This window comes from Lemur catta, chromosome 11, assembly GCF_020740605.2.
Source record: "Lemur catta isolate mLemCat1 chromosome 11, mLemCat1.pri, whole genome shotgun sequence".
NCBI lineage: Eukaryota > Metazoa > Chordata > Mammalia > Primates > Lemuridae > Lemur > Lemur catta.
This window is the reverse complement of record NC_059138.1, coordinates 90,160,125-90,232,213: the sequence shown is the minus strand read 5'-3', so window position 1 is coordinate 90,232,213 and position 72,089 is coordinate 90,160,125.

The following is a 72,089-nucleotide window of genomic DNA, read 5'->3' as shown; positions in this document are numbered from 1 at the left end:
GAGCCAAAGTTAAAGATACCGTGGTGGTCACTGACCTACGGTTGGGCAGAAAGTCAAATGCAGAGACCACACTGGGGAGAGAGGCCAGAGTCCGTCCTTGGAATTTGTAAGGCAAGAGCCTTGAACCTTTACTAGTTGACACTGGGAAACAGTCTCTTAGTTTTGCCAAATCTCCATTTACTCGTTTGTAGCATGGGTTTTGTCTCTTTCTAGGGATGCTGTAGGAGTCAAAGATAGAATGCATGTTAAGGGAACTTGCCAATAGCAAAGTGCTCACAGAGAGAGAGGAGGGAGGAATCTCAAGTAGGAATTATTATTCAAGAGCAAATCTCAACACCTGTCATTAAAAACGTGCAGTCTTTCACCATTCAATTTATAGTTAATATTCATTGTCAAATATTTGTAGTTCTAAAAATTGTTAAATAAGACAAATTATCAATACTCTTCTAAGTGATGCCTTAAGCGTTCTCCCCTAAAGCTTAGAATACCCCAGAATTCCTCATGAGTGTCTACTCACATTTTTGACCTACTGTCCTTGCTTGACTATTTCCTTCCACACCAGCCCTAAGAATTGATGAGACATTGATGAAAAATGTTCTTTCCAGGGGACCCGCTCTCAACTTTTGGCTGACGGAAGACCAGTGGACTGCACTCCTCAGTAGGTGAAGCGAGGACACGTTTCTATCTAGCTAGCAAGAACATGCTGTTTGAATAACACAGTGCTCAGAAAGAGCGCAGTGTCCAGGAAGCGTCGCCACCACCAAGAAGTGAGTCATGAGCCCAGCAGGCAGCCCTGCTCATCCTGGCAGGCTGATGGTGGGAACCAGCTCCTGGCAGGCAGTCCCAGGAGCCCCTTACCCAGCTCTGTGAGCTCAGTGCACGAACCTGCAGAGAATGCTCCTGTCCATCATCTCCACGGGCCTTTCTGGCGGCCTTAGGAATGACTCCCACAGCCAGGCTGTGAGGCAGGGGAGGCTGCAACTGGCCTCTTTTCACAGGTGAGCAGATAATGACCTGAGGTTTGGGAGTGTGTGTGTGTGGGGGGGGGAGGTATGGTCATTGCCAACCCTGCCTGTGGTCACAGAGCCACTGAGCAGGGCAGCTGGCCAGCACCCTGAGGTACTGAGGACTCTGCCCTCTGGGTTTGCAGACAGACTCATTCATGGAGCCCTGGAGGAAGTTCACCAGTGTGTGTTCCTGGCCGAATGCAGACGTCTAGGGGGTCAGCAAATCGGTCACTTCAAGCAGGCGGCTCACAGCGTTCACACCTTGGCTGCCTCTCAGAGCAACAGGTGCATCAGTAGCTCTGGCCAACTCCCCCCACCCAACAATGCAGAATGGGGGAGGCAGCAGGGCCCAGGGGGTTCTAAGTGCCATACTGAGAAGGCTGGGCCGCAGCCCTGAATTGCAGCTCTAGGATCAAAATGGGACCGAGGAGCCTGTGTGAACCCCTGTGTGCCTGTAGACCTTAGCAGCAAGCCCTAGAAGTGATAAAAGGCTGGTGTCTCCTCTTGGGGGCAGCAAGGGAGCAGAGTAGAGTGAGGCTGCCTTTCAGCCAGGAGATGGAGGAGACCCCCAGAGAAGTGTTGGCAATGCCTTTGCCAATGCCCGACCCCTCCTGTTGCTGGCCCTGTGCAGAAGTCACTGTCCACAGTGCCCAGTGCCCCAGCACTGAGCCCTGCAGACAGAGGGCAGGCAAAGCATGAACACTTGTTGAGTGAATAAATGGGTGTTGAAACGCTTGCTGTGTGGAGAGACAAACCAGGGAGGGAAGGAGAGCTTAAAGTATGGCAGATCTTGGATGCTGGGGTGAGGAGTTCAGATATGAAAATAATTGGGAATGATAACAAGAATGAACATGTTCTGGGAGGTTTATCCCAGGCACAATTCATAGGCTTTTACATGTAGGGTTAGGTTTAATCCCCACCTACCACCCCCATGAAGGCAGGTGCTGGTGTGCCCACTTCTCAGATGAGAAAACAGGCCGGAAGGTTTAAGCCCTTGTTCCGAATGACACGGATAATCACGGATAATCAGGCCTGAGTCCCAGGAGGTCTTTCGCCCATTCTCTCTCTGACGTCAGGCATGGCGTCTTTCATCTGAGCCATTGCTCGGTGCAGTTGTCTCTGCTCAGTGGGTGAGAAATAAGTTCAGAGAAGCGTTGGGTCAGAGCTGGGATCCAGGCCCTGCTCCTGTGAACTTCCTGCCATGTTCTCCAAGGAAGATGAGGCTGGTGGCCTGTGTCAGCCCAGGAGAGGCCGGAGCAGTGAGGGCAGCAAGGGGTATGGAGGAAGGCGAGCTCCGGGGCCATTTCCAAGGAGAGAAGCTCCTGGATTGCGACGTTGCCGAAGAAGAATAATGGGGCTGCCTGAGCCATGAGGGCCACAGTCACAGAGAACTTGGGGACAGTGCTGACTACAAGTGAGTCAGCCACCAAGGAAGTTCAGCCAATGGCAGTTGGTTTGGTTGGTGGGCACTGGAGAGAAGGGATGGAGAGAAAGTGGAAAGGGAAGATGATAGACCCTGGGAGACTGTCATGGTTTGGGGTAGGAGGAGGAAAAAACAGGTAAAGGGAAGTGGGCAGTTTGGGGCCGGAGGTGCAGAGGATGCCCAGGGCCATTGCATGTCAGTGGAGCCAAGAGAGGGCCCTTGTAGGAACAGGCATGGGAGCCGGTGGGCTGAGGCAGGGAGGGGGCTGGGAGATGCTGTGGGGTGCTGCAGGCCTGCTGAGGGAGTCCCCACTCTGCCTCTCTCTGGGGACCCCACCCATCACCTGCACTGTCCTGTGGGATGTGCTTCCTGGAGGTCCGTCCACCCCATGTGTGCCTGTGAGTGAGGCCCAGCCACACTCTCTGTCCCCCCACCTGATGCACACATCTTTCAGGAGATGGCAATGAGGAAGGAGAGACTTTTGTTACTGATTCATTTAGGCAGAACTGGGCCCAGAAGGGCCAGCGCTCTCACTGAACTGGCTGCTTTAGTGAAGGACAAAAGGATGTTTGTACATGGTGGAAACTGGGAAAGAGAAGCCAAAAATTAGGAGCAGGACATAAGTCTACCTGCAAAATCCTGAGGGATTCCAGGTGAGCTGGCCATCCACTGGGAAGAGATGGGTTCCAGAAACAAAGACTTATCCCGCGGGAAGGTACCTGGGCGACTCAGGAGAAAAGTACCCTGGATCTGAACCAATCAGCACTTTGAAATCACACAACTCAGAAGGACCAGGACTTAGAACTGCACTCCAGTCCCTGGAGCTCATGGAAAACGACAGAGTATTTTTATGGCAAATACTCCGTTTTTGACATTTGTTAAGTGTTCGAAGTATCTTAGACACTGCACAGAACATGAACTGAACAGCAAGTGTGTGCTTAGGTCAAGAAAGTGAATGCAGACCCCATTCAGGAGAGGAAGCCATTATTGTGTCATCAAATGGGCTGCCCTGAAGATGTGTTCTGAGTATTTGTGACACACCGGAGGCCTCTTTGCAAGTCACTCTATCCTATGAACAGGTGATGTAACCAAGAGGGAATTGAAGTGCTGAAATGATCACTTTTCAGTTTCGTTGTTCCAACTAGCAAAAATCTAGTGGTACGCGCTTAATTAGAGCAACAGACTTGAGAGTTTCTCCCTGAGAAAGATGATGATCTCAAGAAAGGCACCAGGGGACTCCTTGACTTCTGGCTGGTTAAATCCTGGATGTGATATTTCCCTTATTATTTGTATGTATTTAGGAGGCTAAAGAGGTCATAAACAAAGTGCAATCTTTACTATGTCTTGTTTAAAAGGGAAAAAGTTTTCTTCAATTTCATTAATTAGAAAAATATTTCTTTTAAAAATTTTCATCCTTTGTGCATTAGGGAAGGGGTGAGATTTGCCCCTCGTCGCCACTAGATGGCAGCGTCTGCGCGCGGAGTCCCGGCGGGCGCGGTGGCGCCGCGTTCCCCGCCTGGGCTGGCGCCCGCAGTCGGCCCACCGGCCGGCACGTGTTCCCTGATCCGAAAACACAACAAGGAGGATCAAAAGTCCTAGCTCATTTTATACACCTCCGAAGCCCAGCTCTACTCACCTTCTCCCCTGCTTGAAGGACTAGCATTGGTTCCCTTTTGCCAAAAGGTTAATGCCACCTACGCCCCACATACGGATTAGATCCTTATTTCTTGACTTTCTGTGAGCCCAGTATCTGGGAGTCGGTGTGCAGGCTCAGCAGAGCAGACCAGCCGGCCTGGCAGTGGGGTGTGGGCGCACCAGGCTTGGGGGACCCAGGCCTTCCCGGCCACGATGAGCCCTGGCTCCCCTCTCCCCACCCCAGTTTCTTCCTTGCTTGGGCTCCTCCACGTTTCCACCTTGCCTGCCCACCCCAGACACGGCTAACCTTCTCCCCCTGTCATCCGTCCCTCCCAGTCTGGCGGAGCGTTGGCTCCCTGGACTGTCTGCTCTGGGGAGTCCTCTCTGAGCTGTGGGGCTGAATGCGTGGGGCCCTGGACTCTGCAGTTGGGGTCTCTGGGTGGCATTCAGGACATGTGCCTGGTGGCACTGAGGTCAGCAGAGGTCATGTGGTATTGGTCAATCCATTCATCCTTCTAATACCCACTTACTCAGCAGCTCGCTGTTCCAGATACTGCATCACATCCTGGTGATGCAATGTGATGTCTGATTCATGCCTTCCGGAAGCAAACGACCCAGTCAGGGGGAGAGCGGGTGGTTCCCACATGAGTGTGAGTGTGGGAGTACATGCACCTGCCACATGAGCTGAGGAGGCAGGGGGAGGGAAGAGCACCCCGTCTGGGGCCCTTGGGGAAGGGACAACCGCTTCCTCTACAGTGGCTGAGCTGATGAGGATGAGGCTGTGCTCCCCTTGAGTGAGGAGATCCGGAAACCTCCTTCTTTGACTAATGTCTAGGTCTTCCTTCCTTTATGTAGGGTCTGTGTTGCTCTCCTTGGGAGGAAGTATGGCATTGGTTTCCCTCTCTTTGGCCTGGGACAGGTCGTCTCACCTGGCTGTTCCCTAGGAATCCGGCACATTCACTTTTCACAGTGCCCTTCCCAGACTGGCCTTGGTCCCCATATGGATAATCCAGGATCTAGCTATGGTTTGGAAGGGGTTGGGCTATGTAGCCATTGGCTGCTTTGGTTCTAAGCTTTAGGTCTTTAAGCTACATGAAAGTTCTATCCATGGGCTGGTGAGTTCACTAGGTTCCAACTACAGCTGAGAAGACAAGGTCTAATAACAAAGTGTATCCTTTTGCTTGGATTTTCTCTATGAACACCTTTATCTTAATGAGTCTTATAGCCTACTCAGCAAATTATCCTTTCTTCTTTTATACAGTGTGCCATTTGAAAGAAAATTTGTATTTTTTTCACTCTTGAATTCAATTTTTCAAATTGTTAGATGGCCAGAATATTAACTAGACAGGCATTAATTTGAGGGCTTTGTTGGATGGCTGACAGTTGTGAGGCTGTTATAGGTCTTCACGTGACTGCATATTCTGGTCTGGTAAGATATCAATTCTTTTGAATAGCTATAAGCTGGCAATTGAAGAACCCAGATAGGGAGATATCTCTCAAGTATTTGGTCTTATCTTGCTTTGTTTTTGTTTTCCCTGCCCCGCATCCCTCCTGTCTTGGTCTGTTCAGGCTGCTACAAAATACCACAGACTAGGTGGTTTATAAACAATGGAAATTTAATGTTTTACAGATCTAGAGGCTTTAAAGTGCAAGATCAAGGCCCTGGCATAACTGGTGTCTGGTGAGGGCCCACTTCCCAGCTCATACGTGACCCCGTCTTGTTGAGTCCTTGCATGGTGGAAGCTGTAAGGGAGCTCTCTGGCGCCTCCTCTATAGGGCGCTAATCCCACCCTGAGGGCTCCACCCTCATGACCTAATCTCCTTCCCTACCCCTCCTCCTAATACCATCGCCATGGGGACTAGAATCTCAAGGGATGAATTTTGGGGAGACAAATGTTCAAACCGCAGCACCTACCATATGCACCATGAGGCAGCACCCAGGTATTACGCTTGTCACTACAAGCTGTCCACGCAAAAGTGGGACTCTCCCAATTATCAGAAGAGATTGGACCCCCCCTAGAATGGGAATTGCTTTCTGCATGGGTGGAAGGACACAGAGGGTCTTGCCCACAGCTGATGGATGAGCTCGCTGAGGACTCCCAGTGGACTGTTCCAACACAGTGTTTTCATTCCTTTCTCAAGAGCAGGAATTGTGGGACCCTGGGGAAATGTCATGACACATTTCTTTTGCCTTATTTGAAATACGAAGAGATTAATTTTTCCCTAATTGTTCTATGGAGGCACCTATAATATATGTAAAAGGGCAAACAAGCAAGGCTTCTAAATAAAGAAAGTTTAAGCAGCAGGTTTCCGTTGTTACTCCATGTGTTCAATTAAAACACGCAGCCGGTCTTGCAGGAACCGGTGCTAGAATCTCTACGGTCTTGTTAATACCTAATCTCTTCATTCCGCCCTCTCCCCTGAGGTGGAAAAATCCTTATGTGGTCATGCCCAGGGTTTCAGGTTCCACTTTACATACTCTTTATTTTAATAGGCCTAGTAAAAATAACTGTAACCTGTGCTGTGTATAAACACAATTTGTGTAAATGAGTCGAAGAATCATTGTGCAAAACCCGAGCAGTGTCTCAGCAGGTGGACAGAATTCACAGGGGGTGTGGCAATCAGGAAGGCCTGAGGAGGCTCTTCAGGGGGTAGTGGGATTTGAGATCAAGGTTTTGAAGTCCAGTTCCACCCCACCCTTACTGTGTCAGCAATCTTGGAAAACTTACTGAACTCCAGTTTGTTATCTACACAAAGCAGGCAAGTATAGCAAACATATCAATTACAACAAGCTTTTGTGCACTTACTACTCTCCAAGGACTGTGCTAAGTACTTTCTATTCATTCACTTACTTATTGCAAACTTAATAGGTATATGAGTCACTGGGGGTGTGGGGTGTAATGAAGTTTGAAAGCAGGATATGTTTATCTCATAGGGTAATTTGAATATTTTTCATGTTCATGAAGTGGCTATAGAGTTGTGTGAAAAGCTACCTGTGAAGGTACAAACACTCCCCGAGGAGAATGGGGTCCACGTAAGAGTAAGAGACTCATGGTGTTCATAAAACTGAGGGAAGACCGTGCTATGTACAACAAGACTAGATTGTAAGTCAAATGACCAATAAATCTCCTGTGAAGAAACACATTGAAAAGTGAAATCATGTTGCATGATGAGCAGCAAACTGTCAGTCATACTAAACACCCGTGTTCAGGACATGGGGAAATTTCAGGAGGTTGGAAAAGTAAAAACCATATTGGTTAAAGGGAGCTCTAGGCCAAAGGAAATCGGAAGACCATATGAAAATGAGTTCAGAAAACCAACTTGAATAAGAGCCCACAAGAAACTGAAATCTCCCTGTAGGTATGCCTGAGGGATGGAATGACATTTGTAGCCCAAATCTACGAACTTTTTTAATCTTTTGTAAATTTTGTAATTTTGCCTAGCTCACCATCTTCCCAGAAGACTCCAATATAGAAGATAGCAATTGGTTATTTTTTTTTTAGCTTCTGAATTTTACCTGTAAAATGTGTAATATAGTCTTAACTTGGAGTGTTTTTCTTAATAGGGCATATAAATCTTCTAGTTCCTTTTACAGAAAGTATGTGTGGACATACCTTCCCTACTGATGTATGTTTAGATTTCTTATAATTTGATGTCCACGATGTAACAACGAAGATTCTTGTACATATCTCTGTAAGAAATATGTGTTTGTGTTAGACAAATTCCTAGAAGCTAAATTATTGAGTTAAGGGTAATGTGTATTTTGATGGGTTTTTGCCAATTTTCTCTCCTGAAAGTCTTTTATATTATAATTTTTACTTTAACCAGCATGTGTAAGTGTCCAAGCAATTGTACCATGCATGAATATTATCAATCACTTAAAGTTTTGCATATCTGAGGGAGGAAAAAATATCTCATTTTCATTATGATCTGAATATTCCTAATTACAAACAAGACGGAGCCTATGTTTTAGGCTTATTTACCACTTACATTTCTTCTTTTATAAATTGTTTATATCCTTTGCCCATTATTCTATATACTGTGTATATTTTTTCTCAGTGATTCATAGATTATCTTTACTCTGCATATCTAGGATGAATTTAGGTTTTGGGTTTTCTGAAGCTTATACAATTCAGGGGGGTCATCTGTAGGAAAAACAATGGAAAACTGAGTGAGAATGTGGAGAATGTGACTGTTTGGTGCTAGGCCCCCACCACAGTCTTGTAATGAACCTGGGCAAGTAGGTGGGCCTGAGCTTAGGCTTCATCAGCTTCACGATGAATCAGATTCTTCTAGAACTTATCCCTTTCATGCTTGCAGCAAATGTTTTGCTTTGTGTTTGCAGATATCTCAATAATTTCCATTATGACTTGTCTTCTGGGAAAAGGGATTGCGGCTCCTGTCCCTTTTGGGCTTTGCAGGTTATCTGGGCATGGCTGTGCCTAGCAGGCTACTGTGAGCACCCCGCTAGGTTAGCACGGGAATCAATGGGGGTGGGTTTCAGTGGTCAAAGGGATGAAATGACAACATATCTGTCCTAAATACTTGTTCCCAGTCTCCAACCATTAAAACTGCTCCCCACCCCTCCCACTCCCAGTGTCTGCTGAGTCTGAATTTTGAGCGTAGAATACCCAACATCGTGCCTCAGCCCGACTGTTTGCCTGTGATTGCCCCGGACTTGTTTCTCTGTAGATCTGTTGGTTGACTTCCAGCAGTGTTGCAAATGTTCTGCTTGGCTAAGGACTTTAGTTTTTATTTCCCAATACTACTATAGAGTTTTAAAAATATTTTTCTGTCATAATGAGATTTTAGGTGGAGAGAAAGGTGGCTGTCTTAATCTGTTTTGTGTTATTATTGTAAAGAATAGAAATTAATATGTCAAAGTTCTGGAGGCTGGGAAATGCAGCACTGGTAGGTTTGGTGTCTGGTGAGGTCTTCTCTCTGCTTCCAAGACGGCGCCATGAACACTGCAGCCCCTGGAGGGGAGGAACACCTTTCCTCACAGGGCAGAAGTGAGAAGAAAGCAAACCCACTCCTGAAGCGCTCTTTGTAATGGCATTCATTCATCTATGACAGTGCAGCCCCCATAACCCAAATACTTCCCAGTGGGCACACATTCCAACACTATTGCATTGGGAGTAAGTTTCAACATGAGTTTGGAGGGGACAAAAACTTTCAAGCCATAGTTAGTGGCTGCACATTTTCAGACTTTCATTAGATCAATCTTCTCTGGATCTGAAATCCTAAGAGAAAGGTGGAGCATCCTGCATTTCCTAAGAGAGTATTCAAATTAGCCAGGCACCTCACTTCTGTAGTCCCAGCTACTTGGGAGGCTAAGGCGGGAGGATTAGCCCAGGAGTTTGAGGTTGCTGTGAGCTGTGATTGAGCCACTGCACTCCAGCCAGGGTGACAGAGTGAGTCCTTGTCTCAGAAGAAAGGAAGAAAGGAAGAAAGAAAAGAAAGAAAGGAAGAAAGAAAAAGAGTATTCAGCTGGCAACATGTGTGTGCTAAACCAGTGACTTTAAAACTTCCTTTTACAATAAAACACAGTGTATATTTTTCAAAGAGTTATATTTTATACCACACCCAGTAGTCCTGTTGTCACACAGACAGCTGAAATAAACTCGTCCTGGAAGAGGACTTTCCCTCGCCACGTGCAATTCGCTCTGTTGTTTTCCCTTCACTTCCATCCACATCCTGCCCCTCCTTGTTCTCTTCTCTTCTGTCTTCTCATCACTTCTCTTCTGTTTATTTTACTTCACTTCAAACTGTTGGTTACAACACCTTGTATTGCATTTACAACTCACTGAGGGGTCAGGTTCTGCAGTGTGGAAAACCGTAGCTCTGTGCGAATAGGGGCAACTGCTGAAGAAGAGAAGTTGCCTGTCGTGGGCAAGTGCCAACACTTGGTGACCCCACGAGGCCCTCATGTCCCCCCTTCTTCTCTGCTTTCTGTCCCTGCACCCTGGTGCTCCCTGATTCCTCACTGCCCAGCCCCACAGTCTCAGCTCTGTGTGTGGAATGGGAGCTTCTTTCAGTTTTTGTGGGTCAACAGGAAGTTTACAAAAGAGCCTGGATTCTTTTCTCTTTAATGTAGATTTTTTAAAAATGAGGAGGTAGAATTTCCTTTATGGGCTGCATGACCAGGAGAAATAGCAGTTGATATTAAATTAGTTAATAATGTAGAAAACGATGCTCGTGAGGGTGGCAAGAAACAGTGACTTAGGTTGAAGGCTCACGATGTGTCCTGTGGGGTCCCAGGTGCTTCACTTATGTCACAATCTTCACGACAGTTATTTAAGTGCTGAACCCGCTTAGAGCAGAGGGCCTGGGATGCGGAGGACCCATGGAGGTTGGGAACTGCAAGATCCGTGTAAGGTCCTTAAGGCCAAATGCGGTAAACTCAAGCTCAACTTCATTTTTCAAAGCTTAAGACGTCAACATAAAGCATTTTTATGTTTTATTCTTTCTGCCTTCTTCAAAAGAAAGTGCAGAAATGGTAACTGAGGGCCGTTCACAGTTTGCAAAGTGCTTCTGCTGTTTCCTGGCTTTACTCACTGCCTGGCCAGCCTCACCCTTGACCTCTGGCCCCTGAGCCCTTCCAGCCAGGTTGTGGACTCCCCTTCCCAGTCTGGCCATTCCCTCCAGCCTCGGCCTGGGGTGTGTGAGAGTGTGTATGGAGAAGGGTTAGGGCGAGGAGTACGTACATACATTTTTCTGAAAGTCCAAGCTGGAATTCCAGTGCTTGTAAATCCAGGGCCGACTTTGTTCGTAGGATTAGGTGGAGCAATGGCGGAGTGGAAATGCCACACTGCCATTTTGAGCGAGTCACTCCCACATCCTAAGCTCTCCATGGTTTCTTCCTCTATCAAATACGGGTCATAATCAGGGGTCTCCGATGAATTAGGTAGGTAAGAGCACCTAGCTCAGGGTCTGCTGTACAATAGACACGAAATTTAAAGCATTGTCCCACTTGTTCTGCAGCCTGCAGGCTTCAGAGACGCTTAGCCACCCAGACGGTGTGGGACTCTGTTGTTGCTCTATCGGGCCACCTTCCGAGTTGCTGTCCCCTGACTGAGTGGGCTCACTCCTCCTCTGGGGAAGGCTCAAGTCAGAGACTTGCCCCAGCAGTGTAATATACCAGCCCATTAGTACAGAAGTTTGCATATGAACACTCTTGTTTTCAGGCACTATACCACTGAGTACTTGGAGTTTTTGGTGTGCAAAGTCAGGTAGGAAACCTATGCTTCATGGACCTGCAACCAAGACAGCCAGGATGCTGCCAGGGAGCATGGCGCCGGGCCAGCCACACGAGAGCATCGTGTCCACCCTGGAAGAGCCCAGCTCACATGTCATCACAATCCTCTGGAGTCAGGAGCCATCCAGCTCTAGCTCCAGACCAAACAGATTAGGATGGATGTAAGCAAGACTGCAGGGCATGCCACTGAAGTTCAGGAAAGGCCAAACCTCAGTAGACAAATGTCCGACTCCTCCAGTGTTTATTTAGTTTTACAACATTGGCGGCGCTCAGTGAGGGGCCCAGAGAGGCAGCAGCTGGATGGGATTTTCCTGCCTCTTCCTCTGCCCTCACCAGGACACTCCACTCTCTTTGCAGCTCAGTATAAGGGGAAGGACATTTTTCTGGACCTTTGGTGCCAGAATAAAATGGAATCATATCCTTAAGGAATAATTATGTTGTAACTAAGATTAAATACATTCTTAAGATTTCTTATGTAGATCAACAACATAAACTCATGATAATGTCATTTCCTCATACATGCAAGATTTAGATCTTAAAAGGCCCTTTCACATGAGTGATTGGTCCACTCATTTATCACACTTGTCCCGTGTATCCACCACGTGCTGGGCCCCAGGCTACACGCCTGGGATTCAGTGCCTGTCTCCTCACGTAGCTCTGATTGCGGAGTGCCAGGCAGACTCTGCGAACAGGGCTATGTTTCAGAGAAATGAACGTGTTTAGAACACAGAAAAGGAAACTACCAACTGTCCAAGGTTTAGGGAGGCTCCCAAATCAGGCTGCTGGACTGAGTTTTGAAGAACAGTAGGCATTAGATAGGTGAGAAAAGAGGAGGCAGTGAGGGTGGTAGAGCAGAGGCCAGGCACAAAGGCACAGGGGTCTGAGGCAAAGGAGCAAGCAACGTTCAGGGAAGGTCTGGCACCTGGTATTCATGGAGCACAGGGTGCATTTGGAAATGATTTCAATGCTGCAAAGCATCATCAAATATTGGATATCATGACAAAGAACTTTAAGTTTACCCTGAGGGTGATGGAAGATCTAGCTATAGAAATTGTAAAATTTCAAATAGGCCAAAGGGGTTTAGGATATGTGTTTTATGAAGGAGGATCATTCTGATTATAGTACAGATCAAGAAATGAGGCATGCTTGAGCTGGGCGGGGGTGATAGAAAGAAAGTAAGGAGAGGGCAAATCTGAGAGACCTTAAAGGTGCCATGTTGACACAGTTCGGTGGGTGGATGATTGGGGAAGGCAGGGGCCCGTCTGGGTCTCTGGATCATGGTCCATCGTGCAGTGAAGCACTTGGAGAACAAGGACAGTTTTGTCTCCTCTTAAGATTCTTATCCCATTGTAATGCTTAGCTCACAGTTGGAGCTCAGGATTTGTTGCAAAGATCGTGGATATCTCAGCGCAGGGAATATAGAAAGATCAAGTATGTTAGGACCTAAAAGAGCGTGAGAAGACATGTGAGAGTTGACGGTGCATCTGGCATAGGGCGTGTTGATCTCTGCTTTGGAGATCTGGAATCGGGGACCTTAAACATGAAGTGGTATTTATTTTTAGACTAACCTGGAGTGGAAGACAGGGAAGAAGAGAGCTCAGACCAACAAGGGGACAGGAGGTTTCAGACTTAGCAGCAAGCAGGAAAATTGGAGCATCCCTAAAAATCTGTCCAGGAAGAGAAACCTGGGAAACAAGATAAAATGAGGGGAGGCCTCTTTCAAAGACCAAGGCAGTAATGGGTCAGTTTGGTTTTCTTGATTCCAAATAAAACAAAAAGCCCCCAAGTCACAAGCATAAATAGCATTGGATGCAACGATCTTGGGTAGCTCAAAAGTGGAAGGAACATCTGGGAAAGCAGACACAGAAAAGGCAGAAGTCATGTTTAACCCAGTAAGGACCATCTCATCAGTGAAGTGGAGAAAAAGACAGATTGCAGCTCGGGCGCTGTGGCTCACACCTGTAATCCTAGCACTCTGGGAGGCCGAGGCGGGTGGATTGCTCAAGGTCAGGAGTTCAAGACCAGCCTAAGCAAGAGCAAGACCCCCCGTCTCTACTAAAACATAGAAAGAAATTATCTGGCCAACTAAAAATATATATAGAAAAAATTAGCTGGGCATAGTGGTGCGTGCCTGTAGTCCCAGCTACTCGGGAGGCTGAGGCAGGAGGATCACTTAAGCCCAGGAGTTTGAGGTTGCTGTGAGCTAGGCTGATACCATGGCACTCACTCTAGCCTGGGCAACAAAGCGAGACTCTGTCTCAAAAAAAAAAATAAATAAAAAAAAAGACAGATTGCAGTAGGAGTTGGGTGAGAAGGGAGGTCCTGAGAGTTAATGTATAGGTTTTCTGTGAAGGAAAAGAAGTCGAATTACTAGACAGTGACTAAGGTTAATAGAGGTTTTTAAATTTGTAATTAATAAAAATTATTTTCTAAGGTGGTTATTTGAATATGTTCACATTTTGAGAAATAGCACATGATGCAGGGAAGTGACCAGTGACAAAGTGGCAGAGAGTAAGTGGTTGGGACATCAAGGTCCCAGGGACACAGACCCTGGGTGAGGAGCCAGCCTGGGGTGGAGGCAGGACATGCCAGGGCAAAAACACACATGGAGGGGACCTGTGTGGAAGAGGGACGTTTATACTTCATAGCTTCTATTTTTTATATGATATTCTCTTCACAAATCCATAACTCTTATCCTCATTTTACAGTAAGATTAAAGAATATCCCCAAGATCATGCAGCTGGTAATGACAGAAGTAAGAGAGTCAATTATATGTCCTTTGGATTCAAATCCAGTGACGTTTCAGACACTAAAGAGAATGTGAGGGTAATAATTATACGTGTGTGTGTTTGTATGCATATTAGGTGCATTGTCAATAATTCATGAAAAATCATTTTCTCAGGGCTTATATTTTTAAATTTCTCTTTGAATCCTTCCTTCATGTTTATGCTCAAATTAGCTTTTTAAAGCTGCGCTCTGACATGGCCCCTAGATTCTCTCCCATTGCCTCAAGAACTAAGCCCCAAAGGCCTGGCGTGGCCACAGGGCCCCGTGATCTGGCTCCCAACCGACACTTTCAGCCTCACGCTCTGCTGACTCATCCAGCCCTTCTGGGGATTAGAAAAGGCCCCCCCTCCTCAAGATAGCTTACTATGCCTTTTGGCAGAAAACTGTAATAATACGCTGACTTAAAAAATAGCTTTATCAAGACATAATTTACAAGGCAAAGAATTTACCCATTTTAAGTGCACAATAGTGATGATTTTAGTGAATTTATAGAGTTGTGCAACCATCAGCATAATTTAAACACAAGCATTTTAGAATACTTCTGATACCTGAAAAATATCCCTTGTGCGTGTTTGCAGTAAATCCCTATTTGCATTTTCTTGTCATTTCCATTTTCCAAAAGGAATCATGCGATGTGCAGTCTTGTGTCTGGAATCTAGTAAAATGTTCTGAGGTTTACCCATGTTGTAACATGCATCAGTAGCTCATTCCTATTTTATTGCTAAATACTATTCCATTATATTTTATTGTATGAATATAGCATACTTTGTTTATCCATTTACCGGATAATAGACATTTGGATTATTTTCACTTTTTAGCTATTATGACTAATGCTACTCTGATCATTTGCATACACGTTTTGTGCCTACATATGTTCATTTTTCTTGGGTGTAAAGTACAATTGCTAGGTCATATGGTAAATTTATGTTTAACATTTTAAGAAATTTCCAAAATGCTTTTCAAAGCAGCTGCACAATTTGGACTTCCACCAGCAATATTTGAGAGCTTCAGTTTCTCCACATCCTCACCATTACTTGCTATAATCTTTCTTTTTTACTGCAGCCATCCTAATGGGTATGTAGTGTTATTTCATTGTGATTTTCACTTTCATTTTAATAGAAATTACATTAAATCTGTAGATCAGTTTGGGGAGAACTGTCATCTTTACTATGTTGAATCTTCCAATCCATAAACATGGTATATGTCTTCATTCATTTAGATTTTCTTTGATTTATTTCATCATCATTTTGTAGTTTGCAGCATATAAGCCCTGTACATGTTAGTTAGATCTACATCCAAATGTTTTCTTTTTGTTAGTGATTGTAATTGCATTTTGATTTCAGCTTCCACGTGTTTAGTGGATTCGCACTAGTGTTCATTCTGTTCATGGCACACTCCAGCCTGGGCATCCAAGCTGGGAGGAGGACCTGTAAGTTCTGGGATGCGAGTGAGGAGACGTGGGCTGATACAGTTTGGATACTTGTCCCCTCCAAATCTCATGTTGAGATTCCATCCCCAGCGTTGGAGGTGGGACCGAGTGGTAGGTGTCTGAGTCATGGGATCACATCCTCTCATGAATGGCCTGGCGCCATCCTGAGATCATGAGTGAGTTCTTGTTTTATTAGTTCCCGTGAGAGCTGGTTGTGTAAGGGAACCTGGCACCTCCCCCTCTCTTGATCCTTCTTTTGCCATGTGACACACCTGCCCCCCTGTGCCTTGTGCCTCGATTGGAAGCTCCCTGAAGCCCTCACCACAAGCAGATGCTTCTTGTATAGCCTGCAGAACCTTGAGCCAAATAAACCTCTTTCGTTTATGAATTACCCAGCCTCAGGTATTCCTTTATAGACGGACTAACACATGAATTCAGGTCCTGTCTTTGCCTCTTCCTGGCTCTGGATTCTGGGCAAGGCACTGAGCCACAGGTGGTGATTAATACTTACCTCACTGGAGTCAGAACAACTCAGATTCTATTTGACATGTAACTAATTATTGGTGCCTCTGTCTTTAGCCTATTTCCGCTTTGAGATATATATCCGTGTGTTCATCAGAATGCTTTGATAAGTCATTTTGTAAGTGAAGGGCAACATGCATGGGGCCTGGTTTAAAAGGAGCTTTCTATTTCCAAATGTATATTTCTTATGCAAATCAGGATATAGATGGTTTTGTTTTGCTTTCTCTCTCTTTCTCTCTCTCTCTTTTTTTTTTTTTTTTGGCTGTTTAGTGCTTTGTTGTCATTGCCACCATCACTGAAAACTTTCGTTAAATTCTGGACATATGAATGCTCTATGTAGATGGACGACAGAACCTGGGTGACTGGGAGGTATTCATGGATGGGATCAGGAACGTGGGACCAGATTCCATATCTGGCTGTGCAAGAGAGGAGAAGAGCTGCTTCTTGTGAGATGAAAATAAGATAAAACTCCAGTTAAAAAAATCAGAACTAGATAATGTAAACAACAGGGAAGTGACAGCAATCCTAGGGGATGCAGGGGATCTATATCAACCTGAAGCCACTCCTTGGGGACAGACAACGTGATGTTAATTGGCATCTGTGTTTTCTAGGAAATGTACGAGAAGCGTGGATGGCCGTGTTCGCTGCATACTTCCTGTCGTGTTGTTGACAGTCATGGCAGCCTGAAAACATATTGCAGCCCTGAGCTGGGTGATGGTGGCCAGGAGACAAACATCTGTGACTCAGTTTCCTCATCCATAATATGGGACAATATATATACTAACTTTACAAGAGTGTGTTGAGAAATAAACCAGTACAGTGCCTCATGCATAATACGTGCTTAAAAACCCTTGAATATGGCTCATATTAAAGTTCGATTTAAGTCCCAGGACATAGGTTACCCTGTTGGGTATCTTCCAGCTCACAGAGGCATGCACGGCACATGGCAGGCAGTAGGAAGTGGGTAGGGAATTGACTGAATGAATTAATGTGGATAATTCCTGCTACACATTAATCCTCAATACCTTTGTTGAATGACTAAATTTTATCATTCTAAGTAGGCAATTAAGCTGAATGCTGTAAACACCCCTTTAAAATTCCAAAATCTGTCCAAATAAACCAGTCAAAACCCCCGGAAGACACATATCTGAATGATAGAGAAGGATACTCAGGTTTATCTCAAATTACCTGCAGAATACTGTCCTTAAAATGGGCTCCTCCTGCCCAAAATTGCCCCATCCTTTACACAACCTACTCTGCATGCAGGTTCCAATAAAACACTCATTTAAAATGTTGCAATTAATTTTAAGCCAGAAATCAATTCCACTTAAGGGGAACTTTTTTATGCATCTTATCATTGCCCTCTTTGCTGACCATACACTCATATTCCAAGATTCCTATGCTACCGTCACTGGTAATGGAGCTGGAGAAGTAAAGCAAAGTAGCCTGTGAGCCCTGGGATAACTGAAGTTGCCTGACACCAACCAAGACTTTGACATTGGTCATTTAGAGGTTCTTTTGATGCTCAAAATATTTCCTTTTCCTTCAAACGCCTTCCAAGAGAGTTTATCCTAAACACACTGAGGCTAGCTGGGATCTTTAGGTTGAACGATTGGAGTCACACGAAGTTGCCTCTGCCTTTCCTCAAACAACTTTTTTTTTTTCTGATTTAGCAGCTGTAACGCTCTTGCCTAACCATAGAGACTTGAAAAGAAAGTGTGGGCTTCAGGAGGCTGTTAGCAAGCCCCTCACACTGCTGGGCCTCGGGGACCCCCTGGGAGGACCAGGGAGCCTCTGATTTCTGTGTCTGTGAGTGTCAGAGTGGTGGAGGAGAGAGAGCAAGGACTGTGATTTGGTGACTGCCTATGGCGTGCAGGCTCTCAGCATACATACATCACACAGTTCTCTAACTTAATTCTTAGAATGCCCTTGGGAAGTAGGTCCTGGTAGCATACTCCTTTTACAGATGAGGGGAGAGGTCATGGGTACCTTGGTGGTCAGTGGGCCCAGAATCAGCCATGTTAACCCAGAGCCAGGGATTTGGAAGCCAACACCAGATAGAAAAAATATCAGAGAGAAATCATTCAATCCTCTTGTCAGCAACCCCCAAAAGGGGTCCAGCGTAGGTCTCATCGCTTGCCACACGGAGAGCCGATTATTGAGACAACAAGGATTGTCAAGGCAGAAAGGAATTTTAATGTGAAAAATGTCTGTCTAGAGAAAAGGAGAAACAGTCTGAAATCTGTCTCCTTGACCAAGGACAAGCTTGTTTATAGTGGGCTGTGGAAGGCAGGTCAGGTTGCCTGGGGGTTGAAGTCATGGAGTCTTCAGGTGGTTGGATTCAAGCCAGTTTGGTTGTTAGGCTTGACTGGTAAAGTCTCAGGGAACAAAAGGTAACTTAGGAAGGGGCCATTTTGCAAGGCCAATTACACTCTCAGTTTTTTTTTCCCTGTGTGTGTGTGTGTACACATGATTTTGAAGGTTCTAATCCAATATGTGCACATATTGATATATATACCTATTTGCTGCTTAAGATACACAAATGATATAGTACTGTTTTGCAATTTGCTTTTTAATGTAAAATATGGTAGATATATTTCCTTGATGATATGTATACACATGTCATTTAAAAAAATGATTGTGTAATAATCCATTCATTATATGACTGACTCTACCTTAATTTATTTATGCCTATATTGAGAGACATTTAAATTGTTTCTATTTTTGCTTATTTCAAGTAATGATGCCAGAATGCCGTCTTTTGCCCATTTTTCTTCTTGCATTGTTCCCTTTTCTCACATTAGCTTGTAAGAAGACTAGTACTACCAAGTAGAACTTTGTGTAATGATGGAAATGTTACTACCTGTGGCTACTGAGCACTTGAAATGTGTCTAATATTACTGTGTGATGAAATTTTATTGTTATTTAATTTCATTTAATTTGAATTTTAATTTAAATAGTCACATGTGGCTGATAGCTATCAATTTGGACAAGTATAGCTTTATTTTTTTTTATTTCTAAGAAGTCTTTTATTAAATGGAAGTACAATGGCCATAAAATGCGTGAGCTCCAATCTGCATCTCCTTCTAAGTGGCTAAAGGTTATGCTGTTGACAGTTGAACTGGATTTTTCATGTTTGAAAATGAACTTAAATGGTATCATCTTACTTTCCTATAATATGATGTAAATTATTACTCTGCCCAGATATTTTTCTTTTTTGAGACAGTCTCACTCCGTTGCCCTGAGTAGAGTGCCTCAAACTCCTGGGCTCAAGCGATCCTCCTGCCTCAGCATCCTGAGTAGCTGGGACTACAGGTGCACACTACAATGCCTGGCTCTTTCTTTTTATATTTTTAGTAGAGACTGGGTCTTGCTCTTGCTCAGGCTGGTCTCAAACTCCTGAAATCAAGTGATCCTCCTGCCTCAACCTCCCAGGGTGCTAGGATTACAGGTGTGAGCCACCACGCCCTGCCCCATCTGACAATATTCTCAAGCAGAAGAAAGCACATCCCATCCTTACCTTGTTCTTCAGAGCCTGGAATCCTCCATTAATTTCCCAAAGCTATCCAGGTGGGTGTCCCAGACCACTGAGCAGAGGGTCAGGAAGTTAGGGGTGTGGCAGAGCACAGCGTCAAGGCCTTGAGGTCCCACCCCTGCTCCAACCCCACCATCAGGCATATCCAACATTTGCATCTAGCGGGGCAGCACTTGGCTTGGGGAGGGGGTAGGTTAAAGACAACGTCTCACCTGCTGCAAGCCCACCGCAGTGGTTCCCCAGTCAGCAAGACGAGTTAACTCTTTCAGGACACGAGGGCACCTTTGGCCCTTGGCAGCCATAGAACTGAAAAGAAAATCTAAAGTTTCAGTTTGCCAATTAAAGGGTAGAAAAAATATTCATGAGTCTTTGCCTATATCTTCAGCTAAGTTTTTAAAGCTTGCAGCGTCTCCAATCAAATGCTTAGTTTAAATATGAGAGGGAGGGCAAGTGCTTGGCCAAGAGTAGAAACCATGTGGCTCTGACACCTGCCTTATGATTCACGTGTGCCGTGGCTCATGGCAGCCCTCCTCCGAGCCAGGAATGCTGCCGGGCCGGGCCATGAAATACGCTTCCCATGAGGCTAAAGTAAAAACACTTGTGTGAGCATAAAATTATCAAACTAGAATTTGAGTCTCATTTTTTATTGGATTTTAAGTGAAACAGAACCAAAAGAACAAAACCAAAAATTACTGAATTTTTATGTCTTTCAATGAAGACACATGCACATTTTATGTACTTCATGATGTCTGGTGTCATAAGGAAACTAAAACTATATTCCAAAAAATGTCTTGCTTATAAGAAACAGTTAAATCTATTTTACTATTTGAGAAAACCTGGAATAGTATATCATTTTAGACAATTAAACTATGCAGACGAGTACCTACCTGGCATAGGTAACAAGGCCGGTGCTTGTCGGTAATGGTTCTGTTGCTGGTTTCTGGAGGTTCTCGGGGCCTTCCCGTGCCATGTTCTGGTGGCCCCACAGCCAGGCCCAAGCTTCCTTCCATAAGGATCGGGCTCATTCCCAACTCCTGATTTCAGACACCATGTAGCAATCTCTGAGCCCAAATGTCTACCCATAATCACAACTGGAAGAGGTTTTAACTTAAGACTTTATGAAGACGAAAAAGAAAAACAGGAAGGAAGAAAGAAATGAAGGACTGAACTCAATTGAACCCCCATGGCCTTGAGTCCAGAATGTTTACTTGTACAACGTGGTCAGCCCAGGTGGAACTGTGAACACCTCATGATGGGAACAGGACTTCAGTCCTCTGCCCTTCCTCTTTCAGGGATCCGTGTGAGCCCTTGACCTGTGCGCAGGAGAGAGCTTCTGTCGTGGCCCAGGTACGTCTCCAACAGCCACGGGCTTGTGCAATCATGCTGCGATGCCATTAGGTTCTTACACCTGCGAAAAGCCCACAGTTGCTACAATGAGTCTAAATTCAAACACGCATTTGATTATCAGTAATAATATGGGGCAGTTTCCCCTCTCTGTCGCTCTTTATTTAATGCCTGCCATGCATTCTGATTACGTGGGAAAGCTTCCCTATCATGGGGAGACACTCGCCTGTCTCTGGGGGCTCAGAGGCCTTGGCTCGCTTCTGTTCTTGCTGCTGCTCTTGGTGTTGTGCAGATGCCAGGGCAGTGACAGTGTTGCCTCTGCCACGTGCAGCTGGGAGAGTCCCCATCAGATGGGCTCCATGCTGAGGGATGATGGTGCTCAAGGCATGTTATTTTCCTCACCCCTGGTGTTCTATTATTGTGATAGATGCACATATAAATCACCTATGCATGTTGTAAACAATACCATGTGCTGGTAATGATCCTAAGCAATCTTATGTTTCTAAAGTATGTACTTATGAAGGGACAGAATCTGTACATTTACTCGGTCTGCTGCTTGCAGTTATGTATCTTCTGGGCGTGCCCTTCTTCTCTTCTTGTGGGTTTGGACTGACAGCTTCTGGGGTCATTTCCTTTCAGCCTGCAGGACTTCCTTCAGTATTCCTTGCATGGCGGACCTGCTAGCTCAGAGCTCTCTTGGCCTTGGTTTGTCTGGGGAAGACTTTGTTTTGTTTTCCACCACGAGCATGTTGGAATAGCTAGTGACTGCTACCTCCTGTCGTCCCCACACTCTTCCTTTTATTCTCAGCTAACCTCACAAGGCACCCAGAGGCAGTCCTGCCTTCCAGGTGCACTCCTGGGAGACCCCCATTTCATGAGGGGTGTGAACGGAGAACCCTCCATGCACTCTCTCCATCGTCACCGCCATTCAGTGCTAGTCAACTCTGTTTTTTTTTTTTTTTTTTTTGAGACAGAGTCTTGCTTTGTTGCCCAGGCTAGAGTGAGTGCCATGGCGTCAGCCTAGCTCACAGCAACCTCAAACTCCTGGGCTTCAGTGATCCTACTGCCTCAGCCTCCCAGGTAGCTGGGACTACAGGCATGTGCCACCATGCCCAGCTAATTTTTTTCTAAATATATTTTAGTTGGCCAGATAATTTCTGTCTATTTTTTTAGTAGAGACTGGGTCTCGCTCTTGCTCAGGCTGGTCTCGAACTCCTGACCTTGAGCGATCCACCCACCTAGGCCTCCCAGAGTGCTAGGATTACAGACGTGAGCCACCGCGCCCGGCCAACTCTGTTTTTAATGCAGACTTTCTTGTCCCCCGCTTTTCTTCCTGGCTCCCTTGGGTTCCTGCTCCCAGAGGCCTCTGTCAGAGTCCGCTGGCCTTGTCCTGGAGGAGGTGTTTGATTTGCAAGTGTAGAGGACTCACAGGTGGGGCGGGCAGTGGGGATTTCTCTCGTGTCACGCACAAATCCAAGCATGGAGGCCACATCCCTTCCGACTACTCGCGCAAGGTCTGCACCCCTCCTGCAGAGGGCCCTGCTGCGGTGGGTTCTGATTCTCCGGCTCAGGGCTCTGCTGTTTATGGCTGGTGCTCTCCTGCTCCCATGTCAGGGCTCATCTGTGTTATTCGTAGGTGAAGTCTCCGGGTTTTTGGTTTGCCGCCTAGTCCCTGTGGGTGTGTTCTTCGGGGGATTCGGGGAAACTCAGGACCTACCTGCTGCTGCCAGTATCTCCTCTGATTCTTATCTGCTCCAAAATGTTTTTAGTTTTTGTCTTTGGATTTTTATCTATATAATCAAATATATAGATAAATTAAGTTTTATTGTTCCTAGTCCAATATTTATATTGAATGTCATATTGTAGGACAATAACTTCCTCAACAACGTTGAGTCATCATCGTGGTACCGGGCATCTCTCACTCTCTCTTTCTGTCGTATTCTTGGTATCAGTAAGAATCATGTAATGGTTCCAAGTTACAAGCAACTGCTTTGAAAGGAGTACTCTTCTTTGTGTTAGGCAAATGGCATTTTGTTCCTAGTCTTGACATTTGAATTCTATTTATTAGCTACTAATTTAGCATCTCAATCAATAATTTGTGAGACCTATTCTACAGTTTTCCTTTTCCAGTCTCTATTGTTTATACTATGATATCAGTTAAGTTTGCTTGGTAAAATAAATGTGTTAGTTTTTTGATCTTTTAATATATTCTGGGAAGGTTTTTATTTTTATTTTTTTTAAGTGTGAATGAGTATAATGTCTTGAACTCTTTGTGGCTATAATCACTTTGGAGCTTAGAGATTTTTTCTTGGATTCCCATCCTCATTCTGGATGTTATTTCTGCTAAATCTTTGAGAATCACCTGATTGCAAGTTACAAAGCTATTAAGAATAATAAGGAGGCAGGGCATTGTTTCAATATCCATAAGGAATTAAACCTACGAGTAGCCCCACAGTGCAGGTATCTGCTGTGTTACAGATGAGGAAATAGGCTCAGAAGGTTTTAATGACTTATCCCAAGTTCATACTGAACAAATTGAGCAAAACCTGTGCTTGAACTTGAACTTTTTGACTGCAAATCTTGTGCTCTAGTTTCTCCTGCATTCAGGCCAGTCCGGTGACTACTGTTTATATTAATTATTATTTCTTCCAAGTTGTTAAAGGAAATAGCTCAAAGAACAGTACATTCTTGACCGTAGAGAAGTTTCCTTCCAAGCCCTTCTCAGCTGTGCGGAATGTTTCCCTGATGTTGCCGCAAGTAAGAGCAGCTCCCAGCAGGTGGCTGCGGACTTTTTCCCGTGTGAACAGTCTGGTTCTGTTTCGTGGGGTTGGTCTAAGTCCTCCCAAGCATTTGTTGTGTCTAAGGCTTCAAAACCAAGCGGCCCATTTCCCAGATATGTTGTTGGCAATTCCCAATATTTCTTCCCAAAGTCAGAAGTTCTGTCTACAACTTTTTCTGGATTACTTTTCATTGGCATATGTCACAGTATCCTAGTTTTTACTTGCCATAGAAAACCACTGTGGTCAGATGGATTTTCACAACTCTTCCAACCGCTCATGGCCAGGACTTTCCTGGGCAAGGGCGTTGTTTTCTCATGGCCCATCATTGGCTGATCATGAGGACCGAGGTCAGGGGGACGTAGGGAGAGCTTTGCAGATTGTAAGGGAATGCAGCAGTCAGCAGAGACCCTGGCAGGGGTCACCCCTCCCAGAGAGGTTTGTCTTCCCAACCACTTCCCAGGCTGCTCACTCCAACCTGTCAAGGCTCCCCAGGCATTGAAACAAGAAACCTTCTCAAGGATACGAGACTCTTTCACAGCTTCTTTTGGAACTTGTACAAATACCATGATCAGTGATTTCTAACACACATTCACTCATTTAAAATTGATGTTACTTGACATTTCTTGGTAGTAGCCTAAAAAGTACAGAACTTAAAATCAGATGATCTGGCATCTCAATCCGTTTAGGCTGCTATAACAAAATAATATGGATGGGGTGGCTTGTAAACATCAGAAATTTATTTCTCACAGTTCTGGAGGCTGGAAGTCCGAGGTCAGGTGCAGCATGGTCAGGTTCTGGGTGAAGACTGTCTCCTGGTTTGTAGACTGCTGTCTTCCGGTTGTGTCCTCAAGTGGTGAAAGAGGGCAAGAGAGCTCTCTGGGGCCCTTTTTATAAGGGCACTAATCTCATTACGAGGACTAAACCATCATGACCTAATTATCTCCCAAAGGCCCTGCCTCCTAATGACATTATCTTGGGGTTAGAATTTCAGCATATGTATTTGGGAAGAGCACAGACAGTCTGTAGCATCTAAGATAGGTTTGTCATCAGCTACACTAGCTGTGTGACCTTGAGAAGGTCATGCAAGGTCTTTGAGCACCAGCTTATTCACAAGCGCACTGTGCATGACACCCAGTAGGTCTGCACTAAATATTTGTTGATGGATGGAAAATAGTCTGCCTCATGGAGTGCTTGTTAAAGTCACAGAAAATGAAACCTGTAGCAGCCTTGGCAAAATGCTTCCCCTGGTAAAGAAGGAAGAGGTGGACAGGGTGCTTTGGGGGATGCGATCTTGCCCTCTCTTTCATATTGACATTAATGCAAACAGTGCAACCAAGAAGATGCGTTTGCCTTCCTTGTGTGGGGGCCACTTTTGGATGATTCTTGTGCAGCCAGCCCCAGCACATGTGAGCTGTGCACACTCTCTTTCCCATCTTCACTGCAGTTCACACAGGTACAGGATAGGCTACATGATGCAGAACTTCTTCCTTACACGTTTGCAGCTCAGTCACACTTGGGATTTGAGCCAATGTCTTCAGAATTAAAATATTGTCACATTTACTCACCAAACAAAACAACTCTAAGTGCAACTTCTAGTGATGTTTTACAAAGCATAATATTTTTGTTTCTTTCTTAGGAAGTTCCTGTAATTCTTAAACATTTCAAGGACTTCATGGTTTACTTCTTGTTATTTTGTTAGTTGTGTCCTGGATACAGTTTATATGTGGAGTGTAAACTCAATTGTACACTTCAGTTTATTGATATGTGAACAAAGACTCTCTTGCTGATATGAGGGTTTGTCGGGAATTTATTTACACATTGAGATCTTTATACTGAGAGAGTTGTGAGGTGCCCAAGGGTTCTTTCCTTCCCTCTGACTAATGTGCAGGCTGTTTAATAGATTTCAGTTATGTCTGAAAAGAATTATGTGTAATTGAGTTTTCTTGTTTCACAGATAACCTAGGAAAAACAGATAAAAACATTTGAACATTTTTTAAAAAAGTTTCTGATACTACAGACTTTTTATATTAATTTTTTTCTATAATGATTTATTCTATAAATAAAAGTTAAAAGTCAAAATAGTTTTGCTTCTAGGTAAGCATACTAATATCTTAAAAATATTTCATTTACTCATCTATTTACTATTATGGGTCCTACTCTGGTCCACTCTGATAACCTTCTCTGGACAAAGAATGTATGTTGTGTGCAGCAGAGATGGGAAAAGACCTCAGGCCTGCCCTTGTAGAGTTTGTCAGCTAGTGCTAACAACACAGTCACCCCACCTGTTACCCTCTCTTGAGAGGCGAGTAACAGGAGAGTTAATTGAATCAGTTGGGATCTCTATTTCCTCACTCAGTGGGGTGCAAGAGAACGAGCCCAGTGGAGCTCACAGCTCCACTCTTGGGGCTCTGAGTTGGGTTCTTTACGAGGCCCCCCTAGAATAGTGGTTAACAGCACAGTCAGTGCAGCCAACTGGCAAGGACTCGAACCTGCGATCAACCCCTCACTAGCTGTGTGATGGTGACAGCTTCCTCAACTTCTCTCAGTTTCTTCCTCTGGGCAAGGGGTCTTACAGGGGTCCTGTGCAATTCCAGGAGTTCTTGAGTGTACGGCGCCTTCCTGAAACAAGCACTCTATGAGTGTTAAATACCACAGCCACTGGGCCCCCAGAGGCACAGGCTTGGAGTGGTCCCCACTCATGCAAGGGCTTGACCACGGCAGGGCAGGCTGGGCTGTATGTGCGGCAGTGTGGTTTGCATGCTCAGCAGACTGCTCCTTTGATCTGGCATGGCATGAAATTGTGCCTGACAGTATTTTTAATGCTCCGTGCTAAGGCCTACAGACAACTGGATATTTGAGACACATAGCTAACCCTCCCTTACCTCCTAATGTAATGGAAAGTTGGGCAAAGGGAATATTGCTCCCATGTGGAAATGTTCTAGAAAGGGGTAACAGTCACAATATAGAGTGGGGAGAAAACGTAGGAAGGTAAAGGGGGAAGAGGAGAACAGGAGCAGAAAAGCCAGTTTCTTTCTCCTCCTGCACCCTGACTCATGAAGTAAGTGTACTCAACGAGGTGCCTAGCAACATACATGTGTCAGTCTCCAAAGTCATCTAGGGCTTGAACTCCAGAGGAGAATTTTGCAGGGACAAGTCCCTGTTGCTTCTGGAAATACCAAAGCTCATGTTCATTTTTGAGGCTGGCAAATGCAGGACCCAAGATGAACCCATCCCGCCATCAAGAGTGCCAATGAAAAACATTTTAAGCACCAAATTTTGGGGTAATAGGGAAATTTGGTTTCATAAGAAAAGTCTATCTCTGAGAAGAAGGGGCAGAGGCAAAAGACAAGAAGGAGGAGAGAGAAAAAATCAGCATGCCAGAACTCTGGATTTGGACGTGATGTCAGGATAGGAAATTTGGCCCAACCTTCCCTCAGGGGACAAATGAAAAGCTGCACAAAGTATTTCACAAGATAACTCTAGGAGAATACACTGTAGCAAAACAAAGATGGAAGCCAAGAGATAATGTATGGGCTTATTGAACAGTGACTCGAACCATAATGGTAGCAGTGAAAATAAATATTTGAGAAATAATTGGCAAGAATTGTTAGTACTGAACAGAGACTAATCAAGAATTAATCTTAGCTTTTTATTTTTATCAACTGGTTGGATGTCATGGACATTTAATGGGGAGGAGCAGACCTTTATTATTGTATATTTCTAAGGTGCACAACATGTTTTGGAATACACACACATGGTGAAATGATTTCTCTAGTCAAGCAAATGAACATATTGGTCTTCTCACATAGTTACCTTTTACGTGTGAGTGTGGTAAGCGCATCTGAAAACTACTCTATTGGCAAATGTCCAGTATACAGTAAAATATTATTAACTATAGTCCTTCCGCTGTACATTAGATCTCTAGACATACTTATCTTATATGACTGCAACTTTGTTCCCTTTGACCTACACCTCTCCTTCCCCCACCTCCTTCCCTCTGGTAACCACCATTCTACTCTCTGTTTCTATGGGATAAAATTTTTTAGATCCCACATTTAAGTGAGATCATACAGTATTTTTCTTTCTATGTGTGGTTTATTTCACTTAGCATAATGTCCTCCAGGTTCATCCATGTTGTCTCAAATGGCAGGATTTCCCTTTTTTTTAAAGGTTGAATAATGTCACTATTTCTTTATCCATTTATCTCTGTCAAAGATACTAAAGAACATGTTTGGGGAGAAGCTCGGGTTGGGACACATTTATTTTGAGATACCTGAGGGATCTCCAAGGTAGATGTCAGATAGACAGGTAGATGTTGTATTAGTCAACTCAGGCTGCCACAGCAAAATAGCACAGACTGTGTGGTAACCATCTTCTCATAGTTCTGGAGGCCGGAAGTCTGAGATAAAGGTGTTGGCAGGGTTGACGGCTTCGGAGGCCTCTCCCCTTGGCTTGTAGATGATCATCATCCTGTGTCCTCACCTGGCCTTTCCTCTGTGTGTGCCCATCCTCGGTGTCTCCCTGTGCATCCAAATTTCCTCTTTTTATAAGGATACCAGCAATATTGGATTAGGGCCCCACTCTGCCAGCCTCATTTTAACTTAATCACCTCTTTAGAGGTCTATCTCCAAAGCCATGAGAAAGAATACAGTCATCCAAGGAGAGAGAGAGGAGAGAGAGTTTGGGAGAGGGAGAGGGAGAGGACAAGGGAGAGGGAGAAGAAGAGAGTTGGGATGAAAGGGAAGAGGTGGGGGGAAGAAGAGTGAGAAGAAGAAGTGAAAAGCTTCAAGAGTTTATGCCCTTGGAGTATAATTGTTATCTTTATGAGCATTATTTACGATAAAGGAGGAAGATCCCAACTCATAGACAAAAGAAGAACAGTGCAATGCTGTGCTATGAAGTTCAAGAAAAGACTCAGAGAAATTTGAGAGAATGCTCAGAGAAAGTGGCATTGGACAACTGCGTTGAATTCTGCCAAGAGGTCTAGAAAAGTTTGGTGAAGTTAATAACATGGAAATTGGTGTTGACCTTGGCCAGAACACTTCTTATAGGACAGTGGACATAAAGAATAGGTCACAAAGGTGAAAAGGATGAACATGATACAACCATATGGTAGACTGGATATGTGCAAAACACTCCTAGTACAGAATAACTAAAATACTGGCGAAATACACCTATTTCATTTTAAGTAATGCCTGAATAGGTAGGCATGTTAAGTAAACCCTTGGAGGGTAAAAAACCCTGAAAAGAAATAGAATCTAGAGAAGTGAGAGGTGAGCGATCCTGGGAGTTTACATTGGTATGCATTTTTGATTCTGGGCCACCACTGGGAGCATATGGGGCAGGAGAAGAAAGGAGACCCCAAGGCTTGCTTAAGCAGAATGGGAAGCCAGATAGAATAACCCACATAGGCCAAGCCCCTGGAAAGGCAGCAATTGCAGCTGCCGAGTTATAAAAATATCCCACCCTTCAGAGGAAGACTGGGGGATGCTTGCTTGACTTGGTCTTGGTTTCCAGACTGGGTGGAGAAAAAAATAAGTCAAGAAATTTCAACCACTAGTCTACACCAAAGTGTGTTCGGGTCTGGAATTACACTTGCTGTGCATCCCAAAAACTAAACTAAAATTCAATTTAAGGCTGTTCTGTGCCAGTAGTGCCTTTCATTAAAAACAAATTTGCTTTGAAGGAAGGCACATTGGCCTCAGGACTCACAGGATTTTTCTACATAGAATTCTAAAGAGTATGATTTTACAATAAAAATCAATCATAAAATTGAGGAAAAAACAAACCACCATGAGCAAAAGCCAAGAGAAATGTCCATTCACAGAATGAGACCAATAGAAATGTCATATTTTGTAATTTTCTAGCATAGAATATAGAATAAATGTGTTTATTTGGTTAAACAAATAATGGATATTGAATATATGATGACTAGAGACAAATGTGACAAGACAGAGGAAGACAAGAAAAGAGTATGCAGCGGTAAAATATTCCCTATGCATATTCATAATTCTTCATTAATTCATATGCATCTCAGCCTACTGGTACTCAATTTGAAGAGTCAAAAGAAAGCTAAAAATGTAAAATTTCAAAATCCACAACTAAAGTATAAAGAATTTTCTTCCCCACACAGTGGAGCATTTCAGGATATATTAGTTTCTGGATTTTTTCTAGAAATTTTAAAGAAATATACACATCAAGTGAAGCTCTAGTCACATTTTTCCTATTTATTTGCCCTTGAATGATCTTACTAATTTAAGAGAAACTCTAAGCCTTTTGAGCTTTGTAATGTTTCAAGTCTTTTGTCTTAAATAGAAGCTATATTTTGCCAAAAACAAATAATGAAATAGCAAAATATCCATATTTTATTCAAGGTTCCAGAAGCAAAAATTGATTGAGGAGATGTATTTTGGCAAAATATGTTTTGTTTTCAAGCTTTTATTTCAATTTAAAAGGGTCACACTAAAAAGCAGGAGTGCCTGTCTGGATGACAGTCTGGAGACAAGTGTAGAGTCCTTGTCTTCCTCCTTCACACAAAATTCTATTTTTTTCCGTAAGAGGTAATGTCTTTTCTTCAAGATTTATTGCCATTAAAGAATGTCCTTTGCTCCATTCTTATTTATTTTCTGTCTTTTTGAAAAATTATTGTTTTGAAGAGGCGGAGGAAGATGGCCTAATAGAAACCTCCAGTAATTGTCCCTCTGCAGGAACACCTAATTCTGCAACTACTCACACAAGCAAGCACCTTCAGAAGAACCAAAAATCAGGTGAGGGATCATACTGTCTGATTTTAACACTATATCAAGGAAAGAGGCACTGAAGAGGGTGGAAAAGACAATTTTTCATTGCCTACACCACCGCACTCCATCCTCCAGCAGCGCTGTGCCAACGAACCAAGAGGAGAAAGAATCTGTGTGGTGGGGGGCGGAGAGTGAACGGATTGTGGGGTTTGAAACTCAGGGCCACCCTGGCACAGGGGAACACAGCACAGGGCAGAATTCTGCCAGTGCCAATGGAGGGAGCATTTTAATCAGCCTGGCTAGAGGGAAATCCTCCGCCCAAAGCCCAGGTTCCCGCTGGCTCCACCACCAGCAGAAAAAAGCAGCCTGGGGCCTGGACTAAATTCTTAAAGCATTTGGGCCACAAGGGCTGCAGTCCTTGGGCAATTCCTGTGGCTGTGCTGGCTCAGAGCCAGTGGACTTGGGGTGCACATGACCCCTTGAGACATCAGCAGCTGTGGTCACGCTAGTGCCTATGTCACCCCTCCCCCAACCACAGGCAGTGTGGCTCAGGGACAGCCTTCTTCCACTTGAGGAAAGGAAAAGGATAGTTCAGAGAAATTTGTTTTGCATCTTGGGAACCAGCTCTGCAACAGTAAAATAAAATACCAAGCAGACTCCTGAGGCCCCTGAGTCCAGGCCTTAGTTCCTAGATGGCATTTGTGGACACACCCTGGGCAAGAAAGAAACTTGCTGTCCTGAAGGGAAGGACCCAGTCCTGGCAGGATTCACCACCTGCTGACTAAAGAGCCCTTGGGCTTTGAATAAACATCAGAGGTAGCCAGGCAACAGGCACCACTGGCTTTGGGTGAGACTGGCCTGGCTTCAGGTGTGACCTGGTGCTGGTGGCCACGAGGGAGTGCCCACATCACTCGTCCCCCAACTACAGCAGCCCAGCACAGAGTGAGGGAAGAAAGTGAGAGACTGTGCCTGGTAATCTGTGGAATTCTCTTGTGTCTTACCCAAGCTCACCAAGTTGGTATGGCCAGGAGCCTGTAAGAGTCACAGTATTATTGGGCTTGGAGCACCCTGAGTGCTGATATGGCTACAGTGACCAAAGACTTTAACCACAATGCTCAGTTCCCTTTGAATATCTGGAAAGCATTCTCAAGAAGGACAGGTTCAAACAAGTCCAGACTATGAAGAACAAAATAAATACCTAACTCTTCAATGTCTAGACATCAATAAACATTCACAAGCATCAAGAACACCCAGGAATACATGATCTCACAAAATGAACTAAATAAGGTACCAGTGACCAATCCCAAAATGATGGAGATAGGTGACCTTTCAGACAAAGAGTTCAAAATAGCTGTCCTGAAGAAGATCAATGAACTTTAAGGCAATACACAGAAGGAATTCAGGAGCCTATCAGAGAAATTTAACAAAGAGATTGAAATAATAATAAAAAAGGCCAAGTGCAATGGCTCATGCCTGTAATACTAGCACTCTGGGAGGCCAAGGCGGGCGGATCATTTGAGCTCAGGAGTTTGAGACCAGCCTAAGAAAGAGTGAGACCCCATCTCTACTAAGGAAACAGAAAGAAATTAGCTGGACAACTGAAAATATATATAGAAAAAATTAATCAGGCTTGGTGGTGCATGGCTATAATCCCAGCTACTTGGGAGGTTGAGGCAGTAGGATTGCTTGAGCCCAGGAGTTTGAGGTTGCTATGAGCTAGGCTGACACCATGGCACTCTAGCCCAGGCAACAGAGTGAGACTCTGTCTCAAAATAATAACAATAGGAAGGAGAAGGAGAAGAGAAGGAGAAGTAGAAGGAGAAGAAAAAATTCTGGAGCTTAAGAATTTAAATGACAAACTGAGAAATGCATCAGAGTCTCATAGCAGCAGAATTGACCAAGCAGGAGAAAGAATTAGTGAGCTTGAAGACAGATTATTTGAAAATATACATTCATAAGAGAAAAAAGAATAAATAAAAAAGTACACCTACAAGATCTAGAAAATAGCCTTAAAAGAGTAAATATGAGTTATTGGCCTTAAAGATGAGGTAGAGAGAGAGATTGGGGTAGAAATTTTATTCAAAGAAATAATAACAGAGACCTTTCCAAACCTAGAGAAAGATATCAATATTCAGGTACAAGAAGGTCTTAGAATACCAACCAGATTTAATGCAAACAAGACTACCTCAAAGCATTTAATAATCAAGCTCCCAAAAGTTTAGGATAAGGAAAAGGTCCTAAGGGGAGCAAGAAAAAAAGAAAAAGTAATATATATTAAGGTGCTCCAGTACTTCTGGCAGCAGACTTCTCGGTAGAAACCTTACAGGCCAAGAGAGAGAAAGAGAGAGAGAGAGAGAAAGAGAGAGAGAGAGAGAGATAATATATTCAAAATGCTAAAGGAAAAAACCTTAACCCCCAAATATTATAATATCAGGCAAAATTTCCTTCAAACATGAAAGAGTAATAAAGACTTTCCCAGACAAACAAAGACTGAGGGATTTCATAAACACCAGACCTGTCCTACACGAAATGCTAAGAGGATTTTCTCAATCTGAAAGAAAAGGATGTTTATGAGCAATTAGAAATCTGAAAGTATGCAGAGCTCATTGGTGACATTAAGAACACAAATACAAAATACTCTATTGCTATAATTGTGGTGTATACACCACTTATATCTTGGATAGGAAGACTAAAACACAAACCTCTCAAAAATAAAAATAAAAACTTCTTGTGAGATAGTATAAAAAGATGAATGGGAACAATAAAGAGGTAGAAAGCTGGGGGGATGGAGTTAAAGTGTAGAATTTCTATTAGATTTCTCTTTGCTTGTTTATTTGTTTGTTTGTAAGTAGAACTGTCATATGTTTAAAATAATTGGTTATAAAATGGTTTTTGCAAGTCTTGTCATCACCTCATATCAAAAAACCTACAACAGATACACAAAAAATAAAAAGAAAGAAATTAAAACACACTATAGAGAAAATTACTTTTAACAAAGAAAAGAAGGAAATAATCAACAATCATATAAAAGCATTACCTATCAATAATACATTGAATGTGAGTGGACTAAATTCTCCAATCAAAAGACATAGAGTGGCTGAATGGACCAAAAAACAAGAGCCAACTATATATTGTCTGTAAGAAACATGCTTCACCTGTAAAGACACACATAGATTGAAAATAAAGGGATTGAAAAAGATATTCCATGCAAGTAAACCATCCCCCCCAAAAAAAGCAGGAGTACCTGTGCTTCTATCAGATAAAATAGATTTTAAGATAAAAACTGTAATAATAGATAAAGAAGGCCATTATATAATGATAAAGGGATCAGTTCAGCAAGAGGATATAACAACTCTAAATGTATATTCACCCAACATGGTAGCACCCAGATACATAAAACAAATATCAGAGCAAATGAGAGAGAGATATCCCATTACCATAATTGCTGGAGACCTCAACACTCCACTTTGAGCATTGGACATATCATCCAGGCAGAAAATCAACAATGAAACATTGGAATTACCTGTACTAAAGACCAAATAGAGCTAATAGATATTTACAGAACATTTCATCCAACAGTTGCAAAATTTACATTCATCTACTCAGCTCATGGATCATTCTCAAGGATAGACCATATGTTAGACCAGAAAACAAGTCTCAAAAAATTAAAAAAAAATTGAAATCATACCAAGTATTTTCTCTGACCACAAAGGAATAAAAGTAGAACTTAATGATGAGAGAAAGATTGGAAAATATACAAACACATGGAAATTAAATAATATGCTCCTGAATGACCAGTGGATCAATGAATAGATTAAGAAGGAAATTTAAAAATTTCTCAAAAACAAATGTAAATTAAAGCACAATATATCAAAACCTACAGGCTACAGCAAAAGCAGTAATAAGAGGAAAGTTTATAGCAACAATATTCTACATCAAAAAAGTAGAAAAGTTTGAAATAAACAATCTAATGATGCATCTCAAAGAAGCTAAAAAAAAAGGAGCAAGCCAAACCCAAAATTAGTGGAAGAAAATAAATGATGAAGATCAGAGCAGAAATAAATGAAATTGAAACAAAAAATACAAAAAAATCAATGAAACAAAAAGTTGAAATTTTGAAAAGATAAACCAAATAGACACACTTCTAGCCAGACTTAGAAAAAAAAGAAAGAAGATCCAAATAAAATGAGATATGAAAAAGGAGACATTACAACTAATACTGCAGAAATCCAAAGAATCATTGGAGACTACTATGAGCAATGATAGGCCAATAAGTTGGAAAATCTAAAATAAGTGGATAAACTCCTAGACACATAAAAACTATCAATATTGAACCAGGAAGAATTCCAAAACCTGAATAAACCAATAACAAGTAACAAGATAGAAGTAGTAATATAAAGTCTCTCAACGAAGAAAAGCCTAGGACTCAATGGCTTCATTGATGAATTCTACCAAACATTTAAAGAGGAACAAATACCAATCCTACTTAAATTATTCCAAAAAGTTGAGGAGGAAGGGGTACTCCCAAATTGGCTCTATAAGGTCTGTATCATCATAATACCAAAAACCAGTCAAAGACTCAACAAGAAAGGAAAACTATAGGCCAATATCTCAGATGAACATAGATGCAAAAATACTCAACAAAATACTAGCAAAACAAATTCAACACCACAGTAAAAAGATTATTCATCATGTCAAGTGGGATTCATCTCAGGGATGCAAGGATGGTTCAACATATGTAAATCAAACAATGTGATTCATCATATCAAAAAAACAAAGGACAAAAATCATATGGTCATTTCAATTGATGCTGAAAAAACATTGAATGAAATTCAACATCCCTTTATGATAAAAATGCTTAAAAAACTGAGTATAGAAGGAACTTGCCACAACATAATAAAAGCCATATATGACAGACCCAGAGTGAGTATCACACTGAATGGGGAAAAACTGAAAGACTTTCCTCTAAGATCTGGGACAAGAAAATTATGCCTACTTTCACCATGTTATTTAACATAGCATTTGAAGTAATCCATTAAAAAATGGGCAAAGGATTGAATAGACATTTCTCAAAAGAAGATATACAAATGGCCAACGGGTATATGAAAAAACGCTCAACATTATTAGTCATCAGAGAAATGTGAAATAAACTACAATAAGATAATCATTTCACTCCAATAAAATGGCTTTTATCAAAAGGACAGGCAATAATGAACACTGGTAAGGATGTGGAGAAAGAGGAATCCTTATACACTGTGGTGGGAAGGTAAATTAGTGCAACCACTACGGAGCTTCCTCAAAGCATCAAAAATAGAACTACTATATGACCCAGTACTCCTACTGCTGGGTATATACCCAAAGGAGGGGAATTCAGTATATCCCAAAGATATCACTCCCAGGTTCATTGCAGAACTATTCACAATAGCCAAGATATGGAATCAACCTAAGTGTCCATCAGTGGATAAATGGATAAAAAAATGGTGATTCATACACACAATGGAATATTAAATAGCCACACAATAATGAAATTCTGCCATTTGCAACAGCATGGATGGAACTGAAGAACATTATGTTAACTGAAATAAGCCAAGCACAGAAAGACAAATCTCATATTTTCTCACTCATATGTGGGAGCTAAATATTAAAAACAATCTAATGGAGACAAAAAGTAGAATGATGATTATCAGAGGCTGTGAAGTATAGTGGGGAAGAGGGGATATAGTGGGGATAGTTAATGGGTGAAAAAGTACAGTTCTATAGTTAGACAGAATGAACAATATTTGATATCACAACAAAATGACTGTAATCAACAAGTGAGGGTGTACTTTAAATAAAAATAGTACAATTGGAATGTTCCTAACACAAAAAAATATTAAATGCCTCAAATGATGGAAACCCCAATTTCCCTGATTTGAATAGTTCACATTGTGTGTCTGTATCAAAACATCACATGTACCCTATCAATATATACAACTATTATGTACTCATAATGATTAAAAATAAAAAAGATAAAAAAATATTGTTTAAAAAATCATTTTTATTTTATTATAGTTTTTAAATGTTTTCCTTCTTTACAAATATATCTGCCTTAGTCCATTTGTGTTTCTCTAAGAATACACCATAAACTGGGTGGCTGAGAAGCAACAGAAATTTATTTCTGAAGACACCAGCAGTTTTGATGTTTGGTGAGAGTCCACTTCCTGATTCAAGGATGGTGCCTTCTTGCCATGTCCTCACATGGTAGAAAGGTCAAGGCAGCTTTCTGGAGCCCCCTTTATAAGGAACTATTCTTTATTCCATTCATATTTATCATACTATTAAGCCAAGTTATTTGTCACTTTATAACAAGGATAACCTCTTATCCAGTTTCCAATAACATGTTCTTCTTTTCCATCTGAGACTTCATCAGAATGATCTTTACTAATCATATTTCTACCAATATTCTCCTCATAACTACTTAGGTGGTCTCCAAGGGGATTGATGCTTTCTCTACAGCTCTACTCTTCTGAACCCTCACCAAAATTGCTTTTTATGATTCATTTACAGCAACACAGGCTTTTTCTAGCATGCACTTCCATTCAGAACTTCAGAATATTACTCAGTTCCTAAACTGGTTCCACTTTTGAGATATTTGTTTACAACAGTACCCCCACTTTTTCTACCAACTTTCTTTTTTAATCTGTTTGGGCTTTTATAACAAAATACCATAGATGGGAGCTTATAAAGAACAGAACTTTATTTCCCACAGTTCTAGAGGCAAGGAAGTCCTAATTTAAGGCACAGATAGATTTGGTACCTGGCAAGGGCCCACTTCCTGGTTTATAGATGGAGTCTTCTCACTGTGTTTGTCATGGTAAAAGAGACAAGGCAGCTCTCTGGAGTATCTTTTATAAGGGCATTAATACTATTCATGAAGGCTCTGTCCTTGTGAACTTATAACCTCCTAAACACCTTGCCTCCTAATACCTTCACCTTGGGGGTTAGGATTCCAACATATGAATATTAGGGGGATACTAACATTTAGACCATAGCAATATCCATTTTACATTTAAGTGCAATGTGATTTTGTTATTGCAGTATTGAATTACCTTCTTATTTGTGGATACTTTATGTTTCTCTCTTTTAATTCTTCTCTCCTTCTTCATGTGTTTATTTAATTGTTAAGACATTCACCAGTGGGCAAAAGTTCCAGTAGACTCCATTGCATTCTGTTTCCATGACTGCTACAGTCATTAGATGTGCTGTTGGGTGGTTTAAGCATTTAACTGATTTTTACTGATTTCTAATTTTCAATTAAGACTTGTTCTGCCAACGTGTCCTGGTCCCTTATCACTGCAGTGGGTCAGTGTTCACAGCTTCCTGACAGACCTCCTGAAAATCAACTCTCCTAAATATTATCACTAATCATTTACAACAGCTTTAAAAGCCATCCCCATGTACAATCACATTGATCTGTCAAAGTGTCTTCCTTTGATTCATCCAATGAAATGTCCTCAATTTTCACTCAAATCCCAGTGTCTTCTTTCACTTTGCTCACCCTGATGGCTGAGTGTGTTTTAAGCTGTACCCTATAACTTCTGTCTAGTAAAAATTAAATTCAGTCTTAGGTAAGTAGAAACTGTGTTCAAAAGGACAATTATAACTGACATGGAATCTATTGCGATGGGAGGAAGGGGACTACTCTAATAGGAAGAGGCGACTACAGTAATTGGGGAGATTTTCAGCATGAGTCTGCAAGAGTCTCAAAGGTCAGGCAGAAAGGGGCTTTCTTTTACAGGGAGGGTAAAGAAGGGTAGGAAGAACCTGATGTGAGTGCATAGGATGAGTGGATGGTTGGACAATGGATCAGGAAAGGTATTTTCCTGAGATCAGCCAATTCTTGGGAGAGGTTATTAAGGAGGGTTTGTTTCTCATTTCAGTGCTCAACTTGATAAAGAGCATCCACGAAATACCTCAAGCTAACATTATACTTACAAATGAAAATGATAATTTCTCTTTAAGATCTGGAGTGAAACAAGGATATCTGTTCTCACAAATCAATGAAGTATGGGGAGTTTTAACAATAGGCAATGCAACAATAAGATAAGAACAAGAAATAAAAGCTGTACATATTGGAAAGGAAAAATGAAAATGTCTTTCCTACAGATGATATAATTGGAATAGAAAATCCCAAGGAATCTACTAAAAAATCATAGAAGTAATAAGTTCAACAAAGTTGCAGGATGCAAGTTCAACACATAAAAAAATGAATCACATTTCTATCTACTAACAATGCACAAGTGGTAATGAAAATTTAAAACACAATACTATCTACAATCTGTCCAAAGAAAATGAAATACTTTGCTACACCCTTGATAAAACATGTAATGTACAGGATATGTGTGGTGAAAATTACAATATGCCAATGAAAGAAATCAAAGAAAGCATAATTAAATGGAGAGATATACCATGTTCATGGATCAAAGACCGACATATTAAAGATGTCAATTCTTATCAAATTGATCTATAGATTGAATGCAATTGCTGTCATCATTCCAGCAAGTTTTTTTGTAGATGTAGATTATATTATTCTAAAATTTATAAAGAAAGGCCCTAAAATAGCTAAAACATTTTCGACAAAGAAGAATGAAGATGGAGGGATTAGTTTTCCCATTACTAGGCTTGCTGTGTAAATACAGTAGTCAAGACAGTTTTGTATTGGCGGAGGGACAGACAGATCACCTTAACAGAATTCAGGATCTAAAAATGGACCCACACAAACATGCTCAACCGATTTTTAACAAAAGTGCAGAATCAATTCAATGAGGAAAGCTAGACTTAACAACAAGTGGTTCTGAAGCAACTGAACACCAACCAGCAAAAAAAAAAAAATGAGCCTTGATGTAAACTTCATACTGTATTAAAACAAGCATCACATGTACTCACCAGAAAATTGGTTTCCCTGATCATCACCTAAATGCACATCGGGGAAGGATACCAACTGGATATCAGACTGAGACAAGGGGGTGGGGGGAGGTGATGGGTGTATGCCTACATGATGAGTGCGTTGCACACCGTCTGGGGAATGGTCATGCTTGAAGGTGCTGACTCGGGGAGGTCGGGGGTGGGGGGAGGGGATGGAGGTATGACTACATGATGAGTTCCAGGCGCACTGTCTGGAGAATGGACACGCTTGAGGCTCTGACTCAGGGGAATGGGCGGGACATGGACAATGTATATAACCTGAGCTTTTGTACCCCCATCATGAGCTGAAATTAAAAAAAAAAATGGAATAAAATCACAAATAAGAATGAAAATGAAAATGTCTTAACCTTAGTCAAGAATAGATTTTTGAAATATAAGAATTCTGTTGCAAGTGTCAAACATGGCATTTGTTGATTAATATTTGAATAGATGAAAATTTTGATGAAATTAATGATTTATAGAAAAACCTCTAAAAGAGTTCCAATTTACAGTAGGGGGAAAAAAGAACCCATGATAGAAACTGAGATAACCAGTAGAGAACTACTTTTTAAAGTGGCACCTGGGTATTTATCAAATATTGGGAAATATGTGAGAAATGTCTCTTTTATGTTACTCAATGCCCCATCTCTCAGAGAGTAAAACTTACGTGCCTGCATGTGGTTCAGAATATGTGACACACAAGCAAGGGCAATCATCAAAGTACAGGGTTTTATTTTTAATGAAAGCTACTTAAGTAGCTAATAATTGAAGATTAGTAAATTGTGGCCTAAGTAAAAAATATATAAGAATATTTAATGCCATGGGGAGAAAAATGATAATCTACGGGTTTTTAAAAAGTTATTAAATAGTCCTAATTTTTGTAAATACATATGTGTTTATTTATGGAAAAATACTGAAACGATATACATGAAGATATTAAAAATAAACATCTCTAGATGGTAGAAAGTTCCCGAGAGCAGAAATGGGCCGAGACTACCACCTGGCAAAAAAATTATGTCAGATGATCCTAATCTACGAACCAGAAAATCCTGAGGCCAAGGAGTTTTTGGCACTTATTGAAGAAATGTTGCTGATGGAGAAAAGTCAGAATCTTAAGGAAGATGATGAAGATAGCGAAGAAGACAGTAACAGTGAGAGCGAAGAAGAAAGCAGCGAGGACCCGAATGATGGGAGTTCTGACAAATGTGAAGATGGGTCCTGAATGCTGCTGCTATGGTTTAAGCTTCATGTATTTTCATTAATGTATACCACGCAGATATAAAGAAGAGGGCTGCATTTTGGTCTAATTGTTCTTTATTTGGTGCAAAGTTCTCCTAAGTTATTTATAGTTTTGCTTGAGCTCCTTCCTAATTTTTAGGCCTTAGCACAAAGTGAGTTAGAGAGAAGAGTCATTGAAAACACTTACATAGCACCATGTGCCAGGTACTGTTCAAGCTGCTCTACACACGTTAATTTATTTAATCTAGCAATGCTGTGAAGTAAGTACTATTGTTACCCTCATTCTACAAGTGAAAAAACTGAGCCACAGGAGGGTGAGTAGTTTGTCCAGTGTCATACACATATTGATTTGTAGAGCCTGGATTTGTACATGGACATTATGGTTCCAGAATTCATACTGTTAGTCCCCCATACATGATCACCACTCCAGGCACTCTTATATAATTTGTCTTACATTCTTTATAGCATGCAGCAGTATCTGAAATGCTTATTTAAGTTTTTGTTCTTGTAATCTTCTCCCTACCTGCCAGAGAATATAACTTCCATGAGACAGGACTTTGTCTTTTTCCTCATCATATCCCTAGCAACTGAACAAGTGTCTGGCAAATAATGAGGCATATATACCAAAGGAATTGAATAAATGAACTGAAAGTTAAAAAAAAAAAAACCCTCAAATTGGATCATGGACTTAGTTTTGAAACATAAAGTTACAATACTTCTATGAAAAAAATATGGAAAAAAAATCTTCAGGATTCATATCTAGGCAGAATTCTTAGATTTGGCAAAAGAGTATAACCCACAAAAGTAAAAATTCATATACTGGACCTAACTGAAACTTAAAACTTTTGCTCTACAGAAAAGGATGAAGATACAAGCTTCAGACTGGGAGAAAATACTTGCAAATCACATGTTCAATATAGGACTAGTATGTAAAAAATTCTCAAAACTCAAATGGTAAAACCCCCAAACAATCCGATTAGAAAAAGGGCAAAAGACATGCAGAGACATTTTACCAAAGAGGATACATGGATGGCAAACGAAAAATGTTCAACAATATCACTAATTGTTAAAGAAATGCAAATCTCACAATGAGATATCACTACACATCCATTAGAATAATTAAAATAAAAAATAGTGATAGAACCAAATGCTGATGAGAATGTAGAGAGACTGGGTCATTCACATAATACTGGTGGTAAACTAGAAAACAGTTTGATAGTTTCTTACAAAAGTAAACATCCAACTGTACTCTTTGGCATCTCTTCTAGAATAAGAAAAAAGCTTATGTTCACATAGAAACTTATATAAAAATGTTTATTCTTAATAGCTCCAAACTGTGTACAATCTCTTAGATGTCCTTCAATGAGTGAATTGGTAAACACACTGTAATATATTCACACTGTGGAATACTACTCAGCAATAAAAAGAAATAAAATATTGATATAACTTTGATGAATTTCCAGGAAATTATACTAAGTGAAAAGAGCCAATATCAAAAGGCTACATGCTGTGATTTCATTTAAATAATGTTTTCAAAATGGCACATTTTTAGAAATGGAGAATATAATAGCTGTCATGAATTAGGGATGAAGGAGAGGGGAGAAATATTATGGATATGATTATAAAAAGGACAAAATTAGGATCCTTGTGGAGACGGAACTGTTCTATATCTTGATTGTGGTGTTAGTCACACAAATCTATACATGTGATAGAATTGTGTAGAACTAAATACATAAACATACATACCACACAAATGAGGGCACGTAAAATTTAAGAATTCTGATTGGTGGATTGTGTCAATGTCAATATCCTGATAATAGTAATATTGTGCTATAGTTTCACAAAATGTTGCCAATGGGAGAAACTAGGTAAAAGTTACAGAGGATCTTTCTGTATTATTCCTTGTAACTTCATGTAAATATATAATTATCTTTCATGTAAAATTTCAATTAAAATGTTTTGATCTTTTATTTATTTATTTATTTATTTATTTATTTATTTATTTATTTATTTATTTATGATGGAGTTTCACTCTGTCACCCAGGCTGGAGTGCAGTGGCATGAGAACTGCCTACTACAGCCTTGAACTCCTGGGCTGAAGCAATTCTTTTGCCTCAGTTTCCAAAGTAGCTATGATTACAGTTGTGTACCACACAACCAGCTAGTTTTTTAAATATTTTTTTGTAGTGAGAGGTCCAAGATGGCCAGTTAGAGACATTGCTTATTGGATCGTACCAGCCGGAAGGCGGGATACCAAACAGAGGAGAGGGGAGAAGTCACAGCTCAGGTGTAGATCACAGAGCTTTGTGATCTGGGGACCCCAGGGAGAAAACTGAAAGGCTAAAAAGGAAGAAGATAAAAAGGAGAAGATTTCAGTGAGGATAAAACCTAAAGAAGCCCAGAGCTCAGCGAAAGGGTAAGGGGGATTCCCCTCCTCCTCATTAGTTTCCTCAGCAAACAGTGGGACACTAAGGTTACTGAAAGCTTTTCCACCCTCCATGAGCCCAGGCATGGTGACAAATATGGAATAATGGGGTGAGCTAGCGAGTCCCAGATTGGGCAGTCCATGAGGGGCACAACCTGCAAAGAGTGCCATCAGAGGCTAGAGTGTCACTTTCTCCCATCCAAACACTTCCTCCCCAGCACCTCCCCCATTCACTGAAACTGAGAAAGCAGCTTGAGCTGGGGCCCCTACTGGGAGCTACACCTCCTACCCTCCCCATTACATCTGGAGTGTAGTTTAAGCAGAAAAATTCGTGAATGGCTGTGGTGGTTACACATCCCAGGCTGAGGTCTCCTCAGAGAGTGGGACCCACACCTCTTCCCCTCAAGGACTTACGGTGGAACAGGGGTGTACGATTTGGGAACTGCCCACCCCTTTCATGGGGTTGGACTCTGGCAGCTCAGATAAGCAAGCCAGTCCCAGTGCACCACAGATGTGAGAGGGGTGCATGAGGGTTCAGGGAGAAGTGTGGGAGCTGTACTCCAATGGCAAGGAAACCCATGCAGACATATCCGATGGGAGAGTGCAGTGGGGTGCTGAGGAACAGGTATCTGAGAGTGCACCCATTCGCCCTGCTGGAGAACCACCATACTGAATAAGGTTGTGGCATTTGGACAGAAATAGCCTTGCCCCTGGTTCCATGGCAACTGAAGGCCTAGCATTCAGGTGCACCTGCTGACCAGGTTCTCCAGCCCCTCCCCTTACTCATTACAACAGGGAGAATAGCTTGAGCTGAGGTCTTGACTGGCCATTTCTCTCCCGTGGGTGCTTGATACAGGCCAAGGTCCACACAGATAGTGGGGCTCATACCTCCTTCTCTGAGGACTGGTAGTGGAACAGGGGTGCACAATTTTAGAGCTCCCTGCCTGCCAGCATTTCACAGAGATGCATGCTAGTGGGTCAGACACACAGACCAGGAGGTTTGAGAGCTGAACATGTGTGGTGAGACAGCATACATGGACTGAACTAATGGGAGTTTGCTGCAGGGATCCAAGGAGTGGCGATTGGGGGGAGCACCCACCCCTCCTCATAGAAAAACTGCACTACTGGATAAGGGCTGAAAGATCCCAGCCTGGAGCCCAGTGTTTAGGCCCCTCCCCCATGAACAGCCCTCCCAGTTTGGAGAGCTCATTCTGACCCTCATATCAATGGCTCCCCCTAGTGGCCAGAAAAGCAACTTCTGAGCCTCAAAGAGGCTTTGCAAAACTTTTCAGGCTCCTGCAACCTAACCATGAACTGCCTTGCTCTTCCCTCCACCTCAGTGGTGGTGGAGATCAAGCAACCCCCTGAGAGCCACAAGGTCTCTCCTAAAGCTTGGGGTACTCAAGTACCCCAACACAATTTGCACTGCTGGGAAGAAGTAAAGACAGCAGGACAGAGGCAACCTGAGAGGATCATCAAACCTCCATGAACACCCCATAGGCAACTCGGCACCAACACCCTTTCCCCTGGCACAGTCAGAGATTGATCTTTGGGGACCCAAGGACAGGCCCACAAACCAGGCCCAGTATCTCCAGGACTGGATCAAGAGGCCAGATGATAAGGAATCAATGAAAGAATCCTGGAAGTATAAAAATATCAGAGCAAAATGTCACCCTCAAAAGGAAACAACTCTTTACTAATGAATACCAACCCAAATGAAAATATCAAAATGACAGATAAGGAATTCCAAATTTGGATTATAAGGAAACTCAACAAAATTACAAGAGAAAATGGAAAATCAGAGAAATAAACTACAAGAACAATACAGGAAATGAATTAAAAATTCACTAAAGAAATTGAATATTATTAAAAAAACCAAATAGAACTTCTGGAGATGAAAAATTCATTCAAGGAAATACAAAACAAGAATAGAGTTGACCAGGCAGAAGAAAGAATTTCAGAGCTTGAAGACAACACCTTTGAATTAAACAAGTCAGTCAAAGATAAAGAACAGAGAAATAAGAGGAATGGACAAAGTCTACAAGAAATGTGGGCTTTTGTAAAGAGGCCACATATAAAAATCAAAGGCATCCCTAATGGTGTAGAAGAAAACATACAAGGGTTGGAAAACCTATTTGAGGGAATAATTGGGGAAAGCCTCCCTGGTCTTGCTAGAAATTTAGATATTCAGGTACAGGAAGCTCAATGAACACCTGCGAGCTTCATTGTGAAGAGGCAATCACCACAGCACATAGTCATCAGACTTACCAAAGTTGATACGAAGGAGGAGCTCCTGTGAGCTGTAAGGTAAAACCATTACATAACTTACGAAGGAAAACCCACCAGGCTAACTGCACACTTCTTAATGGAGATCTTACAAACCAGAAGGGATTGGGACCACATCCTCAGTCTTGTTAAACAGAATAGTGGCCAACCTAGAATTTTGTATCTTGCAAAACTAAGTTTCTTATATGAGGGAGAAATAAAGACTTTCTCAGACAAGGAAATACTGAGGGAATTTGTCAAGAACAGATCTGCCCTACAGGAAGTACTCAGCTCTGCATTGTACATCGATCAGCACAATAGACACCCACCAGACATCACCCAAAAGCTAAAGCTCAGAGCCCAGATATAATAATAACTCAAGAGGTAAAACAAAACATTAAGTTTCTACCCAACAGTACGAACACAAATGTATCATATTTGTTAATTCTTACAATAAACATGAATGACTTGAATTCCCCACTCAAGAGACATAGGTTGGCTTAATGGATTAAAAAACAAGCCAAGTGTCTGTGTACTCCAGGAAGCACATCTAACCCAGGAGTCATTCAGACTCAATGTGAAGGGATGGAAAAAAATATTCCATGCAAATGGAAATCAAAAGAAAGTAGGTGTAGGCATTCTCATGTCAGATTACATAGACTACAAATCAACAATGGTAAAGAAAGAAAAAGATGGTCATTATATAACATAAAGGGAGCACTTGAGCAAGAAGACATACCAATCCTAAATATTTATGCAACTAACATAAGCGATTCATAAAGTAAACCCTACTAGATTTAAACAAAGTGATAAACAACAGCACTGTAATAGCTGTGGACTTCAACACCCCACTGACAGAACTGGACCGATCCTCCAAGCAGGAAATAAACAAAGAAACACTGGACTGAAATGGGAATGTAGAGTAAATAGGCCTAACAAACATTTACAGAACATTCTACCCTGAAACTACTGAATACATTAATATATTCAGCACATGGAACATTCTCTAAGATGGATCACATCTTAGGCCACAAAACATGTCTCAACAAATTAAAAAAGATAGAAATTATACCATGTATCTTCTCAGACCATAGTGGAATAAAATTAGAAATCAACTCTGACAGAAACACTCAATCCTTCATAAACTCATGGAAATTAGACAACCTCCTGCTCAACAATTATTAGGTCTAGGAGGAAATTAAGATGGTAATCAAAAGATTCCTCTAACTAAATGACAAAGGGAACATGAGTTATCAAAATCTATGGGATTCAGCAAAAGAAATTCTAAGGGGAAAAAAATTCTTAACAAAATTCTGGGAAACTGAATTTAGCATCAGATCAAAGAGATAATCCACCATGACCAAGTGGGCTTCATCCCAGGGGTGTAAGGATGGTTCAAAATTTACAAATCCATAAATGTGATTCACCACATAAACAGAAGCAAAAACAAAGATCATATGGTCATCTCAGTACATGCAGAAAAAGCATTTAACAGCCTTTTATGATAAAACTCTTAATAAAATAGGCATAGATGAAGCTTATCTAAAAATTTTAAAAGCCATATATGACAAAACCACAGCTAACATCATACTGAATGAGGAAAAGTTGAAAGCATTTCCACTTAGAACTGGAACAAGACAAGGATGCCCACTGTCACCACTTCTATTCAACGTAGTGCTGGAATTCCTAACCAGAGCAATCAGGCAAGAAAAGGAAATTAAGGATATTCAAATGGGGAAAGAAGATGTCAAACTATTGCTCTTTGCTAATGATATGAGCTTATATCTAGAAAATCCCAAAGATTTTGCCAAGAGATTCCTAGAATTGATAAATAAATTTGAGAAAGTCTCAGCTTACAAAATCAATTTACACAAATCAGTAGCATTACTATATCCAACAACAGTCAAGCTGAGAATCAAATCAAAGACTCAATAACTTTCACAATAGCTACAAAGAAAATAAAATACCTGGGAATATATTTAACCAAGGAGGTGAAAGATCTCCATAAAGAGAACTATGAATCATTGATGAAGGAAATTGCAGAAGGTGTAAACAAATGGAAAAACATATTATGATCATGGATTGTTAGAATCAACATTGTTAAAACGTCTATACTACTCAAAGTGATTTACAGATTAAATTAAATCCCCATCAAAATACTGTCGTTTTTCACAGATCTGGAAAAAATAATTCTACTGTTCATTTGGAAACAGAAAAGAGCCCAAATAACCAAAGCAGCCTTAAGTAAAAGGAACTAATCTGGAGGCATCACTTTACCAGCTTTTAAGCTATACTATAAGGCTATAGTAACCAAAACAACATGGTACTGGCACAAAAATAGAGACATAGACCAATGAAACAGAGCAGAGAACCTGATATAAAACCATTCACATATTGTCATCTGATCTTTGACAAAGCCGACAATGATATACACTGGGTAAAAGAATCCCTATTCAATAAATGGTGCTGCAAGGATTGGATAGCCACATGTAGAGGATTGAAAAAGGATCTGTATCTCTCACCACTCACTAAAATTAATTCAAGATGGATAACAGACTTAGTTCTAAGACATGATATCATAAGAATTCTAAGAGAAAATATTGGAAAAACTCTTCTAGATATCGGCGTAGGCAAAGTATTTATGAAGAAGACCCTAATAGCAATCACAGCAACAACAAAAATAATTAAATGGGACTTGATTAAATTAAAAAGTTTCTGCATAGCCAAGGAAACAATCAACAGAATGAATAGACAACCTACAGAGTAGGGGAAAATATTCTCATGCTATACATCTGATAAAAGGCTAATAACCACAATCTACAAAGAAATCAAGCAAATCAGCAAGATAAAATCAATCCCGTTAAAATCGGACAAAAGACATGAATAGAAGCTTTTGAAAGAAGATAGACTAATGGCCAATAATCTTATGAAAAAATGCTCAATGTCACTAATCATCAGGGAAGTGCAAATAAAAACCACATTAAGATATCACCTAACCCTAGTGAGAATGACTTTTATCAAAAGTCCCAAAATAACAGATGCTGACGTGGATGTGGTGAAAAAGAAACACTTATACACTGTTGGTGGGACTGCAACCTAGAACAATCTGTATGGAAAATAGTATAGAGATTCATCAGCGAACTAAAAGTCAACCTACCATTTGACCCAGCAATCCCACTATTGTGTATTTACCCAAACAAAAAAGTCATTTTATCAAAAAGACACTTGCACTCGAACATTTATTGCAGCACAATTCACAATTGCAAAGATGTGGAATAAACCTACATGCCCGTCAATACTCCAGCAGATTAATAAAAGTGGCATATGTATACCATAGAGTTCTACTCAGCCACAAAAAATGAATTAATTCCTTTTGTAACAATCTGGATGGAACTGGAGACCATTCTCCTTGTGAATGTCTCCTTGTGAAGTCTCACAAGAATGAACAAACAAACACCACGTGTCCTCACTATTAAATTGGAACTAAACAAATAGCAGCCATGTGGAATTGAAGTACAACTCAACAGAAATAAAGCAAGTGGGAAGGGGGAAAGGGCATGGTTGACAGCATACCTAATGGATACAATATACACTGTCAGGGTGATGGACATACTTACAACTTTGTCTCAAGCAGCACAAAAGCAATCCACGTAACCAAAACATTTGTACCCCTGTACTATTCTGAAATACAAAAATAAATTACAATTATTTAATGTTAATTTTTTTTTAATAGAGACAGGGTCTCATTCTGTTCCCTAGGCTGGTCTCAAACTTCTGGCCTCAAGTGATCCTCCCACCTTAGCCTCCCAAAATGCTGGGATTACAGGTGTGAGCCACTGTGCTTGGCCTGAAGGCTTTATTTTTAATTGTTAACATTAGGTGCACTAAAAGTTGTGTTGCCTTTAAATGTTTTACAGCAGAAGTAACTGCAGGAACCCATGTTTTTTGCCAAATATAAGATACACATTTTAAAATATGAATACTCTATAGGAAGAGATTAAGAGCAAGAACTTAAACACCAGGTTGCTTGGGTTTTATTCCAGGCTCTATAACTTACTACTAGCTTTGTGTCCTTTGATAAATTACTTATTCTGCCTCCATTTTCTCTCTTGTAATATAATACTATATAGTCTGTAGTTGTTGTGATAATGCCTGAGTTGTTGTGATAATTAAATGAGTCAATATATTTAAAACACAATTGTATCTGGCACTGACCAAGCATTAGGTACCAAGAAAACACGTATTTTTTAAGACTACCGCAGAATTTTAATCTGCTAGTACTTGGTCTTAGATACTTTAGGAAACTGTTATTAATATCTTCTCCATCAACTTATTCCTATTCCTGTATCATTCAACTAATGATTGGAACTATCACCTAAGAGGTAAATGAGCGTCCTGGGTTGAGGAGCCTTGAGGATTGCGTTGGGCTCTCACTGGGCTGGGTTACAACCCTCAGGCATCAGGGAGCCTGAGCTCTCTCCCTTGGAAGTTCTCTGCCATCCCCTTGACCCTAACCTAGTAAACACAGTTCTTTGCTCAGCCCCTTCCCCACCCCCCTGCACACTGGGAGGGGAGTCCCAGTCCCAACCCGCGCCTCCTGAACTGATCTCATTGCACTTCAGGACCTTCCTCTTGGGGTCCTGGTCTTGCAACTGGGCAAGTGCTCACTCCGTCCATCCGCGTGACTCTAGGTGATGATGATGTTTTTGCTTATGATCCAAGAGCCCAATATGAGTATGTCTGGGACCAGCAAGGTGATTTTCTGGGCGCTGTGAAATCTGGAAGTTACAATTACCAAGTCTAGTGTGGACAGTAGATAAGGTTTGTGGAAACCAGAGTGCCCTAGCCAGCCAGGGGGAGCAGGAGCTCATTCCTGTTTGAAAAGGCATGTCTCTGGAAAGGGGAATAGGAGACGAATAAAGGGAACTAGTCAGGTTTCTGTGCTCACTCTGTGCCAAGTTCTTTGCATAAATTACATTCTTTTCTGAACCTACCTCTGTGAGATCAGCTGAGCACATTTTACAAAAGGGCGCAGTGAGGGCCAGATGCTCAGAGGTTCTGACCAGCACAGATGGTGTCGGAGCCACGACTGAAACCTATGCAGTTTTTATTGCACCCTCCTGCAGTTAATGAAACTTCCTCTGCATACGTTGTGGCCCATATGGGCAGTCAGTGCTGTACAGTTTCCGAGAGACCCCGTGATACTTATGAGCCCAAAGGTAGAAAGGAGTTTGAGCGTCAGGCATAGTCAGGTTTCAAGGTGACAGCTACTCTGAGAGTCAGGGAATGAAGCCATGGGGAGGACCAGGGAAGGCCCTGGCTATTTGGGACAGGAGGGAGGGCAGGGTCAGTGACTGGGAAAGGAACAGGAAGTTGGGCAGATTTCCACAGGTGCACAGGCGCTGTGTCTTTGGGCTCCTATGGCTCCAGCAAGGGTGTCAGCTAGACACCTGGGAGGCCCTTTAGCTTCCGCTAGCCCAGCCCTGAGTTCCCTGTGATGAACAGGGCCTCATCTTTCTTCCTGTGGCCCCGTCAGTGTGACCTTGCCCTCCTGTGGGCTCCCGAGTGGCAGGATGGCACCCCTGGCCCCCGTGGCCAGGTAGCTGGGGAGCTGCTGTCACTGCTCTGTCTAGGCTCGGCCATGTTTCCTAACACAGCTTCACGCTGCCTCTTCCACCCTTCCTCCTGCTGCAAAACAGCTGAGAGAAACTGATATGAGGGTTACATACAAGAGAAAGGGATCCTTGAAAATCTGGGCTGTTTAGCCTAGAAAAAGCCACATGTCGATTAAAGCAAGAATACAAAAGCTTCTTATACAAAGAATGAAGCTAGCCATTCAATAGCTACACTCTAACAAAGTGCAGCGGATCAGAATGGTGGATCAGAATGCCTTTCACAGAAACTACCTGCATGACAACAGGGCACCAAGAGGTCCAGTAGACTCATTTTCTCTGGATCCCTTTTAAAAAGAAGGTTATTTTCTGCCTCTCCTGGTTTAGAGCAGAGTCTTGCCGAAGCAGGGTGACACCTTCATGGTTTCTCAAGAACTCTTCTTGTTCCCTTAGCCTCCAGTTAGCATTTATGTGCTTTCCTAGGGCTCAGTACAGAAAGCCGAATAAATCATGTGCCTAGCCTTCCCTCTTGAGGCTCCCGTGTAGGCTGGGTGCAAGTATCTTATTAATTTGCTGGCAGTGAGCTCCTCTCAGTTCAGTCTTCGCTCCGTCAAGACTCCACAGCTTTTTTCTGGAGGCACACCGGCTCAGAGAGGAGAAACATTAAGTAATCATTAACGGTGCGACCCGGATAACCTTACTTGGTCTCTTGAAACGCTTGTTTTCTTTGAAAATTGCTTTCGTGAAAGATTAGCCCCTTCTCATGTGTTCTGTAAAGAGCATGTGTGTCCACTTGGGCTTGGCCCCTCCGGGACAAGTTCCCGTCCTGGGCGTGCAGCAGTGAGGTCGCTGCAGCGGCTCCCCCTGCCCGGTGCTGGGGCCGGCCCCCGGGCGCGCTGCTGTCTCATGCGCCAGCGCATTGGGCATGACTGCCTGCTCCTCTGCCCAGCCCACAGCTCCTGACCAAGCTCCCACCTGGTCCCTGAAGCCAGATTCAAACTTTGCACTTCTCGAGGATCCTGGATGCTGAGTCTCTAGCCCTGATGTGTCCGGAACTTCTTGAGACTCTGGAAAAGCCACACACCCTCTAAGCCTCAATTCCTCATTGTTTTCATGGCACAAGAATCATCCCCCCTTGCAGAATTATTGTAAGAATTAAATATTTAAGATTTAATTCATTGATATTGAAAAATAACGTATTGAAAACACATATATGTCCCATTCTGCAAAGTGTAGAAGCAGAGTAGCTGGGTGGGCCTGACTGTGTTGGCTGATTTCCCGGGACCTGAGACCCTGGTCTCTTGGACCTGTAATCAGCCTGTCCCTCTCCCCCCTTTTGTTTCCACACCTGGACTTAATATATTACCTGTCTGAATATATATTGTAAAATGGATTTGATATTTTTCCTGATTCTGAGGGGGACTTGATGTGTCCATCTTATTATTATGCCTATTCCTGCCCAAAACTCTAGTCCCTGGGTCTGCCCGGCCTTCTCTCTTATAAGCTAAGTGCGCAGAAGTGTCAGACACAGGACCTGGGAGGAATCCGCAGACCCACGACAGAACTGGACAAGCAACTGCAGAGCTCAGCTGGCCCGTCTGGCATGCTGCATTCAGTGCTGGAAGCCCTTTTATTAGCAACAGCGTTTGGGTGCTCTCATCACTCCATTGCTACTTTCTTCTTCCACACCCAAATGTGCGGCAATTTTACCAGTTAGCAGAATACAGTCTGCCACAATTTTTGGTATATAGTTTTCTTTTTGCTTATACGCATCTTAAAAACTTTTTTTCTGCTATGAGATTCATTTCAATGATCAAATACAACTGAAAATAGGTTAGGGATAGGGAGTGTTTCCCCAGCCCTGGGAACTTCAAGCTTGGTATTAATCCTGACAAGCTGGGCATTCAACGTACCACTGCGTTCTCAAATGCATGCAAAATGCTCTCTCTCTCTGTCCCGGTCTTCCTCAGTCTAAACCTCTGTTTCTGTGACTCCAGAACTCAACCTTGCACTGGCCCCTGTGTTTAGAAATTGCGTTTGGTTTCTCTGATACCCGGTGCTTTGCAGCCGGCGCTGTGTCTTTCCTAAGCAGGCAGTGTCGAGTAAAAACAGTGACAGCTCAACCCTGAGTGCTACTTGGGTCAAGGCGCTTTTCCTGTATTATCTCATCCAATCCTCCAGAGTACTGTGATTGCCATCCTCATTTTGCAGGTGAGGAAACGGGAAGGTCAAATGACCTCAGGTGGCAAGAACGAGGTATAGTCCAGGATCCTAACTCGGGAGCCGGACTCAGAGCTGTGCTCGGGGAGCAAAACCTGCCTGGGTTCCATTTCCAATGCGCCTAACAAGCAGCAAGCCTCTCCAGGGCTTCTCTCTGTCAGCGCCCTGTGTCATCGTACAGCTGGATAGCAGAAGCCCTAGTAAATGTTGCATCATTGCATCCACTTTGTTTCTCACAAGAGTTGGGGGAAACGAAACAGAGATAATATGATTTTATGCAATCTGCTCTCCTCATTCCCTCTGCCCTGCAAAATGAATTTCTCAGAGCCAGGAAAGCTGTGAGTCTGGCTGCCAGCGCCTGGCAGGGAACCTCACTGTGTTTACTTTCTCATATATTCTTCCCTGACCTTCCGTATCTGCCTCTGCCTCCCGGCGTGGTTTCTGGGAAGCAGAAAGCTGGGGCATCTGCTCAAGAGAGCACTGGCCCCTGTGTCAAATGGCCAAGGCTTTGGAACTCGGGTTTGTCACTAATTATATACGTGGCATCTTGCCCCGGCTGCAGCCTTTTTGTCTCTTATTTTCCCAAGAAAATGAGAAGTTGATGATAAAGCAGACTGTATCCTGTCCCATGTTTTGTTCTAGACATTTCTTGCATAGTGATATTTTATTCCAGAAGTTTTCTTTTTGTGATTATTTATAAAAATAACGACACATGCTTGATACATGCATGCCCAATACATGTAAACACACCAAATATGCATAAATGGCTCAAAATGATTGTTAAAAATCATTACATTTTATAGGGAAATTCTACTAATTATCTTATTTGGTCTTCACAACAGTCAAGTAAAGAAAGCAAAACCTCACTCCACTTAACAGGTAAAATTTTGCTGCACAGAAGGAAACATGGCTTGTAGGTGGCCCAAGGTCTAAGGGAGCCAGCTGGTAGCATCCTCTGCATCAGATGCCCTTGTGAAGTCACAGCTGCCACTGTCCCTGCACTGGGGGTTAAATCAGAGACCACATCGAAAGATTTGAAGGTGCAGATACACTAATGTGATCATTCCCTGGCTTTTTCTAAGAAACATCAATTGTCTTGACTGACACTTTTAATAGAAAAGGACATTTGCAGGCCCAGCTGTGAGTGACACAGCTCACCTGGTCTTTCTCCTTGGGGAAGCGACTGGCTTTTCCCTACTGGTTACTTGGTGCCCCAAGCTTGGGTCTTTTTCCTTAGCAACACCTCTGAGTGTTAATTAATGAAATTAAATTATTTGGTTTTTACCCTTTGTTTTCTTCAGACAACAACAAAAATAGCTATAAAGAACTGAAGGTGGCCGGGCGTGGTGGCTCACGCCTGTAATCCTAGCACTCTGGGAGGCCGAGGCAGGTGGATCACTTGAGGTCAGGAGTTCGAGACCAGCCTGAGCGAGACCCCATCTCTACTAAAAATAGAAATAAAAATTATCTGGACAACTAAAAATATATATAGAAAAAATTAGCCGGGCATGGTGGCGCATGCCTGTAGTCCCAGCTGCTCGGGAGGCTGAGGCAGTAGGATCGCTTAAGCCCAGGAGTCTGAGGTTGCTGTGAGCTAGGCTGATGCCACAGCACTCACTCTAGCCCGGGCAACAAAGTGAGACTCTGTCTCAAAAAAAAAAAGAACTGAAGGTATAGAATATAGATTAAACCATATATCTATATATGTGTGTATGCATGCATGCATATTTGTGTCTATGTGTTTGCAGATTTGTACATTCATGAATTTGTATGTGTGCCATTTTTTGTATTTATGTATATTTGTATGTATGTTTGTGTATATTTTTATGTATATTTTATGTGTGCATACTTGTGTACATACAAAAGGAATGGATTTATCTGCTTTAGTGTTTCTGTTCATATTCTCTACATTATTACTATTATTATTATTATTATTTTTTTGTATCGTCCCAGGTCCACTTCTATGGAACATTCCAGGCAGATTGCAGTGGTTCCCCCTGGACAGATGAATTTCTTGACTCTACAATAATCTCAATTTTTCCACTGTGACTCATAAGAAAGTCTATTTCTTTAGCTCTTTCTTCTCTGATTTGCTCAAGGTTAGATTCTTGTGCCTTCCAAATATCTATTTCCAGCCCTGCCTCCATGCAAAGTCTATGAAATGCTGCGCAACTGTAAGTCGCTCAGATGTAGATTGCAGCAGCCCCTCCTGCCACCGCAGTCCTGTCTCCCGCGGGCTCTTCGAAAAGTCTTAGGGGTCAGTAGGTCACACATTTGATAGTCTCTAAAAACTTGTTGCTCATCACAGCCTTGTTGCTACTTGAGTGTGTAAGAAATTTTTAGGTAGCCGGGTCACAAATAACTGCACTGCAGCAATACAAGAATTGCTGAGGGGAGAAGTAACTGTAACAGTCATCTCAGTTATTCATGCTTGGCCTCTTTTCTTTGGCCACATTTAATTTCTCTTCCCAGAGGGAGTGGGGGGAAAATGCTTTTATTCCTTGCTGCCATGATTAAAATAACACAGGTCTCTGTGAAAGAGGGAAAGAAAGGAATGGACTGCCGTTTAGTCCACTCGGAACCGTTGCAAACATCCTTGCTTTAATGCTCACCACGACCCTGTATAATAAATAGGTCCCACCACCGCTCTGCCTACATGAGGGACCTGAGGCCACAGAGTTGCCTTGTCCTGGTAAACAGTGCTCAGGACAGGCCAGCTCCCAGTCCCCAAACCAGTGGCCTCCTTGCTCTGGGCACATGGAGGAGGCCTGCAGTGCAGGGCACACTGTGGTGCCTGCTGAGGCCAAGGTCTCGTTTTCTGGGTTGAGGACTGCTGTTCCTCATGAGCCGGAGGCAATTCTGACCAAGCAGGTTTATCTGCCCACTTGGAGGGCTCAGCTGGCGAGATTAGAGTGGCAGGACAGCAAGAGTTTCTGCAGGTTCCCAAATACCTTCTGGCTAAGACTGTGAGGGGAGAATAAGTTTAGGAAACCACTCAGATCATCTGCTTATGGCCCGTGTCCTGACACCAGTGCATTCCTCATGCTGGGACCCTGTGGGGCTCAAACCCTTCCTGGCTCCGACACTGCGTCTCCAGCCCTGTCATGGCTGTGTCACTCACCACGTTCACTGGTTCTTCCCTGCACGTTCCTACCTGGGGACCTGTAGCCTATAGCCAGTGGCACTCTTGGAGTTAAGGCTCATCCTGGGGCCCATTGCTCTGACAGTCCCCTCACATCTCAGCCCCACGGAAGTCCTGGGGGTCACGGAGCCATCAGGAAGCCCCTCAGGATGCTGCTCCCCGTCCTTCCCACATTCCATGTTGCCAAATGATACAAGTCCACACCCTGCCCTGGGTGTGCTGGCCCCTTGGTCACCTGTCCTCATCCACTGCTGTTAACCCTCCTTCTGCCTCTCAGCTTGCAAGGCCACTGGTCTCCATGAACTTTTCTTGTCACATTCCTCAATCTTTGATAACACACCATTTGGGTTCCAATTCTTTTGAGCAATTCTTTTGAGGAATATTCTGTGACCCTGCAGACTTGAAGAGACTGTGATGCTGACAGGTGCTGAGAATGCCCTTTGCACATGTGCTGTGGCCATGTGGCTTCCGGCAGGACTGGGATCTCTGAGCCAAGGAGGAATCCGGAAATACACTCAGGATTCTTCCTTAATGTGCAAAAGTGGCTCCCACGACACAGGTCAGCAATATGCCTTTCTCAATCGCTTAACTCTATTCTTTGATACATTTCAAACCCTACTGAATATATATTATTAATATTTTAAATATAAAACTCATTTGAAAACTACAGTATTTGCATTTGGGAGAATACAGGTAAATGAACTGTAAATGTACTGGTGGGAATATTAGTCAATGTTACAAACAATAAAATCAACAATAAAACTGTGTTTACTGGGGGACGTATCTGGAATCCTCCAAAGTGTCCAGGTTCTTTGATCCAGCAATTTAGGTTCTAAAGAGGGAAATAATTAAAAAACCTTTGTGTGAAAGATGTTATTCCTGCAATTTGCATACTAATATCAACCGGGACACAACCTCAAGTTCCAATTACAGACAAAGTGTCCTTAGAATTACCAACCTGTGAAATATTTTACTTATTGCATTTATTATTGCAGTTATTAAAATGATAACCATAAAAAGCACTATAAAATATAAAATAATGCTTTTGCTAGAATTTTTGTCTTAAAAAACCAGATTCACAATATTATATTAAGTATATCTATATGTCTATCTATATGAGTATCTCCAAATATCTATTTACATCTTTTACATTTGTGTGTGTTCATATATGCACAGATCACATTGATAACATATATATGCGTATCTCCAGTTATATATGGCTAGCTAGAGATATATTGACTCTTTATACATGCATACCTATGCATATATATATACATATATAATCTGTTGTCTAGCTACATATCTGTCTAAATGACTGAATTAAAAAATTCACCAAAAAGTTAATAGTGGTTGTGTTTAGAAAAAGGCCTGTGTGGAACTAATTTTTCTCTTTTATACTTTTTGTCTTCAAAATTTACTCTTAAGAACATTCATTACTTTTTAAAAATGAAAGCAATGTATTTTTTTCAAAAGTACTTTGCCCACCATTTCACATTTATGACCCTCAAGATGTTCTTAGAGTTGGACTACAATTTAAATAAAAATAGCCACAGCCAAGACAATGGGCATTTTTCCTCTCTGGCAGCCACACAATGAGAATGCATTTGACACACAGCCCAGAACATTCCGAGTGAACTAACAGCAGGAAACACACTCAAGCTGAGATCATTATAAGTTACTAGATGACAATTTGTTCTAAGTTTCAAAAATTAACCCAGCGAGTATGATTTGGCCACAATAGCAGAATATTAAAAAATCATTTAAACTCAACTCTTCCAGTGTTGAACAATTTTTTTGCGGTTGCTTTAATATGGCACAAATGTCTGCATTTGTGTTTATCATTTTACTGAGGACTGCTGTAGTAGCAGAGAGGACCTCACAGCTCATGGGTGCTCAGTGTACCCCAGGTCCCAGCCGACCACAACCCTACAACACAACACAGATGCTGTTTTCTTCTTTTATAGAAGAGAAAACTGAGCTGGAGAGATGTTAAATAACTTCCCTGAGTGTTATGGGGACAAATGAAATAATTCAAGGTGAAGTGCTCGTTTCAATGCCTGGTGCATGCACAGTAAGTGCTGAACAATGTCAGCTGGTAAAATTATAGGGACACCATTCCTGGTGGGCCATGCCTGAAGGGACCTTTCCACAGTAGAGCGTGAGAAGCGCTGTCGACAAAGGCTCCTGGTCAGGGATTCCCACAGATATAAATTACTTCTTTGAGACTTGGGGTCATTTGAATGGGGGACATGTTTGTACCTGTTTACCGTGGTGGTCACTTTGAGACAAAAGCCAGAAAGAATCTGATATTGGGAAAGAACTTTCACACCAGGAAAGAATTAGCAGGCAGAAGGGCAGAATTCCCTATTTATAATAAAGAAGGAACTATAGGACAGCAGGGGTTCCTGGTAGGGAAGAGGGTTAGAATTATGCGCATGTAATAAAGACCCAGGCATCCACTGGGTGCAACTTTGAGCCTTCTGGAAAGCTTCATGTCCATGACTATGTCTTCTGGGGCCACCTGCAGCTGGCCTCAACCCCTGCTCCTGACATTTTCTCTATTTCTCTCAGGCTGTCTGTCCTCAACACAAATCCACATCTCAACCACTCTGTGGTCAGCATAGGAAAGAATTTTATGAGATTCAGGTAGTCTAGTCAAATCTAATGCCTGTTGCTTACATTCTTGGCAGAATATTTTCTCATTGTGCTCTGCATGGTAAGGCATAATGAAAAAGTGGCATATGTCTCTCTTCCTCAACTCTTGACCTAGATTTTGGAGAAAAGTAGCCCCAGGGATTTATATCGTCTGTGGTTAGCTCACAGCTAACCCTTACAAATTATAACAAGCATTCCCCAGGGGATGCATAATTCTGCAAGCCCAGTGCTTCTTCCTCAAGGTAGACCTGCCCTGCCCCAGCAAGGAAGCTTGCTTTTTGGCTCTGACTTCCCTCTTTGGCCAGACACCCTGAACAAAAACAGTGTACAACCCGTACAACTGTACCATATTGGCCTTAGATGGTAAAAGGCTGAATTTATGAGGTCTGTCCAGAAAATATCCAGCTATAGACTATGAAAAATAGAGACATTTATTGAAGAAGATACAAGACACAAGATACAAGAAACATTGTACATAGGACAATGATGCTTCATCCCTTTCAAATTAGGCACCTTGGGACCTCACACAGTTCTGAGTCTCTTAACCTAACCGTACACATGCAACATTCTCAGGTGTTCTGCTTGCTGCAAGCCTTCCAGAATGTGGATCACTTTTAACAGATTCTCGGCCATCTTTGAAGCGTCTGTGCCACACTTTTATTTGTGCTGCACTCATTGCATTGTCCCTGAAAGCCTTCTGAATCATCCGAATAGTTTCCGTGGAGGATTGTTCAAGCTTAACTGCAAAACTTAATACAGATTCTTTGCTCTACTCGCTCAGTCATTTTGAATGCAACGGCCACACAGTGCACAGGCTCACTCAAGGGCGTCTAGCACCCCACCGCCCAGTACAGTGACGTCATCACTGCTCACGCATGCGCACTCCAGTCCACTCGCCTTGGCTGCCGGGTTACATCAATGTTGTGCAAACTGTTCTCGTTATATTAACAGTGGCTGGATACTTTCCGGTCACACCTCATATAAAAGAAGTAGGATGGATTTGTGAGAATAGTAACAAACTTTTTAAAAGAGACTAAGAGAAAATATACCTGGAGTTATCAAGGCACTTGGGACAAATTTATTCTTTCTATCTGAACATGTTGCTAACCAAGAAACATACCACGGGGTCTTGAAGAGAAACGGACCCCTGTAGAGACCTCCTGATTAATTCACTTATTCATTCACCATTTATTGGGCACCTACTGTCTGCCAGGCCTTGTGCTAGCACTGAGGCTGCAGGAACTGATATGGTAGCTGCTGTCCTTGTGAAGCATCTCTCTTAAGCTGAGGTCCATGGCCTGGCATCTAAGGACATATCCGTGAGTATGAGTGTGTGTGTGTCTGCGTGTGCACACATTGTTCCAAGGATGGAAAAGCTGCATGAGATCTTAAAGGGATGAGAGGGGAGAGGGCAGGCCAACTAGAGCTGTGAGTGCAACAACAGAGCTGGCGTCCAGACGAGCCCACAGAGTAAAACCAGCAAATGAAACAACTGGACATACAGTGTTTTCTTTCTTTTTCCCCCTTTGTGGTACTTTTCTTTTTTCTATGGGGTAGAAGAAAAAGATGGAAAGCATCAGAAAGAATAGAAATGTTGATAGAGTTTTCAGCAGTTAGGAAAACAAAAGGGGCTTTAAACTCAGAAAGGAAAAAGGTGAGGGTGGGAGGAATTTTGTATGGAAGGTGTATAGTACAGCACACACATGCACACACATCCTGGTGCAGGCACAGAATGGAGAAGGCTTGTACTACACCTTTCCCGTTGCTTAGTAGGCACATATGCACATGTACACAAAGAATGAAGCCATGTGGCACACCCTTGGTATGGCTTAGTACATACATACATGCATGGCATGTAGCCTACCACATATATGCATACATGTGTGTATCTACACAAAAAGGAGAAAGCATGCAGCACAGGCCTTCCTAATGCATAGGACACACATACGTACATACACACAAACACAGAGAAAGGTTCCGTAGTCATAGTTTAGGAAATAGTTGATTATAAAGGTTAATAGATTTATTTTAGTTAAATGGATTAACTAGTTAAATATATTTCTTTACTCTGGCATTTCTCCAGTCCTTTAATTTGCTAAAGTGAATTAATATATCTCAAGGGAAAGACACAGTATGTGGTTCATAGTATATCCACAGCATAGATTTTCTCTTACATTTTTAGAACATTTCATAAGACTAGTATTTTGGGGGAGAAATTGAGGAGAGTGAGCTAGATGTGACAAGCCCAACCACCTCTCCTGATTCAAAGGAAGAAGAACATCATATGTTGTGCTGAAGAGTGGCCAGGGATCCTTCCAACTGTCCTTATCACGCCTGGAGGTGCGGAGGCTGGACTCTCTGGGGCCTATGAGCACATTACCGAAGTGTAGTGACCAAGGTGTAGCAATGAGGTGAGGGATGCAGATGAGAAGACAGAAATGGCCAAGTAGGAGCCAGTGGATGTGTGATGATGATGAAGATGATAGTGATGGTGGTGATGATGATGATGAAGGTGATGATGATGAGGAGGACAGTGACACTGATGACTGATAATTAGGATGATGATGATGATGATGATGGTGATAATGACAGTAGGATTGGTGCTTCTAAGAGTTGACATTACTGAGCACAGACTGTGAAGGTGGAGTGAGTTAACGCATGGAGCAGCACCCATACCATGGACTGCACATACTGCAGCTGCTCTTATTATTGCGTGTTAGCTGATACTCAAAGTATCTTATAAGCATAGTATATCTAATATGCTTAATCCCAAGGGAAATGCAATCATCTCACTCCCATTTAATAGATGGAAAAACTGAGGCTTAAATGGTTTAACTTGCCAAGTTCACACAGACGCTAAAGTGCAGGGCCCCCAGTTTGTAGGCTCTGTCTCCAGAGTCCCCGCTCTTGGCCACTTACTTACATAGGAGTTTCTTTGTGCCAATGATGAAGCTCAGGAAATTTCACCTAAAACATGTCTCCTTGGTATAAAGAAAATTTTGAATTAAAGGCCATTCAATATCCAAAAGCATTGGAAGGGGCATTCCCTCTATTAAAAGATCAAAGGGGGCAATTGACTTCCTTTCCTCTCCCTGTTATCTTAATATATTGCAGGAAATAAGATCAAGAATGCAACCAGACCTAGCCCAAATCATTTAAACACAACACCTGTCCCTCAGGTTAATTTAATTTGCAAAGAGAGTCATTTACAAGTCAATTTGTTCCCCCATCCCTTCTCCTCCTAGCACCATTTGTCACACCTAAACAGAATTACCTGTATTCCTCATCGCCCCTCCCCTCCTAAAGGACAGGTGTAAAAACATCTGAACCTCACTGGGATATTGGGTAATGATTCTGTGACTCTCCCTGTGCACAGGGCAAACAAACCAACCTTTCTCTTATTAATCTGCCCTAATTGTGAGTTGATCTTCCAGCGAGCTTTCGGGGTAAAGGGAAAGTTTCCCTTCACTCCTACACCAGGCAGTGCTAAATGTTTACAAATATCAATTCTCACTGCAGCCCTTTGCGAAGCGTGTTATTGTTCCTGTTTATAGAGGAGAAAATGGAGGCTGATATTGCGAAGCATCTTGTCCAAGCTCATCCAGCTGACGAGAGTCAGAACCCAGCATCAAGATCAAAGCTGTTCCATTCAGAAAGAGGACCACGTTTTAATCTACGTGTTTGATCCAAGATCAGTGGCACTTCTGAACTTCAGGGCCCAGCAGGGCCTGGTGACACAGCAAGTGAAGGGAGGTAGGACCGGAGCGTGTATGGGCTGCAGAGTGATTCATGGTGAGCCTCCCACAGGTACACGGGGAAGCCTGACACCAGTCCACTGGGACACCTCTCGGGGAGCCCATACCCTGACTCATTCTTTCACGCATTTTGTTATTTCTTTGGCACAATATAAGGGGAAAAAGCACAATCCAGGCAGAGAAAAGAGTGTATGAAAAATAGACACATGAAAAATAAAACAGTGCTCGGTGAAGGACAAGAAATTAGAACTAAGGGTGGTGAGGCCAGTAGGCGAGTTGGGGGCTGTACGGAGGTGAGATTGGAGTTATACGGCAAGGGGCTGTGCACCAGGCTGGGAATGACAGCTTGAGCCTCAGCTCTGGGCTTGGACAGTAGCTGCACCCTGGGACTTTATGCCAGTCTTGGGGTTTCCTGATCTGAGAAGCGGGGTCTGCCACTGCCCTGTCCTGAAGGTTCTTTCACAGCCATTTAAGGTTCCACAAGGCACAGACACTCAAGAGTCTCATGAACTATAAAGTACTCAGGAAACCTTTCTGGGGGGATGTTTTTGGTTCACTTTTTGTGCCATATTTTAGAAATTTCTCAAAGTAATGCATATTTATCATTTTTAAAATAATAAAGAAGGTCTAATAATAAAGAGCAAAATTATTGCCTCAGTCTTTCCATCCATAGGCCCGCTCGGCAGAGGCTCGATCTTTTTAACTGTTTCAGTTTTTCACCATCTCCACAGACTGAAGTAATACACTCATACACCGATCCCTCATTTACCCAACTGAGATGTTTTCCAAGACTTCAAGCTCTGATTCCTGAGATTTAGGACACAAACTCCACGGTCCAGAATCTGCACTGCAGCCCGTGTGTCCTCTTCAAATCCCTTCTTTCTTCTGCACACACTGGGCCTTCAAGGTCAGGTTTCAAAGGGCCTTGTGGCCGGGTTAAAGACTTTGAACCTTGCCCAAGGTCAGGAGGAAGTCGTGAGAGAACTGTTACGTAGGGCAGTCACAGTGCTAACCCCGCTTTGAGCCACGCTTCCCAGCAGATGACAGAGGAAAAACAGCAATTTGTAATCTTTTTTAAAAAATCTTAGTTTGGAATAAAATATAGACCAAAATTACTTTTTAAAAACCAGTTATCCTTTGTTGGGGGAGAAGGGAGCTGTGTCTAGTGGCAGCTCTAATCATTATTTTCATGATATTTGTTGTACCTTCCCGTGTACGGATTTTGGTTTGGGGACTGTCCTTGCAACCTCCTTCTGTAGGAGAAGTGACAGCCACGGATGGAGCAGGGGGTGGCGGGCGCTGCGCTCTGAGGGGGGACCTGTGTGCCTGCTGGTTAACACCCTGAGCTGCATCAGCCAGCACTCGGGCACCTTTTTCATCCCAAACACGGTCCTAGACTTCGCGGAGTAGGAATACAGTTGCCTCACCGTATACCTCACACCCTCTCCTTCAGTGTGTGGCCTGCTAAAGAGACTTGATTTGTACCTTCTTGACTATTTATGGCTAATATTTTATTGTTTTAATGTGAATGACTCTTCAGAAGTGCTTTGGAGATAGTTCCCATGTGTTTCCTTCCAAAAATATCCATATCCCTCTACTGTGTAAACCCCACAGCTGTTTGTCTGGCAGATTCTTTTCCAATGCTTCATTCTGAAAAGATTCCAGCGGCAGAACTTCTGCCAGAGAACATCTTATAAAAGTTCTTCTTCTCACTCCAAATGAAAGACATTAAAGTAAAAGCCAGTGAATAGAGGTATTTTATTTTAGTGTTCTAGTATTATATACCTCTTCATTATTTTTGTTTATTTTGTCTTTCCATGGGGGGAGGGATAAAAATAGCTTCACAACTGTGACAAGATACAAACGCATAATCTTAGTCCTGCACCCTTGGTGGATTCCCAAGGGACGCAGGTCAGCCCACTTGCACGGACAGCAGTTTTCACATCTGTAAGTTTTAAGAAGTAACGAGAATCTTAACTGCTTCACTTCTCCAGTGCTTCACGAGCACACCTCTTCCTCTGTAATGAGTGAGTCTGAGACTGGAATAGAGCACGGCATATTCTGGTTAGGTAAAGCTTATTTATTCAATGTCAAATATTTAGATACTTGGCAGTAAATGAAAAATCACTTGAGTTTTTATTTTGTGTGGCTACATAAACACTGTCACGCTTGATTAATATTTGTAAAGCTGTAAGCGAACGCTCTGAAATCTAACTTGTTGACTAACTACACACTTAGAAACGTCTTTTCTCATAGGACAGATGCGTGTCCTAGGCCCCTCTTGCCTGTACGGTTTACTGCGCTTTGCCCACGGCTCTGGAATGAGATCTCATAGAACCCAGTGAGTGTGAATGGAGAAGAGTGGCCCGTGTGGTTGATGTGTGGCTGTGTCCGTTTGCTAGGGCTGCTGTGACAAACAACCAGACACTGGGTGGCTTAACAAACAGGAATTTATCATTTCACAGTTTTGGAGGCCAGAAGTTTGAGGTCAAGGTGTCACCAGGGCTGGTTCCTTCCGAGGCCCATCTCCTTGGGTTGTAGATGGCGTCTTCTCCCTGTGACTCTTCGCATGGTCTCCCTCTGGGTGTGTCTCTGTGTCCCACACCCCAGATCCCTCCCCTGTGGAGCTCTCACACTCAGGGCCACCATCCACCTGCCCTGATCACTCTAGGACCAGGTATCAGACAAGTAGCGACAGCCCTTCTACCCCTGGGCCCCAAAATTGTTCAAACTAGCCAATCCTCAGCCTGCCTGCCTGCCTTGACCACACCTTCTACAGAAGTGACAGTGACAGAGCCTGACAGCTCTCGCCCAGGCTTCCCTCGCCTCCCTGTGTGCCCCCCGTGTGTGGGGCACTCTTGGACTGTGAGTAATAAACCATCTTTTCAACAGCGATCATCTCCTGGTCTGCTCACCCTTTGTGTGTCAGATTTTCTGTCAATACACCGCATTCTAGAACACTCCCGCGACACAGCAGGGCCTGAAGCAACACCCCAGTACCATCCGATGCCTTGCTGTCATCTCCTGAGCCTTTGGGATCCCTCCCCACCCACTCTGCCTGCTTCTCTGAGGATCCTTCCCGGCCTCCTCCCATGGTTTTTGGCTCTCTCTTCTGCCTCCCCCAGAGCCCTTTCACCCGAGGCTGTTATAAACCAGTTGCACAGTGGTGCTTGGCTCTGTTCAGGTTTCCCTGCTTACTGAAGGTAAGCACGTGTCTTCTCATACCCGAGACCCCAGGAACTAGCCAATTTCCCCAGGATGTAGGAAAGCCATGCACGCCCTCATATAGCCGTCCTCTTAAGCACAGAGGCACATAGATTGAGAATTAAAGGTTGACAAAGGAAAAGATTTTACAGATAATTATTGTAAAGTCAGCCTTGAGTGAGATTTTATTTTCCCAGGTCTCTGTTCTCATTGGAATACATCTTGGTATTTTCAAATAAACACAATGTGTCCTAAGTAAATAGAGAAGATTATGGTGTCAGTTAAACTTCCTCACCTTGTGTTTGCCTGGGGTTAGTAGCCACCATACAGGGTATACAATAACAGGTATTATTTTCCTGGAAGCTTAAATAAGAAAGAAGTAAGTGTATATTTGTATTCTGTAACTTTCCTTCCAACAGAGAAAAGCAATGTTTAAATCTCCTACTTGTAGCTACCGGTTTAAAGGCTCACTCTGAGAAGTATTAATATCAAAGCTTATGGTGAGAAGCTCTGTCAGGTGCTGTGGCCCAAACCTCATTATGTGGAGTCAACAGGCAGGGCCGGGGGAGGTCAAATGACTCCTTAAATTAATGAAAAATGGGACTGTGTGTATATAGGGATAAAACCTCTGAATAAATATTTTAGAAAATTAAGTCAGTGAATTATTTTGCCTATAAAAATGCCAAAGTTTTAGTTGCTTACAGATATCCAGATGTTTTGGGATTTGCAGGATATGTTCTGAGTGGATGAAAATTGAATTTATCTGCATATAATCTAGTTGGCTAACTGTCATCTAATTATTCTAGGTCTCCTTGGTTATGATACTGTTTGATAAACATGGCATTAATAGTTATTTAATTACTAAAATAGATGCATATTAAAAATGAAACATACCAATGTGATATTTTGCAAGTTACTTTCCTAAATAGATGTCCCCTGTAGGGAATTATTATTCATTTCAGTCCTGTGTTAAATGACTTTGTAACAGTCTGATGTAGTAGTGATACTCTTTTTTAAAAATAGAAACTGTTCTAAGAAGTTTTGATTACTTCTTTTCTTCTCTTTTGCCTTTACCCCCACTCTTTCTTCCTGCTCTCTTTTCCTCATCCTCTTCCACCCTTGTTCTTTTCCTTCTCATGGATCCCAAATAAAAGGTTAAGCAGCAATATCCCATGCAGCCAGACAAATATACACTAATTTTTTGAAAAATTGAATTGGGATATACTCCCATAAGAGAAGAAGATTGTCAACACTTTGTCCTCATCAGGAGAAATCGCCTAGTGTTAGGGTTGCCAGATTTAGCAAATTAAAATATGGAATTCCCAGTTCAATCAAAATTTTTGATAAATAATGGATAATTTTTTAGCATATCTTAGTTCCATGCAATCTTTGGGACATACTAATACTAAAACACTACTCTCGGTTAGGTTATCTGAAATATAGCTCAGAATCTGGTATTTTATCTGGCAGCCCTGCCACGCAAAAGAATTGATTTGGGAAATAGGCAGGCCAAGCTTGAATTGCAGTGTTTTAGATTTGCATGTTGTGTGTGTGATGGCCATGCTTGAATGTCCCCTCAGCAACACAGGGGTGCTCACACGTGTATCCCGGCGCTGCCCTGAGGTCAGAGGGAGATTGTGCTTCTGCGTATGGGAAGTGCTTAACTGGGCAGCTCTCTTCCCTGCACAGAGGTCCTTGGGGATCCTAATACCTTCCTTTCAGAGGGAAATTTCTCCTCTCCCACAAGTTGAATAGAGACTGGCAGTTGTGCAGGATAACTAGGTACCGTGACAATATTTTCTGATTATTTTTTCTTCCATCTCCTGAAGGGAGTAAAGAGTGTAAATTAGAAACAGGCTGTGGACCCTTGGAGTTAGCTGGGCAAAGTTTCATGAACAGAAGATTTAAGACAGTTTAAAGATGTGCTCTAAATTCTAGTGGGAATTAATTTTTATTAAACTCTAGTTTGGTCTCATTTCATAGCTCAATTTCAAGAGCAAAAAAAAAAAACAATAAAGGATTTAAACTTAAGTACTTTTCTGCAATTAAAGTCTTCTGGAATTTTAAAAAGCCCAATTATATTGGCATTTGCCAAATATAAATGCATTTTCCATCAGCCCGGCCAAGAAGAGCTGGATGGGCTGGCCATCAGCTTCTCAAGGAGCTGATGGTGACTCTGCAGTGACCAGCTTGGGAATCTGCAGTACTAGGTCTGGTCCTTCCACTGATGGTGGCACAAAAGGCCACCTTCTCCCAGGGGTCCTGCATGTTCACAAATCCTCATAGCCCCTTGGTGTCATGCATGTTGGAAAATAAGGTGCTCAAAAGTAAGGAATGCAGCAAAGGAATACGTAGCTCTGCACAGCAGAGTGATGACTTTGAGAAAAGCGCCGCTATTTGGGTAGCATCCTCATGCTATAGTCGAGTGACGCCCACACCTGGCTGCGTATCAGATCGTATCAGATGGGCTCAGGCCATGTCTACAGGGTCTCAGTCCCAAAAAAGGATCTACAAAGGGGCAGATTCAAGACTGGAAATCCCCGCCTGGCCCAAATTTGATTTCATTTAGAAAAGTTTAGAAAAACTTTGCAACACATTAAATAGTTTTTTAAATGTCAATTGTAGTATTGATAATAATAGTAATAACAGAACCAGCGGCTCCAGGACTGTTGTGCTAACGTCATATACATTATATTACTTGCTGATGAATATGCAAAGCCCAGCTGTGCGAAGTGACCTATCTCAGGCCACATGGTTAGTGACTGGCAGAGGTGGGATTCAAGGTGTCCTGTTCCCTAACCTGATGCAGCCAGGCATTCCTATGACATACCCAATGGCAGGCTCTTTCCACTTCAAGTTCAGTTCCCACAACATCCACCTAACAATCCCCAGAAAATACTAAATTGTAAAATAGTGTCACTCAGCTTGAGAATTGTTTTATAAATAATTTAAAATTTTAAATTCCTAAGGAAACAGGAAATGTTCTAATACCAGGTGTTCCTCTTCAAACAGACTCATGCTCCCAAATTGGATGGCTAGCAAACGAGGCCGGAGCAATCAGCTGCCTTCTCCCCAGAAGGCTAGTTCCCTTCTCTCACAAAATTCAGCCTCAGTGTGGACCTCTAAGCTTGGGAAGATATCCAGGAAGCTCTTGTGTGTGATGTTATTACAGCCCTGGGCCTGCACAACACACAGACAACCCTACAGTGGCAGAAACCTACAACCTGCTCGAGGTGGGGGCAGCAGGTGCCACTGTTACAAGCCTGGCTCCAGAGCAGAAGCCACAGCTCCCACTCCATGCCACTGTCACCAGCTTTGAGACCTTATGCAGGATAGTGGACCTCTCTGTGCCTCAGTCTCCACATGTGCAAAATGAGGGTAATAAAATTATCTATCTTATAGGGTTTTGTGAAAATTTAGTGGTGATACACATAAGCACATAGAACATTATATTACATATTAACTACTGTGTAAGTGTTAGTGATCATTAGATTAAATGATTTAATAGAGGTGACAGCTCTCAGAAAAGTGACTGGCAATTAGGAAAGCACTATATAAGGCTTGTTATTATAGAGATACTGAGTCATCTATATTGTCTTCGAGTGAAAGGAAAGTATTTAAGGAGGCTGGGAAATCCAGTTCCTGAAACTTTAGGTATATTTGGTTCCGTTCTCTGTCCCTAGTCCCATTTGGATGGTAGATCAAGTTCAAAGAGATCGTTGGTTAGAAAATCAACCATGGAGTGTTAGGTCTGGAATGGACCTCAAACATTATTTTCTAGTGCTGCCTTTGTCTTCGGGAGCAAAAGGAAATGGAAGTGGCTTGCATTTATTTCTCCCAGAAGGTGTCATCTGCTTTTACAAAGATTTTCTCATTGGATTTTCATTTTTAAAAATTTCAGCATTAGATGTTTTTCTCCATTTTCACATACGTATGATCTGGAGTTAAGAGGTAAATCATTCCAGAGACAGGATGGCAGTCTGGCAGTGAGGAGCTGTCAAGGGTGAAAATCGGTGTGACTAGAAGCAGCTTTTGAAAGTAATTTCTCTACAAAACATCTTTTTCATACTATGTGACAAGCATATTGATGCACCATGGCTGTAGCAGCAGTAAAATGGGTGACAGCAAAAAGAACTAGTTTGAAACATTTATTTCCAATCCAAAGAGGGTTTACAATAGTGGAAAAGGGGAGAAAGCCTATATGTCAACCAAAAGAAGAATGGATAAATTATTGGGGAGCTTTGCATTGTGTTTGTAATAAATCTACATATTCTTCTCTTCCAGATGAAAAAGTAGTGCTTGCTTTGACATCTGACGGTGGGGCAAGAGTGTGCTGTGGCCCTCTGTGGACTTGCATATGAACGCATAAAGCCTATCCCCCGACCAGCTCCTGTGCATGATAACGAAGAAACACATGATCAGGTACTGAAAACCAGATTACAAGAAAAACATGAACACTTCAAGCAAGGGCCATGATAGAACAACTGAGCAAAACGTTCTTAGCACCACTGGTGTCCTTGTGGGCAATACCACAGACCTGGTAAGAAACTGGATCCTCCAAAAGACAGATTAGTGAGGTTCTTGGGAGTCAAATAGAAATGTTATGAATGTCATTTGCCATTTAAGAATATGCAATCTGGTGAATTCACTAGTATGTTATACATTAATAGTATAAAATAATAATGGAAGCTCTTTCATATATGAAAAAAAAAAGGAGGTATAAAATTCCAGTCGGTAAGTGCAAAGCTGAGATTTGAAAGCTATCCGGATGAGTCCAAAGAGCTCATTCTTCTTCTTATGCAGTGCTGATTTTGCCCCTGCTCCCCACAGGCTGAGACCTGGGAGAGGCCGGCCCAGGCCTGTGGATGCAAGTGTAGCAGTGGTGTTTCCATGGGACCATGAGAACTTTCATGGCGTTAGCAGACTGGACGTGCGTAGACAGCATGTTCCATAGGTACCTGTCATGGCTGAGATGCCTTACCTTTCCTCTAAATTACCCCCTAAGGTGATTTAAAATGAACCAAGCCATTTGGGGTTCTAAAGGGAATATCTTCTAACTGTCTTCATGAACCTTATCAGAGTCAATACCCTGAACTGTAATTTCCACAAGATTTTAATTTCTAGTTGAACATCAACAACAGTAACAACAGCAGCTCCCCCTCTAAGTGATGTATCTGACGGTCTGGGTATAAGCAGAAAGTATGGGTGTGGTCTGAACCAGCTCTGTTAGCCTTGCTCTTTGGGATTGTAGGTTTTTGTACTTGAAAACTATACAAATCAGGATACGATTAGTCCTGTATTTCTAATATTAAGAAAGTTTCAGGATGAAGCCAACTGCCCATGGCCAGTTTAAAAAAAAAAAAAAGTAACAACAACAACAAAAAAGTCTGTGAACATATTCTTCATTCTCTTGCATAGATTCAATATGTATATAAACTCAAAATCTGAGATATGCTGTGGAATTTCTGGGAGTGTTTGCTTACAAAGTTAAAGTGAAATGGCCAGTAAAATACTCTTAAACTGAATATGTGAACAATTGTCAGTTGAGAATTAATATTCTTACCATTCACAGAGCAGCATTGGAGTCATTCTGCCCCATCAAGGATTGACAGCAGGAAGTCAGTGCCTGAGCTCAGAGCCAGGAGCAAGCCATGTGCAACCCATTTTTATGTTTTAAGTGCTTCATAATCAGACACAGTTTCAATTAGGAAAGTTGGCATAGGTTTTTCATTTTCATGTGGTATTTAGTCAAACACTAAGGGATAAAAATGGAAACCAGCAATCCCCAGGGGAATCAAAAGTTTTTATTTATCCTGGAGGCCACTGGGCATCAAAGACCAATTGGATTTTTGAGCTATTTCTAAATATGGAAGAGAGTTCCTGAATCTCTTCTCAGGAGATTCTATGTGCAAATACTGGAGATTGCTGGTCAGCTGAATCATACTTTTTTTCCTCCATCAATAGAGTGCAGATAAATGTTCTTTCTTCAATGAAGTAAAGTGTACATTACTAATAAATAACACAAGTATTTTTAAAAATAATTTTTTTTACAAAAAGTATTTGACCACCTAAGGCCCCAATCTTCCAAATGTTCCCTCTGTGGCTTCCTTGTAACCTTCCATTCTTTAGTGCTTGGACGAACCTGAATCTACTCACTTGAAAGTCAGTT